Source organism: Cajanus cajan, chromosome 7 (genome assembly GCF_000230855.2).
Source record: "Cajanus cajan strain Asha chromosome 7, NIPB_CcT2T_4, whole genome shotgun sequence".
Classification (NCBI taxonomy): Eukaryota; Viridiplantae; Streptophyta; class Magnoliopsida; order Fabales; family Fabaceae; genus Cajanus; species Cajanus cajan.
Window position 1 is genome coordinate 42,998,281 of NC_138523.1, and position 66,848 is coordinate 43,065,128.

Consider the following 66,848-nt stretch of genomic DNA (forward strand, 5'->3'; position numbering starts at 1 on the left):
TTAGAAGAAGTCTTCCCCACATTCATGAGAGTGAGAATTTGGGATTAAGTTTAAGAACCTTAGCTTCTAGTACGCACACGTACAATAAGTTATAAAATAAATTAAAAATATTTGAAAATCAAATCAACTGACAAGGCAACCTACCTTAGCCATTTAACCCTACGAGTTGGAAGGCTATGTGAGATGGATTGACATGTGAGTTGCGACCCACTTTTTCACCCTTATTCATACTAATAAAAACTCGTAAAATACACTTACTTGTGATTCATAATAATAATATTATACAAGTGATGTCAATTTCAATCACATGCATGAACATCTTGATATTAAACTCCTCATAAATTTATTTTTATCATTACTCAAAAAAAATTCATACCAATAAAAATACTTTATACTCATAAATTCATATTTTTTTCTCATGATCTAATAAATAACGTAAACATGTTTTTTTACCTCAACACTTGCTATTTATATGTTGATATAAAGTGTTCACAATTTTTATTAGATATTAATGTTTTCACATAATAAAATTTGCTTATTAGAATGTCAATCTTAAAATTTATGAATATGACCCGACACATCAAAATTAATAATTTTTTTTTAAAATATAATTAATGAATCTAACTCAATAGTTATAAATCACATTTTATATTTTTTTCCATCATCATTTTCTGAAATTGAAAGATGAAATGCAATATTATAACAACTCATTCCATCATTTCCTGAGTCTATCTTTTTCCATTATATCATTTATGACAACTTAAAAATTCTTCTTCTTTTTTTTTCTTTTTTATTTATCTTAGCTGTACAATTTATTCTACAAATAACAAGATTAAGTTTAAATTCTTCCGTTAAATAATCTTTATTCGGAACTAGTTGACTCCCATCAAATAATTATCTTTTTTATCAATTAAATTAGAAAGAAAATAAATAATGTCATTAGGAAGAAGAAAGGAGGATTAATATAAAATAATGTCTACCTATCTCACTTAAATACAAATGTTGATTATAAGTAGAAAAATGATACACTTGTTACCTTTTTATGGTAGTGTTCTCACAGAAGTTTCCTAACATTAACATACCCTCATTTTTTCGATGAAAAACATTGGCTAAAAAACTTACACTTGTAGCGAAAAAATTTCACAAATGAGTTGAACTGAATTCATCTATAAAAATTGGTGAATCTGTTTTTTTTATAGTATTTGATAAAATAACCGGATCATACCCAAACCAAGACAAGCTGAGCAGTGAGGACAAGTAGAATCTGACACCATAATGATCTGATCAAACTAGATGAATGAACTCTTCCAATCCGAAAGAGGCACTGACCTTCATTAATTTGTAAATGCTCAAAGATGAACAGGTTGTTCATTCGTTGCTTTAGAACCGCTGGGAGTATTCCAAAGTATTTTCTGTACCTGTAGTTGAACAAAGAAAGCAACGAGTGTCAGGTGCCTGGATATTTAGCTATCAATGTTAGATAGCATATTAAGCCACTAACACTAATTATAGTAATTATTTTCACGTAAATATCTTCCCAAAGCAACTGGGGAGCTTGTAGTTGTAATCATCCTATGCACCAAAAGTAAATCGATTGTTTTCTTTATAAGATATGTAAATCAAATAAGGGAACCGTTATGTTTTATATTAGAATTTAACAATTGATTCGAAATTTTATAATTTACCTATTTGTCCATTGAAAAACTTGTTTAGCTTGCATATCAATTAGAAAGACACTCCTAATAAAATACATTTTTTGCTGTAAATTAAAAAAAAAAAAATTTAACAGCACACCACAAACTTTAGTTTACAAACTTCTTTCACCGTCTTTTATTGCTCACCTACTAACTATCAACTTAACCAAAAACATGTAACCAAAATAAAGACCATTATCATTAACAACTTAATAATAAGGTTTAATGGTATGTCCTCTTGGTGTAAAATTCTTTTATACCTATTATATAAAAGTTTTTACATTGTGATTAATCAAAAACTATTATTGTTATGACTTTTTAGGATTTATTTGATTTAAATAAGAAGAGGAGAGAAAAGAGATTTTAATAAAGGAGAAGAAAAAGGAAGGGAAGAGCTTAAAAATTCTATTTAATTGAGAAGAGAGGAGGGGAGGGATGGGATTTTATGGGAAGGAAGAGATAACTTTTTTCTTATTTGGATTATAAGAGATTTTAAAAATTATTTACTATTGTATTTTTATAATTTTAAATTTAAAAACACAAATAAGATATTTTAGACATTATTTAAAAAATAAAAATAATGTATTAAAACCCATCTCTTTTGCTTCCCTCCTAAAAATTGAATCAAATAAGAAAATTTTATAAAAATTATTTCCTTAGTTATTGTGAAAGTTAATAAACTACCACAAATAATAATTTGAGATTGAATGATAGTATAAACTATCGGTGTATAGTCTTTTTCCCGTAATAATATGTAATAATTGATATGTACTTTCACAACAATGGGGTTAATAAAGGACTCGTTCATTATAACATGGTATAAGCCTAAAAAATTTATGAAAACAGTCAAAAGTTACTTTAAAACATAAAACCAGCAGGTTTTTTAATTTTGAAGGTTTTTTTTAGCTAGAAATTTTTTTACCCAGAACAATTTAATTGCTTTAGGGCAAGTGGATAATGTTGTAAAACTAAATGCTAATTAGAGATTAAAAAAAAATAGACTAGGCCTATGGCCTAGCATACTTATGATTAGACCAATTTTTAAAAAAAGAATAGGTCTAAGACAAGACTTTTATTAAAAGTCTACTTAAAAAGCTTGTGTTTTAGGCAATTTAGAAAACCTATTCAGACTAGCAGACCACCTTATTTACCATATCTCTTCTATCAACCTTCACAAGTTCAAAGATCAAAATCAGTTTCTCAACAGCAGACTTTGGCGAAGTTTCATAAATCAATTTCATCAATTGTAGGTATAGCAGCATTCACAATGACTGTGGCATACTACACAAAACTTATGTGCCAAGATTAGTGAAGTCCTACAAAGTGTCAATATAATATATTTACCAGATGGTGATCACTTCTGTTACAAAAGGCTCGTCGAAGTTGCGGTTCAAGTCTTGGAAATTGATAGAGGTGATTTGCCATAACCTTCTGATACTGCCGCAGGATCAGAGGACCTGGTTGCAGTTTCATCTGCCCCTTCCAAATTTATTTCACTGAAGCTTCTTTTCTTTGATGGAGTATTTGAATTTGCATTTTCATTTTCCTTCTGCTTCCCTTTACCTTTTTCTTTTCTGTTGTCAGCTTCCTTATCAGGTTGTGGTTCTCCATTTGGTAGTGGAAATAATGGAGGCTCCTGGCCACTCAATCGACAAAACACTCGCTCAACTGTTTCACTTATCTCCTTTCCCAGGCCACTATTGTCTAAAATTAAATCCCAAACTGATTTTGAGGCCTTCTCAAGTACAGAAGCTCTGTATGCAATAAAAATGGATATAAGAAAAAAGGGAGACAACCAGTGAACCAAAGATGTATATCAACATGTTTGAATGGAAAGATATACAGTGATAATCATTAAGATATAATCCAATTGTGAATAATGAGTTCTAACAATTCTTCCAGGACCTAAATATAGTATCTGAAAAAACACACAAGGAAATAGGCCTTCAGGATACAATTCTAAATCATGCCAGAAGGAACAAGTAAAAAAAATTTATGTAGTGGGTACTGCCAAATAGAAGTGCATTGACCAGAGAGGCTAGTTATAGAGTGTTTTAACATATCCAATTCCAAACACGGCTTCTACTTTCCTAACATGCAAAAACATTGTGGGGCAGGGCAAAAAAGATTAATAGCAGAGTAACCCCCAGCTGCAATCCTCTTGAGACATAAAAACCATGACTTTGGTTTGGTCTTCTAAAGAATTTCAACATTAATTTTGACCGTCAACAATGTAAAGCTATATCAAGTATGACCTTCAACAAAATTGACAGCAAATTAGTTTCTTAACCCCGCAATCTATACACAGATGATAGAATGATGATTTTGATGTAGATGCATTGTTCCTCTTTTGGTGGGTTTCAGATCTCATTTGTACATACCATTTTACACCAATATTCTGAGTGCCACAGTATAATCTTATGCACTGCTATCCTACATCAAATTGAAGATCTCTGCACAGAACCAAATTTGAGCCAAATAACTCATGGCAGAAATATAGGTGCATCTTATGCAAGAGGTAAAAAGCTTGCATAGAGATAAGTTGGATCTCATGCAAAGATTCCAAAATGCGACTACAAATCTACAAGTCCTTTGGACTTTCTGGAAGGTGGCCTAGAGGATGAAAAGGTTATAGATTGGAATTTGGAAGTTTGGTGATTGGTACTTTACTCCAATCTGTGATGTTGAAACTGGATAGTAAAACCACTGAGAAGATGAAACTTAGGCTTTCAAGTTGCAGTGCTACCTCTAAAAACACATATTTTAATCCTTCAATGGTCATTCAACAAGTTACCAGATAAGTGGAATATGTTATGTTAGATTAAGTGTGGAAAGTTACTGATCTTTGAGAAGATTTATGCTGTGGATGATTCTGTGACTAAGCAATAAATTTGAAATCTTAATAATATTCCAAAATGATCACACCAGATTTATAGGGTTTCGACTCTTACATTCAAAACTATTCCACTGTTTAATTGTTACAGTAAACCACAAAATACAAGCAAATGGATCTTGTATGCAATAAAACTTGGGAGAGTAAGTTGAGAGTAGGGACAGAATTTCAACATCTTCAAATATTTGTTCTATTCTAGTCCAGCAAAACATAATTCATCCATCCCTTCTGTGAACCACAAATTGGCATGCAGGTACCAATTCATGGTACTGGTTCTCACTAATTCACAGATTGGTTGGGTGTGAGGCAGCTGCAGAGTACTAAAAATAGGGTCCAACCAATAAAGTAAAAATAAATAGTTTTAAAAATCAATTAGATAAGAGAGATGGAGAAAAAGAGTAAATAAATCAAAAGAAGGAAGGGGAGAAAGGGGAAGCTAGTTGTGGCTTTACAAATCCACAAAAATTGAAATTGAATCAAATTTGAATTTTGAAAAGTTTAAATCGATATAATATCGGCATTAATTAAGGAAAGCTTTTTCAGGTTTTAACAATTATTACTTACAGGGAATAAAATTTTAAATTTGTTTACCAACTACATAAATGAACTAATCACCTGTAGAGATAGGAGGAATAACACTCCATAATAAATGACGTGTGAAAAAATTGTTGAAAAGTATCTCAAAAATGAATAATATACATGTGTGTATATATAAAATTAAATATTTTAAGTTAGTTTTGAATTAATAATATTTTATATTTTACATTATGCAGTTTATAATTTATAATGCGCCAATTAATATATTGAAATGTATTGTGATTTGTGAAACCTAGCAGCCAACCTATGTGTACCCGCCTCCACGTAACAATACATGGAAAGGTGGCAGTGCCAAATTCTAGCACCCATACCCCACATCGGAGGAGAGTATTGCCAACCTGGTAACTGTGTTCTATTCTGTGGGACAGAAGCTATACCCAAGAACTTGGGAGTGGGTTATCTTTTCAAGTCAAAGGAGACTTCTGCAGGAGATATACATAATCATATGTAGCATAAGTCACGCCAGTGCGGCAATGTTACTGTGGCAGTTTTAAATTTATCTATTATCTATCTCTTTTAGTTTCATTTGGATCATGACAGGACTTATCCTCAGTACACATTTGACTTATGTTCTATATAAGCAGGGTTCAATGGCTTTAAGCATGTAACAGCATACAGATTACAGAACATTTTGGCGAATAGCTCACAGAAGAGATTTTAGTTAATACAAGAGCTTTCTTCTACTTTAAGCAGAAAAAAAAAAAAAAAAAAAAAAAAAAAAAAAAAAGTAACCGTATAACTTACTCAAGTTCTTGGCGAAGCGCATCGAAGAGCTCTCTTTTGGTCTGTTTCTCAGCACCAGGGGTGTTCAGAACCTTACTCTGCTCAGCCATCTTTATCGTAGTACTCTTCAATTCCTCCTGCAAAAAGCCACAAACCGGTGAGAGTAAAGTTCAAATAAAATTGAAGAAAACTAGACACATAAAACCGTTGAACAGGAATTATTTGAGAACTCGAAATTAAATAAAAAGGAAGGGCGGAAACTACATTGGCTTTGAGCTGGTTGATGATCTTCAATCTTAGGGCATCAATTGTGCCGTCGTTCATCAGCGACTCCAGCACATCTTCAGGAGTGATTATCGAGGAAGAAGCCATGCGCAATTGTCCACGTCAAAGCAAAAATGTGGAAGGATTTCGGTCTTCGGATGAATAGTTGAGGGCGGACAAATGTCGATTTTGAAAACGCGAGAATTGGCGGTCGTATTGTCTGAATTGGAGACCGGAAATCTGAAAACCCTAATACGATGAAAGAAAGAAGAAGACGGTAGCGGAGACCTGTCACTCAGCCCCCGTCTCCTGATCTATATAGTTATTTCTTTGTATTGTTTTGTTTTTGTTTTTTTTTAAGTTAATCTATATCTATACACTTTTTTTTTTTACATGAATTTATATCTATGTACTCTGCTGGTATAAAAGTTTAGGTGACTTGAAAAAAAAAAACATTATATCTATATACTTGCTTTATACATCTATATATATATATATATATATATATATATATATATATATATATATATATATATATATATATATACTGGTCGTATTAAAGTGTTCTTAATCTGCATGAAAAATTACTGTATATCCCAATATATTATACTCTATTTGTCTCTAATTTTTATAAATGAATTTTTATTTTATTTTTTATTTGTATTCATCAAATTAAAGGTTAATGCTTTTAGCTTATGTAAAATTAAATAAAAATTAATTTTATTTCTTATAAAATATTTTTATTTAAATGTTTATATATATATATATAACAAAAACTTTAGATTATTATAAATTTTGTATGATTTAAATGAAATAGTTTTTTAATTTAATGATTAATTTTAAAAAAGTATTTAATTACAAATTATTCAACCGTATAATATTAATATATATATATATATATGTATATATGTGAGAAGGATTATAATAACATCGGTGTTGTAACGACCCGGCTGGTCACTACACACGGTATAGCACACTAAAACACCAGACAGATAGAACAAGTATATAAATATAGGATCTAGAATATATAAATATACAAGATTCCAGTCTGACTAGAGTTAAAGTGTACCAAGGAAAATTACAACCAAATGCTACTATCCCAAGTAGCTACAAGCAAAATATCCACACAAGCAAATTAGCTCCAAAGTCCGCCGGAGACTCATCCCAAGAAGCCCACCTATTCCTGCTCTGCTCCCATACATAGTATGATCATTGCAGTTCCAACCACATGGAAAACATGCAAGGGTAAGCTAGTATTCTTTTAAAAAAAATCATACTAGCAAAGGATTAGCAATGTAAATAAATTCATCGTTATAATTATCAACACATCTGCACAGCTTATATTGCTCAACAACATCAGCACCATAATGCGGTTATATCAACACTGCTTAGTAGCAGCAACAGCACCACTCTAGTGGCTATAACGGCACCGACTTAGCGGCAACAACAACACCACTCTAGTGGCTATAACAACACCGACTTAGCGGCAACAACAGCACCACTCTAGTGGCTATAACAACACCGACTTAGCGGCAACAACAGCACCACTCTAGTGGCTATAACAACACCGACTTAGCGGTAACAACAGCACCACTCTAGTGGCTATAACAACACCGACTTAGCGGTAACAACAGCACCAACAACACCACCTCAAGTGGGTATAATCAGCATACAGCTCATCATTATATAGTACAACAAATCAGCATACAACACAGCTAAGTAGTATTCAACACAACTTACTACTCATAACTCAGTTCAACATCCTTATAGTACAATACTGTTAAAAATCAACATATAATTCAGCTCGACTCAACAACAAAATTTGACACAGTTCAAAAATATTCATTTATTATTAATCATCAAACAATTAATAATTTCAAAAACTAACTTCCCTTACTTGGATAATCCTGAACCGAAATTTGAGCAGAACCTCCTCCTCTTTCTCCTCTTTTCTTTATTCTGACAGAACCACCTCTACCGGATTCCTCTTCCTCTTTCTCCCCCTTTCCTTTCCTCCCTCTTTCTCTAAGGATTTTCTCTTCCCAAGGTATGAATTTTCGTAACTCCCCAAGCCCCTATTTATAGCAATTCTGGCTCCTCTACCCGGTACGGCCGTTCCAAAAAGCGGAACGCCCGTTCTGGGCTCGAAAAAGCTACGCAAATTTTTGAACTGGAACGGCCCGTTCCAAATACGGAACGGCCCGTTCCCAATTTCCAGCAGAACGGCCCGTACTCCTTTTGAAACGGCCTGTTCTCCCTTTAGAACGGCCCGTTTCACAATCAGAACGGCCCGTTCTCCTTGTCGGAACGGCCGTTCTGAGCCCGTTCTCACTCAAGATTTTTAGTTAAATTTTAAAGCTTGGAACGGCCCGTTTTGCTTTTGGAACGGCCCGTTCCAAGTTACCAAAACACCCTTCAAACTTTTTGAAAATTGCGAAAATGCCATCAATAATTACAATAATACCCCTATACCTTTATAAAATTCACGAAAATGCCATTTTAATAATAAATAATAATAATAAATAAAAAAATAAGGTATTACAGGTGTAACTTTTACTAAGTATTACACTGCTAAATAACTTTATATTAAATGTAAATTTTGTAAATTCAACCGTTAGATTGAAAGTTCTTTACTCTTAAATCATATATACAAATTTTAAATTAATTCAAAATGATTTGATACTTTATTTTTATAAAATAAAATTGATGCAATATATTCATTTTAAAATATACAAAAATATGAACACTTTGATTACCTTCAAGTTGTTGTTTAATTTTAACAAAATTTGATATAAATATATAAATTGATATGAACTTTCAATCTAACGGTTGGATTTACAAAATTTACATTTAATATAAAGTTATTGAGTGGTGTAATACTTAGTAAAAATTACACTAGTATTATTATAATTCTTCTATATATATATATATTATAATTATTTTTTGTTTTTTTTTGTATAGATAATATTTTTCCTTTTTTTATATAACCTCCTAAAAAATTCTTTTTTATATAAATAACTTCTCATTTTTTTAATTTTTTTAAAACTACAATAAATACTTATAAAAATAATGTTTTTCTTCTTTTAATATACATATAGAGGAACAAATTATGTCATTCAATAGTTTTAAATTGAATGATTTTTTTTCAAAATCAATCTATAGTTTATTTTATATCCAAAATTATTTGTTTCACATTTATACGGATAAAAAAAAACGTATATAGATTTTAAAATATGAATAATTTAATTTTTTTTTTGTTTAACAAAATTTGACATGCATATTTAAGGTAAAGTAAATTTATAATTAAAATTTGACATAATATATATTTTTTAAAACATATAAAAATATGAATAATTTAATTGTCTTATTATTGTTTAATTTTAACAAAATTTGATATATTCATTCAAGGTAATATAGAGTTGTAATTCAATGGTTGAATCGATAAACTCCACAAGCGGTAATACTTCCTCCCAACTACCCAAGTGATCTAACATACAAGCCCTCAGCAGATCCTCCAAGGACTGGATTGTCCTCTCTGACTGACCATCCGTCTGTGGATGATAAGCAGAACTCAGCTTCAGCTTTGTGCCTAAAGCTCGGTGTAGACTCTGCCAGAATCTGGAAGTGAACCTCGGATCTCGGTCGGAAATAATACTGGAAGGCATCCCGTGCAACCGAACTATCTCCCTTATATACAACTGCGTCAGCTTCTCTAAGGACCACTTGATGTTGACAGGCAAGAAATGCGCACACTTGGTCAACCGATCAACAATCACCCAGATAGCATCACTATTCCTAGATGACCTAGGCAACCCCACGATGAAATCCATAGTAATGCTATCCCATTTCCACTCGGGAGTCTCAATCTGTTGCATTAACCCACTAGGCTTTTGATGTTCAACCTTTGCCTTCTGACAGGTTAAACAGGCCGCCACATACTCAGCTATCTCTCTCTTCATACCAGACCACCAGAAAGTCTTCTTGAGGTCTTGGTACATCTTAGTCATACCTGGATGTATGCTAAGTTTGCTCTTGTGACCTTCCTCTAGCACAGCTCTCCTTAGCTCAGCATCCTGAGGTAGGCAAATCCTGCCTCTGAACCTTAAGATCCCATCCTCTCCCAGCTCAAAGCCTACAGCTTTATCGGTACCCACCATCCCAAGAAGCTTCACCAGTTCGGTGTCTTGCAACTGCTTAAGTCCAACTTGCCTCAAGAACTCATTAGTTATGGTAACTGCCCCACAACTAATGTGATCCTGAGCTAACTCCACACAGAGATTCAAATCTCTGAACTTCTCAACCAACTCCAGCTCTCTAATCATCATACTTGTCATGTGGATGGATTTCCTACTCAGCGCATCTGCCACCACATTGGCCTTGCCTGGATGATACATCAACTGAAAATCAAAATCCTTCAGAAACTCCATCCACCGCCTCTGTCTCATGTTCAGCTCCCTCTGATCAAACAGATACTTCAGACTTTTGTGATCACTGAAGACACTGAATCGAGCTCCATACAAGTAATGCCTCCAAGTCTTTAAGGCAAACACCACAGCTGCTAACTCCAGATCATGAGTGGGATAGTTCCTCTCATGAGTCTTCAGTTGCCTTGAAGCATACGCCACCACTCTCCCGTTTTGCATCAACACACACCCCAGACCCTGATGAGAAGCATCACAGTACACGTCAAAAGGCTCACCAGAATTCGGTAACACCAACACAGGAGAAGTAGTCAACCTTCTCTTCAACTCCTCAAAGCTCCGTTCACAGGCATCTGTCCAAATAAACGGCTGCTCCTTCCTCGTCAACTGGGTCAGAGGCGCTACTATCCTAGAGAACCCTTCAATGAACCTCCGATAGTAACCCGCTAAGCCCACAAAGCTCCGTATATCCGTGACAGTCCTCGGGCGCTCCCACTGCAATACCGACTCCACCTTAGCCGGATCAACAGCAATCCCCTTAGCTGAAATCACGTGGCCCAAGAACTTCACCTCATCCAACCAGAACTCACATTTTGAAAGCTTAGCATACAATTGCTTCGCTTTCAAAATCTCCAACACTGTCCTCAAGTGCTCTCCATGTTCCTCCGGGGTCCTTGAATAGACTAAGATATCATCAATAAACACTACCACGAATTTATCCAAGAACGGCTGGAAGATCCTGTTCATGTAGTCCATGAACACAGCGGGGGCGTTGGTCACACCGAACGGCATCACAACATATTCATAGTGACCATACCTAGTCCTGAAAGCAGTCTTCGGTATGTCACCCTCCTTCACCCTAATCTGGTGATATCCTGACCTCAAGTCAATCTTAGAAAACACCGTCGCGCCCCTCAATTGATCCATTAAGTCATCTATCCGGGGAAGTGGATATTTGTTCTTAATGGTCAATTTGTTCAGCTGCCTGTAATCAACACACAGTCGACTACCCCCATCCTTCTTCTTTACCAACAACACAGGAGCACCCCACGGCGAAACACTCGGTCGCACCAACTGCTTTTCCAATAAGTCCTCCAACTGATCTTTCAGCTCAGCCAGCTCAGCAGGAGCCATCCTATAGGGAGCTACTGACACTGGTCCCGCACTTGGAACCAGGTCAATGCTGAACTCCATCTCCCTAACAGGAGGTAACCCAGGCACCTCGTCAGGGAACACCTCGGCATACTCCTTCACCACATCGATACCAGCTAAGATCCTCTCGGTCTCCACACTCGTGGTAGCAAGCAGAAGACAGCACTCTGCCCCATCCCTCAGCAAGGACTCAGCTTGAACAGCTGAGATCAACAGCTCATCCTCCTCTTGAGGGAAGATTAACCGCCTATTGGCACAGTCTATAAGGATGCGATTGGCAGACAACCAATCCATCCCTAAGATTATGTCAATATCCACCAAAGGTAAACAAATCAAGTTCACCTTGTACTTCTTCTCATCCACCACAACTGGACAACCCACGCACAATTCAGAAGCAATCACAGAAGTAGAAGCGGGTGTCGACACAAGTAGTCTCAACCCCAACTCACACACAGGCACACCCAACAAAGCAGCACATGCATATGATATAAATGAATGCGTAGCACCAGAGTCAAATAGAATCATCACATCCTTACCAGCGGCTTTGCCCTTCCCCTTCACAAGATCAGAAGAAGTCGAAGCCTCAGCACCCGTCAAAGCAAATACCCTACCAGCAGTAGTAGGTCTGTCACCCCTCTGTGTATCAGCTCTCAGTGCACCACTCCTCTGAGTATCAGCCCTCTGTACATTACTCCTCTGAGTGCTCCTCTCTGGTCTATCCCCCGTAGGACAATTTGCCGATTCGTGGCCCATCTGATGACATCTGAAGCAACGGTTCTCCGTGTGCGGACAGTCCCTGATAAAGTGGGGCCCAGCACACCTGAAACATCTCAGAGTGGCACCTCCACTCTGTCTATCTCCACTAGCAGCACTGAAAGATTGCCTATAAACAGAACCCCCTCGCTGTGGTTGGGGCCTGTCATATGGTTTCCCCTGACTCTCACCCTTCTTGGACCCATATGGTCCCCTAATAGTCCTTACAGTACGGTTGCCACCTTCCAACTGCTCAACCACCTTCGCCTTCTCCACTAAGGCTGGGAACTCCGTGATGGCCATAGGCACCACCATCCTCTTCAGCTCATATCTCAATCCATCTGCAAATTTCCTGCATTTCCAAGCCTCAGGCATAACCTGCGAATAAAAACGGGCCAGGTGCTCGAATTTTATCGCATACTCAGAAACTGTCATCCCACCCTGATGCAGTCGCATAAATTCAACCTCCTTGGCGTGCCTTACACTGTCAGGAAAGTATTTCTCCATGAACATTGTCCTGAAACATTCCTAGTCAACGGTAACTCCTCTAGCAACAAGCATCTGATAGGTGCCTCTCCACCAATGCTCAGCCTCTCCCACAAGCATGTACACAGCATATGCTAACCTCCTCTCTGGAGGACATCCCAGTACGGTAAAGATCTTCTCTAATTCACGGATCCAGCGGTCAGCTACCTCTGAATCCCCATCTCCAGTAAACTGCGGAGGGTTACACTTTCGGAACTCAGCAAGATCCCGGCTCTCCTGTGACCCTGCAGGTCTTGCTGCACTAACTGCAGCTCTCTCAACCTCCATCCTAGCAAAATAGGTATTTTGTTGTTGCATAGCCATGGCCAACATCTCGAGGGCACGGGCTATCTGCTCATTTGTCCTAGTCATCTTCTACAAAGATAACAACTTCTTTAGTAAACAGTAACTAAGCCACACAAAATCAATAGCACAACAAATCACCACAACAATTTCAGCACAGCAGACATCACAGCAAAACAACACAGCACAGAGCTAACACAGCAAAAAGCCTAAAGGAACTACCCCCAAAGAGTGTCCACTAGACTCTAACTGCTCTGATACCATTAAAGTGTAACGACCCGGCTGGTCACTACACACGGTATAGCACACTAAAACACCAGACAGATAGAACAAGTATATAAATATAGGATCTAGAATATATAAATATACAAGATTCCAGTCTGACTAGAGTTAAAGTGTACCAAGGAAAATTACAACCAAATGCTACTATCCCAAGTAGCTACAAGCAAAATATCCACACAAGCAAATTAGCTCCAAAGTCCGCCGGAGACTCATCCCAAGAAGCCCACCTATTCCTGCTCTGCTCCCATACATAGTATGATCATTGCAGTTCCAACCACATGGAAAACATGCAAGGGTAAGCTAGTATTCTTTTAAAAAAAATCATACTAGCAAAGGATTAGCAATGTAAATAAATTCATCGTTATAATTATCAACACATCTGCACAGCTTATATTGCTCAACAACATCAGCACCATAATGCGGTTATATCAACACTGCTTAGTAGCAGCAACAGCACCACTCTAGTGGCTATAACGGCACCGACTTAGCGGCAACAACAACACCACTCTAGTGGCTATAACAACACCGACTTAGCGGCAACAACAGCACCACTCTAGTGGCTATAACAACACCGACTTAGCGGCAACAACAGCACCACTCTAGTGGCTATAACAACACCGACTTAGCGGTAACAACAGCACCACTCTAGTGGCTATAACAACATCGACTTAGCGGTAACAACAGCACCAACAACACCACCTCAAGTGGGTATAATCAGCATACAGCTCATCATTATATAGTACAACAAATCAGCATACAACACAGCTAAGTAGTATTCAACACAACTTACTACTCATAACTCAGTTCAACATACTTATAGTACAATACTGTTAAAAATCAACATATAATTCAGCTCGACTCAACAACAAAATTTGACACAGTTCAAAAATATTCATTTATTAATAATCATCAAACAATTAATAATTTCAAAAACTAACTTCCCTTACTTGGATAATCCTGAACCGAAATTTGAGCAGAACCTCCTCCTCTTTCTCCTCTTTTCTTTATTCTGACAGAACCACCTCTACCGGATTCCTCTTCCTCTTTCTCCCCCTTTCCTTTCCTCCCTCTTTCTCTAAGGATTTTCTCTTCCCAAGGTATGAATTTTCGTAACTCCCCAAGCCCCTATTTATAGCAATTCTGGCTTCTCTACCCGGTACGGCCGTTCCAAAAAGCGGAACGCCCGTTCTGGGCTCGAAAAAGCTACGCAAATTTTTGAACTGGAACGGCCCGTTCCAAATACGGAACGGCCCGTTCCCAATTTCCAGCAGAACGGCCCGTACTCCTTTTGAAACGGCCTGTTCTCCCTTTAGAACGGCCCGTTTCACAATCAGAACGGCCCGTTCTCCTTGTCGGAACGGCCGTTCTGAGCCCGTTCTCACTCAAGATTTTTAGTTAAATTTTAAAGCTTGGAACGGCCCGTTTTGCTTTTGGAACGGCCCGTTCCAAGTTACCAAAACACCCTTCAAACTTTTTGAAAATTGCGAAAATGCCATCAATAATTACAATAATACCCCTATACCTTTATAAAATTCACGAAAATGCCATTTTAATAATAAATAATAATAATAAATAAAAAAATAAGGTATTACAGGTGTAACTTTTACTAAGTATTACACTGCTAAATAACTTTATATTAAATGTAAATTTTGTAAATTCAACCGTTAGATTGAAAGTTCTTTACTCTTAAATCATATATACAAATTTTAAATTAATTCAAAATGATTTGATACTTTATTTTTATAAAATAAAATTGATGCAATATATTCATTTTAAAATATACAAAAATATGAACACTTTGATTACCTTCAAGTTGTTGTTTAATTTTAACAAAATTTGATATAAATATATAAATTGATATGAACTTTCAATCTAACGGTTGGATTTACAAAATTTACATTTAATATAAAGTTATTGAGTGGTGTAATACTTAGTAAAAATTACACTAGTATTATTATAATTCTTCTATATATATATATATTATAATTATTTTTTGTTTTTTTTTGTATAGATAATATTTTTCCTTTTTTTATATAACCTCCTAAAAAATTCTTTTTTATATAAATAACTTCTCATTTTTTTAATTTTTTTAAAACTACAATAAATACTTATAAAAATAATGTTTTTCTTCTTTTAATATACATATAGAGGAACAAATTATGTCATTCAATAGTTTTAAATTGAATGATTTTTTTTCAAAATCAATCTATAGTTTATTTTATATCCAAAATTATTTGTTTCACATTTATACGGATAAAAAAAAACGTATATAGATTTTAAAATATGAATAATTTAATTTTTTTTTTGTTTAACAAAATTTGACATGCATATTTAAGGTAAAGTAAATTTATAATTAAAATTTGACATAATATATATTTTTTAAAACATATAAAAATATGAATAATTTAATTGTCTTATTATTGTTTAATTTTAACAAAATTTGATATATTCATTCAAGGTAATATAGAGTTGTAATTCAATGGTTGAATCGATAAAATTAATTTCTTATTTAAAGTTATTAAACTGTGTAAAAGATATAAAGATTCATCTAATCATGCTACTATATATATGTGGGAGGGGAGAAATCAAATTATATCGATATAAATCTTATCAATTATTACATATTATTCAGTAACTTTATATTAGACGTGCATTATATTTTCATATCAAATTTTGTTATAATTAAACAATAATTTAAAGGTGATCAAATTGTTCATATTTTGTATATTTAGAGATTTTACATAAATTTTGATCTATATGAATGAAGTATCAAATCATTTTGAAGTAATATAAAATTTTACATATATAATATAAGAGTAAAAAACTTGCAATATAACAATAAGGTTTGAAAAATAATCATTTAATTAAAAGTTATTGAATAGTGCAATAGTTAGTAAAAGTTATATCGATATCATTTAATCTCTCTCGTATTATTTTATGCTTTAGAAAACGTAAAGACAAAATAAAAAAAAATAAAAAAAACTACATTGATATATACAAGACATCCATGGAGTCAACTAGCAAAAGAGAAGCAAGTTAACAGGCTACTCATCCAAATTTAGATGAATCAATCATGTGTGACGTTAACACACACACATATACTTTGTTAGATATAATATTATATCTAACAAAGTATATATAACACATGTATACTTTGTTAGATATAATATTGATTAAATTGGATAAGAACATTATGGATAAAGTCTCCCCTCATATTATAATAGGCTAAAATAGTATTTTAGTCCCTTATAATAATTGTTTGTTTTAATTTAGTCTCACTTTTATTTTTGGTCTCAATTTGATCCCTAATAAATTAATTGGTTGCAATGTCGGACTTCCGTCCAAATTATTTAAACGGAGTTAACTGTTGGTCACGTGGATGTCACGTAGATACATAGGTGGATGCCACGTGGAGGCCAATTTTTTTAAAACACCTGAAACCAGAACGGTCCATTCTGGATGCCCTATTGGTGTGTTAATTTTGCATTTGGAACGGCCCGTTCCAGGTGCAAAATTAACACACTAAAAGTGCAACCAGAACGGGTCGTTTTGGTTTCAGAACGGGTCGTTTTGGTTCCATACTGCTAAACACAAACGGTCAATTCACGGTTGTGAATCGTGGAAAGAAAAAGACTCAAGGTACAAAGCATTTCAAATACTGAATTTGGTAATATTGTCAATAGAAATTGATAACTTCAATTGCTAAACAGTTGGGCTATACAGTGTATCATTAAGGACAATGAATAATAGCAGATTTTATTTCATTGTTAGTCAAACTGGAGTGAACCACTTACTACCAAATTGACACTATACAGTAAAGAATGAAATGACATGGTATTTTTCCTTGAAGTCATTAACGATGTACCTCAACAACAACAACATGTTCTTAAAGAGGTAGAACCTGAAGTAAAGAAAGAGGATACACAGGACTAACATTTCACCACACAACCACATGCAGGGACGGATTTAAGTTAAACATAGTGGGGCACTTGCCCCCACTGAAATTTTTTTCATTCTTTTTTATATATAAAATATTAATAATTTTATAAAATATATATTATTAATTATATTTTAATTATCTTGTTATATCTAATATAATAAATACATTAATATTTTATTTTATTGTTTAATTATTTTTTATTTTATGATAAAATTATCTTCATTTTTAATGAAGAAAAAATTTACTTACTTCAAGAGTAAGTCTTGATAAATTTATTCTACTTAATAATTAATGTTCTATATCAAATTTTTAAAAATTTAATTGTTAAGTTGAAAAGCTTTTCATGTATAGATCAAATTTATAAAAAAATTTAAAAAATTAAAAATCATATGATACTTCGTTAAATTAATTCAAAATAACATATAAAATATTTTTGTTTTAAATGAGTGTAAAAATTTAGAAGACACTAAAAGAAAACAAATTAATAATTTTATTATGTTTATCCTATTAATTTTTATCATTTTATTCCTCTAATTTTAAATAAGTTGCAAAAAATTATTAAATGATACTTAAACATTTCTTCAGACAAAAAGAGAAAAAGGAAAAGTTATCACTAGGGATGACAAAAATACCCGCACCCGCGGGTATTTGCGGGTAAAATCCGTTACGGATAATAAATGGATAGGCTAATTGGGTACCCACGAATAATGGAGACGGATAATTTTTTAGCTGTTTATAAATGGGGCGGGGGCGGGTATGATGATATTCATACTCGCGGGTACCCGTTTAATAATATTTCTTAAATATCCTAATTATCCTTGTATCACATAACCCTAAAACTACACTTTCTCATCTTATTTTCTTACAAAAGTGAGGTTGATGAAGTTACCAACATGTGTTAAGCATGTTATAGAATTATGTTATATGTAATTTGATTAATTTTCTAGCTTTGATTGGACCAATAAGATTTATTTATTTAAAGTTGTTTAATTTTGTTTGGAATTATGAAATTAAATTATTGTAACTTTGTGATGAAACTTTAACTTACTTGTGAGATTGATGTATTTTAAGTTATTGATTATCTTGCATTTTTATTATTATTTCAACAAAATTAACATTAAATACAAGTTCAAAATTAATACTGAATTTTTATTTTTAATATTTCAATGATATTAAATATAAATTTAAAATTATTTATAATATAATTTTTTAATTTCTTAAAAAAATTATAAATATCTATGGATATCCATGGATATCCGTGAGTATTTAAGAAATTTATGGATATCCATTTAATGGATACCCGCACGGATATGGGGTGGATATGAGACCAATTTTCATCCAGCGGGGCGGGGCGGGTTTACTACTACCCGCCCCCATGGGGCCCCATTGCCATCCCTAGTTATCACTCTATTTATAAGACAATTGTATTTTATAAAAATAGTAATTTTAAAATTTTTACCATAAAAAAATATTTTTCAAAATTATTATAGTTCTGGAATGGGCCGTTCTGAACGGGTCGTTCTTTTGTACTCGTGGTGTATTAATTTTGCATCTGGAACGGTCCATTCTAGATGCAAAAATAACACACCAAAAGTGCACCCAAAACGGCCCGTTCTGGTTTCAGAACGGGCCGTTCTGGTTCCTGGTATTTTCGAGAAATTTGGGATCCACGTGACATCCACCTATGCATCTACGTGGCATCCACGTGGCCTACAGTTAACTCCGTTTAAATAATTTAGACAGAAGTCCGACATTGCAACCAATTAATTTATTAGGGACCAAATTGAGACAAAAAATAAAAGTGAGATTAAATTGAAACAAACAATTATTATAAGGGAGCAAAATAAGTTTTTAGCCTATTAAGTGTCAACTAAGATGGTTACACATGATTTTTTATTCAACATATAAGTAGTTAACAAGTGTTGAATAATAGTAGAGACCAAAAATATCGAGATGAAAAAAAAAAAAAAACTCAAATTTAAAATCAAAATTTATTTTATATAGACTAAAAACACTTATTTAAAAAAATGTTTCTTTTTTGAATTTAATGATGATACAATGATAATATAAAACAAGTTTACATAATCATTCTATCAAAATTTACCATAAATGATAAATTTATTGATTTCAATAATAATTATCTTAAAAAATATAGAAACCGTAATTTCTAATTGATCCGCAAGACTCTTAACATTAATAATGCATGACCATCTAACTCTACTTTTTTTTTTCTTTTCCTTTTATTATTATTTAAAATTTTAAATCTTCCATCTCTTACTTTCAATTAAGGCTGAAAGAAATGTAGTCGTATATGTTGATTCTGTAATTCATGCGTGGAAACCATTTCTCACTGCCTTACCAACTACAAGTTAGCAATAGATATTTAGGGATGTCAATACATTCCCTTCCCAATATAGATGATCAATTAGCCCCTGGTGAAGAATCAAATACACTCCAAAGGCATTATTATCGTTGTTGGTCTCTGGGAAATCTTGATGGCCAGGAACAACATGGTGATGAAAGGAAAGAGCATAACAGCTAGAGATATTCAAGTAAGAATAATGCACTCCTTTGATCAAACCAAAAAGGCTTTTGGTCCAAAGGGAGTAACCCGCCAAATGGTATAAGCCCATACTAGCCCAATCCGGAGTGGGTCGGCCCGTATAACTAACAACTCAGATTTCACGATGAAAAAACAAAAACGTCCCCTGGTGGCGTCCCTCCCTGATGGTCGTTCTCTCCTTCAACCCGAACCCTCTGGTCTTCTCCGGCGCAGGCATGTCAGCGTCACACTCACCCCAACCCCAACGTAACCCCCCAACAACCGCCGCAGGTAATTACCCAACACCTCTCTCCCCTCCGCTCCCCTCAATCTCCAAGGAAATCGAACTGAGCAGGGCCATGAGCGCCGCTTCAAACTCCTCCCTCTTCTCCCTCTCACCCATCCACATCCTCTACCACGACGACCACCTCATCGCCGTCAACAAGCCCCACGGAATCTACTGCGAGACCCTCCTTTCCTCCCTCGCCCCCCATTCCCCCCAACTCCACCTCGCCAACCGCCTCGACCGCGACACCACCGGCGTAATGCTCCTAACCAAATCCCACAAGGTCGCCGCCAACCTCGTCAAAGCCTTCACCCAACACAAAGTCAACAAAACCTACATCGCCCTCTGCACCGGCGCTCCTCCCACCTGGGAACGCCTCACCGTCCGATCCGGTCACGGGCGCTCCAAGTTCGGCGCCTGGCGAGTCTACGCCGCCTCCGACGTCGGACGCGCGTTACCTGGCGGCTCGGTTGTCCGTAACATGGAGACTTCCTTCGAGGTTTTATCGGTTAACGGAAAAGGCACCTTTAGGGAGGTTTCGGAGTTTTTCGACGACGACGTTTTGGTGGTTGAAGAAAAAGCGGTGAGAGAGGAGGGTAAGGGTAACGAGAGCGAGATTGTGGTGAGAGCGTATCCTCGGAGTGGAAGAACGCATCAGATTCGCTTGCATTGTCAGTACCTAGGGATTTCCATAATTGGAGATGTCAAATACGAGGGTGTGCACCAGTGGAAAGGCGTTACTCATCATGCGCATCACCTTCATGCAGAAACGCTGTCGTTTCAGCATCCTGTTACCGGTCTTAACGTTATCATAAATGCGCCTCTCCCACTATGGGCCACCCAGGCCTTTCACCGGGACAAATTGTGAGCTTCTCGCCATGTCATTTTATGTCAACAATTGAATTGCTGTATTTTGTTTTCGGTTTCACTCTTCAAGTGTACATTCTTTTTCTAGTTCGATTCAAGCAACTGTGCCACCAATCTTTAATTTTTGAATGCTTCTTTTATTGTACTATTTATGCATCCAACAACTGATGTTATATTATCATACATACAGAGTTAATGGTTTTATATTTTGGGGTAACACTTTGAATTTAGGCTATCATGTGTGGATGGCTTGATTGCGACTGTTTTTGCAACTGATCTTTTTTAAATAAAAAACGTGAGCCAAATTGAACCATCCTTTAAATCACAGCTTCTTATCTCAACTATGTTGATCACTGCTGGTATAGCCATCAGAATTTATTCTATAACTTTGGAGCCAACAAGGTTGTCAAGAACTGCGATGACTAATTTCAACTAACCTCCCCTTTTTGTTAGCATGTATAGATTGTTTGGTCTATATATATATATATGATTCAATTGTAGTCATTACATGATTTCAGGCACCTTTTTTTGTGTTGCAATTGGCTTATGGGTTGGACTTGTAATTGGCACATTTATAAGAACTACGCTAGCAATGCTTGCAGATGAGTTGCCTTGTTCTGTTTTCTTGGTCTATTGCACGGAATCCCTTTCCTTCTAGTTTCTGAGGACTGAGGAGCCTAATAATTCCCTAAAATCTAAAATTTGACATTATCCAAAACTTTCAGAAACTTGGATTCCGTAAATGGCTTAAATCAGCCTTTAGAGACCCACACCAAGGTTATCAAATTAAGATTCAAAATTTGTGAATAGTCAAGCTAAGTTTTGAATTGTGAACAGTAGTTTGTATTATGAATGATAAGATTTAAAGACGATGAAAAATAACACCAAAATTATGTTATATCTATGCTCGTGAAGCCTCTATTTTGGAAGAATGGAAATGAAGCAATGAAAAAACAAAATAAAGTCCATGCACTAATTGAGTGAGGGACAAATTGAGTAGTGGAAATGTGGATAGCCAAAAAAGATGAGTTCCATAATGTTCCTTTAATTCCTTTTCATTTAAGGATTTAAGCTTATATAACTTCCAATTTCTTTCATGATAAATGATGAGAAAAATAATAATAATAATAAATTGTTGAATCATGGGATTTGTATCAAATATACTATATCACATTGATTCATTCATGTATCATGCACGATATTCAAAGTCATTTGAGATTCTTCTTATGATACATATCGCTCATTAGCCAAATTGCATCGAATCGTAAACGTTAAGATTCTAATAACTATAGCCCGCATAGTTAGTGAAATAGATATTCAAATGTTAAGTTGCTAACTAGTTTTTCACAAGGTGTGGCAGATTCGTGCAGGACTGGAGCTGCAACAAATGTGAATTTTGGATTAAAAATGAGTTATTATTCCCATATTTACTAGCTATTGCTGTTGCTATTTATGTAAAGTGTTAGCCTTGGTGCCATGTATGGAATTTCTGTTGCTGCATTTGAAATGCTGAATATCATCGTGACTAGTCTTGCCATTGATGCATCCAATGAGTGATAATGGCTGGATGCAGCAGGAAACACCACTGCCGCTATATACAGTATAGTAATAAATATTCATGGACTAAGCGTGTCGTGTGATGTGTGGGAGTATATTCAAGCCAAGGTTAACGTTACTTGTGCACTTCAAAACGGAACTCTCTAGAATCATAAATAATTGTGGCCCCACATAAACAAGATAGTAGAAACTTTTATTGGCTATAGTTTTTGAGGCCTGGAGTGGCTTCCAATCTAAGCAAGCATCCTAGTTTCCCAAACAACAATAATAAAATGAATGCCGGCATCACTCATCTCGAATTGGTGCCCTTTTTTATATTTGACCTCTTTCGTTTTATTTTCTTTTCACCGGTGAACAAGGACTTTGTGATTGTCATTAATGGACTTGATTGCATACTTCCATATTTTTAATATATATATATATATATATATATATAATATTTTATTATATAAATTTAAATTAACGTATAAAATATTTTTATAATTATTTATTAATTTTATAAAAAAATATTATTTGACCCAAGAAAAAAAGAAAATATAAATAAAAATCAGGAAAAAATAAAATTTGAATAATAGAAAAATAGCAAAGGGTGAAAACATTGAAGAATTAAAATTCACGTAACAATGTCAAACCATTATACATTTATTGAAAATCGTTAATATAAGTAATTTGTCACTGGTGTCATAATTTAATTTGTGTAGAGTGACAATCAAAATTATCACTTTACTCTTAGAATAGATTGATTTTATAAGAAAAAAATATGGCTTATGATAAAAAAAAATATTACTATATTTTTGTTATATATATTTGAATATCAATTTAAAATTATATTCAACAGAAAAAAAAAGTGAAAAAACAAAAATGTATGAGTATAGCTTTGTTTTTTCTTCTGATTTTAGTTAAACTATAATCATCCTTTCTTTAGCACACCCTTGTTTTATATTGTTTTTAAAATCATGAAATAACCCTTCAAATATCAAGGAAACCCTCCAAAAAAAAATCAAAATTCTGATATCAAACTTAGAAAATCCCATCCCATTCGATATAAAATTACTGAAACTAGTAAATTAACTAAACAACCCATATAAAAACAGGAAAGAACTACAAAGATTAAAAGAACACTGAAATTAAGAATCACCAAAACCCATTAAAGAAATCAGAAGAATAAAGAACTCATTACCAGATAAAAAGAAGATATATATTTTATTTTTTTTTACCTGTAACTATAAGAGTAAAGGTGGAGCATTGATAGAAATTAAGAAGGAAAGAATGAAAGGATGTGAATGGACAAAGAATTATCGTGCAATGAAAGTGGATATAGAAAAAAAAAAAAAAGTGAAATCACAATGAAAGTGCAACATTAAAAATAACATTTTTTTTATAAATTGACTTTCCCAAAATATAAGAGTATAATTTAAAAGATAAAGTATATTGTTAATTAAAAAATTAACGATGAAGAAATGTGATAAAATCAATTTTTTACGAAATAAAATCTAAAATTAATTATGATTTTAATTGCTGATTTTTTATTTAATAATTATTATAACACTTTATTCAAAGTGTAGTTTTTTCACGTGAGAGGTCAATTTTTTTAATGAAATAATATATGCATTCAAAGACTCAATTAAATGATATAATCACTTATAAGCGAAAAAAAATATTATAAAATGACTTCAATGGCATTAATTTAGCTGAAAAGTTAAAATCACTAAATTTAATACAATTATTAAATACTGTAAAAAAAAAAAAAAAGAATCTAACTAATTAATATTTCGTTATATTAAAATTATCTCTTAATTACTCTCTCATCTAAAATGATTATTGTTTACTTGTTTAAGAAGGTTTCTATTTATAATAATAATAATAAATGTATGACTTTTTATAGTATAATTTTATTATTAAAACAATTTATTTACTTAATAAATTTTTTATTTTAAATTATGATGGTTCTCTACCAAAAACAATCATAACTCTACCAAAAAAAAATTATGATGGTTAAATAATTTATTAAAAATAAATTAAAAAATTAATATGACACTAAAATGCAAAACATATCTCATTTTCAAATATTTTTTAAATACTAAAATTACAGTCATTATAAAATTAAAAGAGTAACTAGTAAATTATTAGTTCAAATGAAATTGTAGCTCTTAATAAAAGTGTTATCTCATATATAAACCTTGTAAATGAAAAATCGTTTAAAAGAATAAGACTTTACAATATGGTAATTAGCTAACTTCTTAAATTGAGATTAATTTTAATTTTTAATGTCAATGTGATCATTTTACACAAAAAAAAATAATATTGATCATAATCACCACAATGATGTATATGTATAATTAATAAATAAATTAAATCATTCACATTCTGACAAAAGATAAGACGATTATATGTTTGTTTATTTTCTTTTCCTAACAAATGAATTTTAATAAAATTAACAGTTTTATTTTACGTGTTTATCTAAATTATTTTAAATAAATATTTAAAAAAAAACAAGTCTTATGTACTTTTTTTTACAAAAAAAATTAAATCATTTTTTTAAATAAGAAAAACTCATTATCTTGTAAAACTTATTTATTTGAATAATTTTTTTTACAATAAGCAATAATAGTATAATATAATATAAGTTTTAAATATATTTTTGGTCTTTCAAGATAAATTTATTTTTAGTTCTTTAAATTTAATTTTTTTTTAATTTTGTAATTTTTAGTAAGTAAACCTTATGCAGTAATATTTTAAAAGATTTCTTAACAAAATTTGAATATAAAAATTAAAATAATATTTTTGAAAATTATAGGAACTAAAAAGTTTTTTTTTAAATTTTTTATTTAATTCAATTTTTTAGTTATCATATTTATTTATAAATTGAATTATAAAATAAATTATTAATAATTAAAAATAATTTTATATCACTATATAAATTATTTATTTTAAATTTTAAAATATAATTTACAGTTAAAAATATATATTTATATATTTTAAATATTACTTATATATCTAAACAAGTATTTATTTGTATATATAAATTTTTTTACATATGTATGTATAAATTGTTATAAATTATAGTTATATATAATAACTGTTTAACGTGTAAAATGTACAAGTTAAAATATTAATATATATAATATTCTTAATCATTAATTTTTAATATATTTTTATATTTATTTTAAATTATTTTAATATTTTTAAAAATAAATTATCAATAAATATTTATATCTTTTACATTCAAAAATATAAGATACGACTACGAGCACGTAAATAAATTAATACCATATACAGCCGCTTAAAATAGTGTGAATATTCCCCTAAAAAAAAATAGTGTGAATAAGAAAAAAAAAATTTTGACCAAGGTGTGAATAAGAATTTGAAAGACATACAAGTGTGGTTTATGAAAAAATAATAAATGAATCAAAATATAAAATGTAAGTGGGATCACACGTGTGATAGGTGCCTCTCCAAAATGGCAACACTAGGTGGCAGTACCGTAAATACGTTAAAGATCCCACTTAACGTGTACATTGAAGTAGAGCTCGGGTATTTTACCAATGACATCGCGCCACGCCACATCAATGACAACAAAACCTTACGTGGCAGACGTTAATTGGTGGAAGTCTGCCACCTGGTGTCCACGTAAGAGCGAACCCTGGAATTTCCAAATTTACCCACTGCACTGAAAACCCAATGCATCAGGAGCGGCTATATAGAACCCACTATTCTCTCACTCAAATTCTCAGTAGCAGCTCTCACATTCTTTCTACATCCCTAGCCCTGTTCCGTTGATGACGATGGCGTTTAGGGTGCGAAACCCTGACCTCCTCTCCCTCATTCTTCTCTCCCTCCTCACCATCGCCTCCGCCAAGGTTTTCTTCGAGGAGCGTTTCGACGGTATAAAACACAATTCCTTCATTTTCATTTCCTCTCACTAGATCGCCGCGTCAATTTTCCTCTTTTCCCGTGCATTCTTCTGTGTCAAAATTCCCATTACTTGTCCAGGATCAAGGTTTTTTCGTCTTTGAGCCTCGATCTGAAAACTTAGATTGTTCAATTTGTAATTTGAGTTTGACATCTAGGTTCAACTTGAACTGTCATTGTTTCGAGTAGATCTGTTAGCGTGTTTTGCGTTTTGTTAGTTGTTTTTCATACGTTGATTATGTCGATGTGTTTTGAAAAGAGGTTATAATGGTTTAAGCATTAGCCTCGCCGCTCATTTCCAAAGTAATTTCGATAAATGAGGAGATCGTGGGAGACTCTAGGTTTTTGTTTGGATAAATGCGCCTTTTGATAATGGATTACTGAGTTGATGGCCGATACAGTTACTCAGCAGTGTTTAAATCAGTGATGGTAGAGTAAAGAGTCGGTTGAGCATTTGCCTTTATCTATTTAATGCTACATTGTCTAGAATGTTACTATTTTTACTTTTTGAATTTTAGTCCATGCACCTAAAGTGGTGGTCCTTTGTCATGGTTCTTCTGTATGTTTTTATGTTGAATCGATGTTTTCCGTTTTTCTAACTTGTGTGCACGTGCTTTTGGTGAATGCCAGACGGATGGGAAAATCGATGGGTTAAATCAGATTGGAAAAAAGATGAGAACGTGGCTGGGGAGTGGAACCACACCTCTGGTCAATGGAATGGAGACGCCAATGACAAAGGTAAACTAAATTACTGTGTTGAACAGTGATGTTTTGTTGCTGCTTATGTTTTTACTTTTGGCTAAAACTGATATTAACGTGGGTTCGGTTGAATGTTGATATCTACGCAGGTATTCAAACCAGTGAGGATTACAGATTCTACGCTATTTCTGCTGAGTACCCTGAATTCAGCAATAAGGATAAGACACTAGTCTTCCAATTTTCTGTCAAGCATGAACAGAAGCTTGACTGTGGTGGTGGCTACATGAAGTTGCTTAGTGGGGATGTTGATCAGAAGCAATTCGGTGGGGATACTCCTTACAGGTGATTTATATATCCCCTTTTGTTTTGTTGCTCTTTCATGGTGGATGATGCCTTTGATATGGTAAAACACCTGACTTTCTGATATTTGCTGTTCTGTTGCAGTATCATGTTTGGCCCAGATATCTGTGGTTACGCTACCAAGAAAGTACACGCCATTCTGACCTACAATGGCACAAACAACTTGATAAAGAAGGATGTTCCTTGTGAGACTGACCAACTAACTCATGTTTACACATTTATCCTCCGTCCAGATGCAACCTACAGCATTCTGATTGATAATGTGGAGAAGCAAACTGGTAGTCTCTACTCTGATTGGGATCTTCTCCCCCCAAAGAAAATCAAGGATCCTGAGGCCAAAAAAGTATATTTTTTTTTCCCGTGTTAAGTTTATTTGTCAGATTGATTTTGGTTTCAGTATTGATAATATCTAATCTTAATATACTCACAGCCAGAAGATTGGGATGACAAAGAGTATATTCCTGATCCTGAGGATAAGAAACCAGAGGTATTGCCTTTTCTATAACGCCTCATGTTATATGATCTTCGCAAGGGTACTATGTGCTATATAGTGACTCGTATGTTCTGTATATTTTAGGGTTATGATGACATCCCGAAAGAGATTGTAGATCCTGAGGCCAAAAAGGTATTCCTCACTTTTTAGTTTCATTTGCTGTATATATCTTGCATTATGGTGCAGCTACTGATTAGACTAATTGACAATGTAGCCCGAAGATTGGGATGATGAGGAAGATGGTGAGTGGACAGCCCCTACCATTCCCAACCCTGAGTACAAGGGCCCATGGAAGGCAAAGGTTTGTGGAAATTATATTGTAAATTTGTAACATGTGAAATATGACATATTGCTGGAATATGTTTGTTCGATGGATTTGCTTTCTGACTTTTCATGCTACATCTCTTCAGAAAATCAAGAACCCCAACTATAAAGGAAAGTGGAAGGCACCATTGATTGACAACCCAGGTTCATTTCGTTATTCATCCTTTTACATTGTAGTAATAATATATATATCCTTTTTGTTATAAGATAAATATATTCAACATTTGAAAAACATTTGTCAGATTTCAAGGACGATCCCGACCTATATGTTTTCCCCAACTTGAAGTACGTGGGCATTGAATTGTGGCAGGTAAACTTTTCAGTTTTATATCGCTCTATATTTAGTTGATCCTTTAGGATCGAAACTCTGACAATCAGGCTATTTTATGTTACAGGTGAAATCTGGTACTTTGTTTGACAACGTCTTAATTACCGATGATCCTGAATATGCTAAGCAACTGGCTGAAGAAACATGGGGCAAGCAGAAGGATGTAAGTTCTTTCTATTCTCTAATCTCTTAGTTTGCTGTTGAGTGATATGATCTCCTTAATGAAATTATGTTCTTGCAGGCTGAGAAGGCAGCATTTGAAGAGGCCGAGAAGAAGAAAGAAGAGGAGGTAACTTTCGATGCTGAAAAGAATGTTTGAAAAAAAATTTTGTTGAACAAATTTTGTTTCGAAGAAAGTAAACTTTTCTTACACCTTCCATATTTTGAACAATTTTCCAGGAATCAAAGGATGACCCAGCTGATTCTGATGTAAGTAGAACTATTGATTCCTGAAATTCTTGTCTATCATCAGTTACACTGATTCTGACGAAGTTCATGTTCTCTATAGGCTGAGGATGAAGAGGAAGATAACGATGAAGCTGGCAGTGATGACTCTGATGAATCAAAGACAGAGGCTGGGGAAGACACCAAGGAAGAGGGTTTACATGTAGGTTTTTTAATTCCTTCAGTACCTCACTCTAATCAAGCTTGCCAACAATATATTTAAAAAATGTATTTAATAATTCTCTTCACGCCTTTTATTTGCAGGATGAGCTCTAGGGAGTTTGGAAAATGGATAAGGAGTGTGCGGAAATTATATTCTGGAAAGTTATATCTTTTTCAGTCGTAGCGTTTTGTTTTATTTTTCTTAGATAAGCAAACCATTGGAAAAATGCTAGTAAGAGCTGGAGCTTTTGCTTCAATCACATTTGACTATTTCACTGATTAGAACAGGCAAAAATGTCTATTTTGGGATATGTTTATTTTTCGATCAATTGAGTTTCCAGTTACGACCCATCTTCAAAATCTAATTTTCTGTATATCGGTGAAAATTTTACTTGTTTACTAAAATTAATCTAATTTAAGAGATTAATTTATATTAATATCATTTCAATTACTCTTTAGAAAGTGATAATATATTAAGTACCCCCAACAGTAACACTAACTAATATCATAGTTGTCTTAGAGACTTCATCTGTCGTCGCTATTTAATTGAAAATTTGAAGTGTGGAACAGTAACACTAACTAAAGAAATGCAGTATTTACACATTCTTCCATTAGTATTTTATTGGTATTCCCTTATTGGTTTGACAAATAGTAAATACATTTATCGTCAACTTAATTTTATATCAATTTGAACGGCTAAAAGTTAATTACGACTATCAAAACTGGGTTAAATGAATAAATCAGTTTAACGTATATAATCCTTTAATTATATATATATATATAATATGGCTATTATGGTAAATACGGATATAATAATCTATACCAGTAATTCTATACTAATAATAAAAAGAATTACTCCATTTGTTTCTACATTATTCGAATAATTTTGTCCTTATATCTCTTAAATTACTCTTTTTCTTCACTTTTTTTTAATTTAGTTTTATTTTTTATTTTTTCTACTTTTTTTTTTGGTAATACAAAGATGATTGTAATGGGAATTGAACTTAGGTCCTCATGCTTCTAACTACTTCCAACCTTTCTTCACCCAACTACTAGGCTAACCCTAGTGATCTACTTTTATTTTTATTTTTAGATTGCTTATAATTTACTTTTATTTTATATTTTAAAAATTTATGGAGGCATGAAGTGTTTTTTGACACTATTCATTCAATAATCAGTTTATTTTTGAAGGAGGTAAGGATAATTATTTTACTATCTTGTAACAAGTCAAAATACTTAAATTATAAATCCTAAACTTAAATAAATTCGATTTTAACAGGTTTCAACATTCATTTGTATAGAAATTCGTCTCAAATAAGTTTGCAAGAGTATGTTTGATTTCACTTTTATTATATTTAGAATCAATTTTGTCCAAATTCACACCTACTTGAAGACAATTAATAGTAGTGTCTCCATAAAATAAAATTAATATTAAATTTTTATCTACTCATATTTATAATTATACACTCCAAATCAACTTCTGTAAATTTATGTTGATTTTAAATTAATTATATTAACAATTATTAAAATACACTTGGTATAAAAATATACATATATATGTTCAAAAATACACTTGCATCACAACCACCTCAAGAAAATCTCTGGGACCAAACCGAGTACCATCAAGACTCGAAATAAAAGTTTAAAAAAGAGACATGCAATGTAGTTTATCCATTTTACTAATATCCTTAAGATTTTCTATTTTCTTGAATTTAAAATATCATTGGGTTACCCTATAAAATAACCTATATAGTATTAAAAAAAAATAATGAACATTCAATGGTAGAGCTGTGTTCACTAAAATTTTCAAAATGAACCACTTGTTCAAACAGATCAAAGTTTGAGAAGCGGCTGTGCGGTGGGTGATTTTCATATAGGATATTTGTCATGGTTGGCGAAATTAACATTTTTTTCCCTTGTACATTTTCTATAAACAAAAAATAAAAAATACCGAATATTTTCATATTCTAAATTGACTTGTTTGTCCCATCAACACTATATTCTTTCTAGGTCTCAAAATAAAAACTCCTGTCTAATATAGTCTCACTCACCAAGTCATTAGTTCGGGCTAATTTTGATAATTTTAGTTTTTAGAAGATGTTATAACTTTCTTATTTTTTTATATATAATTATTTTAAAAATATTATTCCCTTTATTTCAAATTTCAAAATAAAGTAACATTTTAACACAGTTTTCATATTAAATAATTTTTTAAGTTTTTCTTAACTACTTTCTCAATCTTTTCTAATTTCGGTAACTAGTTTCTTTGAGCATAAGATAACTATTTGTTACCATTAATTCCAGGGGACTAAACACACAAACAAAAAAGTTAAATAAATTAACAATTCGATCACAAATCTTTATTGTTCGGAGACATCTAAAAACATTTAAAAAAGAGACCAATAAATATATTAAACTGTATTTTATTACTACCTCAAGTTTTTTGTTAACTTGAAAGTTGAAACCAGAGTCCATGCAAGTTCTATCATCCAACCTTGTCACTAATTTGAACAATCCCTACTGATGCTGAACTGGGCCCTATTACCTTGGATTGGCTTGGACCTAAATGAACATAGATGCAACAATGTTATTTTAGGCCCTAATAACAATAGTTTTTAATTTAAAGTTTACAAAATTAAATATTAAATTCAATTTTCATTTTTTTATATGTTTTATTTTCAAATTTTAATGTTCTTAAATCTAAACCACAAAATTTCATTGGGTTTAACTCAACCTATAGATGATTATCATGTTGGGTTGAATTAACCTGTCAACTTATTAAAAGTTATAAATCATTTTATTTTATTTATCTTAATTTTTTTCAAAATTTATAATTAAATACAATTATAAAAATATCAATGAATCAAATGTTAAACAAGACATTACATTAATAATAATAAAATAAATACACAATACAATTACTTAATAAAAAATAAATCATAAATAAAATATCATAAGTCAATATTAATTAATAAATTTTTTTAAAAAAAAGTAAACTTAAAAGACCAATTCAGTCCAACCCACTAATAGTGGTGATAATAATATAAATTTTCATTCTTCTCTCAATTTTAGCTCCCTTTAATATCAGAGGATTTAAAATCTTAAAAAGTAAACTTAAAATATTTAAAATATTTAAATTGTAGAAACACTTCCTAAAACGAAAATTGTATTAATTTTTTTTATGTTCTTATATTTGAAACATTGTAAGAATAAAATAATAAAGGTTAAATTGTACTTTTAATTTATCTACTTTTTATTGATATGTAATTTTTTTAAATTTTAAAATAAAGATATTTAGTTCTCTATTTTTAAAAATTTTAAACATTCAATCTTATCATTAATTTGATATTTGTTGATAGTAAAATTTTAATATTATTTAGTAATTTATTATTACTTAAATGATATAATATTTAGTGATATAACATATATAAATAAAAAATTACAAAAATATTCAAAATATCTTCATTTGTATATATTTTTATAAGTGATTAATATTTTTATTCATAAAAATCTTATATACATGTTTTTTTTTAAATATCACATCAATTAAATATAAATAAATATTAAAATTTAATAATTAATAGATATTGATTTAACGAAAGAAAAAAAAATCATATTCTTAAAATTAAAGAACTAAATATCACTATATTAAAATTAGATAGATAAAGATAGAGGAACTAAAAAAAATGTAATTTAATCCGTAATAAATTATTTTTTTCCCTTCCCCGCCTCTCCTTCCAAACCAAATAAGGAAAAGTTTCTTGCCTGTTGAGTTTTTTTTTTATTTTTTTTAATCTTTGTTTCCTTTCTTCCTTTGTATACCGTAAATAAGGAAAACTTTGCTTTTCTTTTCTCCTTTAAACCAAAGTCTATCGCGAGTACCAAGTGAAAACAGATTGCGCTTTCAGTGGATCAACCACTACAAAACTTTTGAATAGAAAATAATAAAGTGAGAATCACAAAAACAGGGATACTCATCTATTACTTTAGCCTTTAACGTTTAATATTTGCCGAAATATATATTCCTTTCGAGGAGGAACAAATAAAACACACAACCCAAATGAAACATAGCCAAAGTACACTATTTACAGAAAAAACAAAGCCACTAAAGATTAGATGATTATTATTATCACTATTATATGTCTCCGGCGCTTGGTTTTGGCTTCTTCACAATCAAAACCGGGCACTTCACGTTCTGTGCACAGTGATTGCTAACGCTTCCAAGGAAAGCCCTACCATTATTCACCATCCAAAAATCAGTTAATTAAATCCACACTTCACATGCAGAGAGGACTTAAACACTTGATTCACTTAGAAGGGTACTTTAGAGTGTGGACTCACCTCTTAATGAGACCATAACCATGGCTTCCCATCACTAAAACATCAACACCCAACTTTTGAACCATTTGACAGATCACGTCTCTTGGATCACCACTCTCTACCCTCGTCTCCAACTTAACCACACCACCCATTGAAAATATTCAGAAACTCTAACATAGGAAAAAATAAAAAGAGGACATGCATATATGTAATGTAATGTAACTAATTGACAAAGTAGGTATAGGTATAGGTAGGTACATTTTCAACATGGTTACACAGTTTCTTGGCTTTCTCCAAGACAGCATCAGCAACTTGTTGGCCATACCTCTCCATGGTTGCCGCTATGTCAGAGGAAAACAAGTACCCTGAAAAAGGATCGAATTAATTAATCATAATAAACACTAAGCTAAGGTTGTGTTCTTTTTATTATACCTGTGCCATCGAAGGCAGAAAAAACGACACGAGGGGCCTTGACGTAGAGGAGAATAAGGGTGTCTTTGGAATTTTGGAAAACGAGGTTCTTGAGGCACCATGAGAGAGCGTACATGCTCTCCTCGCCTTCATCAACCGCCACCAGAATCCGGCGTTGGTCTTCTGCCATGACAACTTTGAGATCACAACAAAACAAGACTCTGCAAAAGATAAGCTCGACTCAAATTAGTGGCTCGTGTGTTGATATGTGTCTATTTATATTATATTATATTGTATTTTTGCCACCTGTCTTATAGTAAGGTGACTTGACATGGAACATCTAAACATAGGAATTAGGATTGTTTGCTGAATCTGTTGGCGGTTTCTGGGTTTGGGCTTCTGGTTTTCGGTATTTTAACAGAATGGGCCTTGTTTTTGTTCAAATGTACGTGATGGACAATTCAATGGTAGAGATGGTTCCGTGTAATTAAACTTGCCACTTTCAGCCACCACTGGTTTCTTTTCTTCTGCATTTGAAAACAAGCCCTTAGCCCACAGAATTCTAAGCCTCAATAATGAATACAATAGTTATATTTATCGGGTTTTGGAGTTTGGACATTCAAGGCCTATAATTAATACTGTAATTGAATTTCACCATTCCAGAGTCAATGTTCATGCTGCTCTTTACATTTTAATTGTCTTTTAATGATTATGATGTTTAGAATTAAATTTAGATTTTAATTCATCGAATATCTTTTGCACTTGCCAGGAGGAAATAAATATAGTGAAAAGAAAAAAAGTGAAAGAAATATAGTAAATTTTTTATTCTTTTTTATGTAAGAGAAATAAATAAATATAATGTTGTAAAATTGTTTGATTAAGATGGAAATAGATGATGGAATGCACTGAATAAATATTCAACTTTTGCCTTTAATACCTAATATATTGATATTTAAATATGATTTTAATTCTTAAAATAAATTTGTTTTTAATTTTTAAATTTAAATTTTTTGTTTTTTAATATCTGTAATTTTATAAATTTTATTTTAGTTTTTATACTAAAATTTTATTAAGAAATTTGTTAAATACTATCACATAAGATTGTTAGTGAATATATTACATTAAGTTGAACTCAAAGTTTAAAATGAGATTTTTAAAAATTATAAGAACTAAAAATAATAATTTTAAATTTAAAAAATTAAAAAATAAGTTTATCTTATATTTAAAAAAATTAAAAATAAATTTAAGAAGAAAAAAACACTAACTAATCTTAAAGATGGTAAAAAAAAAAAAGACAAGATGAATTCACTTGATTAATGAAAATTATAAAAACAATTCAATCATGGACTCAATTATTGAATAACTCAATCATTCATTTATAAATTTCAATCGATTAGCATGTTAATTTTTTTATTTTTTTATTTAAAAGATTATATAAAAGAGAATCAAACTTAAGACCTCTCATTTTTACTTTAATTTCTTTTTCCTAATCACTAAATATTTATTATATATAATTAAAATAATAAACAAAATTTTAATATGAATATTCATATGGTTTTTATTATAAAAAATAAAAAAAGTTATTATACATGATAAATTATCATCGAATAATAATAAAAAAAAATGCATGTCCTATTTTCTCATTAAATAAAAAATATTAAAAATATAGTAAAATATTAGAAAGTTTAAACACTCACTTAGTTTCTAAAATTTCATAAATTTAATATTTTTGTAATGAAAATATTTTATTTAATTCATATATATTATAATTAAAATATTTCATTTTATAATGTTATAAATTTAATATTTTTATAACTAAAATATTTGATTTTAATTAAGTTGTACCGAGACTTTTATTCCAGATGAAATGATATAAGTTTCTTTCGGTAAAAATTAAAATAAATAAAATAAGTATACGAGTATGTAAACTTTTGAACTTATTTTTCAAATAAAAAATAACAATAATTTAGAGGAATTGGAATATAGGTGAACCGGATTACCCGGTCAGCAGTCGGGTCCCGAAAGAGGCAGAGTCGGAGTTGCATGAAAATCGTTGCAGAACAGAACACTCACTCTTTCTATATTCCTTTCTTCTTCACTCTGCTTTTCGATCTCTATACTCTCATTCTAGATTGGGAGTGGAGTAACATCCAGATCCAGCCTACAACAAAACAAAGGCCATGTTTTTCTTTGATTGGTTTTACGGAATTTTGGCATCGCTTGGCTTGTGGCAGAAGGAGGCCAAGATCTTATTCTTAGGCCTCGATAATGCCGGAAAAACCACCTTGCTTCACATGCTCAAAGACGAGGTCCCCCTCAATCGCTTTTTTTTTTATTTTTTATTTTTTTATTTACAAATCATGATAAATCATATGCTGATTGCTTCGGATTTGTCTTTCCTGAACTTTAATCCCTTTGTGCTATTTGAATCTTACGAGATTGAGTGTTTCAAAGAGGCTAATTGACTCTCTGTATTCTTCTGCATGTTGTGATTAGCAATATTGCGGACAATTTTGGCTGTGGAGTGTGGAGTGTGGAGTGTGGAGTGTGGAGTGTGGACCATAATTTAAGGTCAATCCTATGTATTTTCTGATGCAGTTTGGGAAGCCTCAAAAACTGCAATATGGGGCTCAAGGTTTTAAAAAGTAGTCTGTGACAACAATTGCAGCCTTATCATCAAGGATTTTGGGGTCTTTGTGACCGCATGATTGTATTTGTAATTGTCTCCAAATTTTCGTAATATCGAGGATCACAACAAAACTGCAATGTGACTGCAACCGCAACATAAAACCTTGATTGCACTGCATGTGCAGTTGTAGACAATTTAAAACCAATTGCGTGTATTGCATGTTATGTTTTAATGTCCTTTTTGTGACATCTAACATCTGTTTTTCAAAAATATATTTGTGTTTTTCTCAATAATAATTTTCTGGTTTTAGCAAGCTTGGCAAATTGACTTCAAATATGTACTTTGTACTTTGTAGTATCTAGCTTCCTGACATTACCATAGTTTATTTGAGCTAGAACATGGGCTTGGTTATTGATATGATTTTTTTAATGGGTATATTGGTTTGGCAGAGACTAGTTCAGCATCAGCCTACACAGTATCCAACATCAGAGGAGTTGAGTATTGGAAGGATCAAGTTTAAGGCTTTTGATCTTGGGGGTCACCAGATTGCGCGAAGAGTCTGGAAAGATTACTATGCTAAGGTATTTTTCTCTTTCTCTCCCTCTCCTAATACAAACACATTTGAAAACATATCATTAGATGGAACTTGGCCACGATTCCCACGAATAGATGTTTGGAATATAGGATTAAATCTTAATGTCCAATCTGATATAGTTTTGGTCTACGTGCTAATATTAATGTGTGGTGATCAGTGATCATGCAGCAATTGCAGATATAAAGCTGCACTAGAAGTTTGACCGGAATATGTTAATTTGTTGTTCTAGCTGTTAACAAGGATAAAGTTTTGTTTTCCTACACTCATTACTGGAATTGCATTGTTATTAATTTGTTAAAAATACTATCGTGGTGTGGAAGATTTTAATATATTAGACTAATATCTATGTTATTTTGACTAGAACTTAGTTAAAGGATTGATTGATGCCTTCATAATCCCAGCTAAATGGTCATTGTTTATCTGATTCATGGGAGGCAGAAATAATACATGGTAATTCGCTGATAGCACCCTTTCTCATCAGAGGGTTGCTAATAGTATTTTATCAGACATATATGCTGTTGTTACAAATTTTTTTCTATTGAGTGTCTCGTTGAACATAATATATACTTAAATTAAGGGATATCCGGATACTCATGCTTCCATATTTCTGTCTGCTACTAGTATACCTCTAGAAAAACTGATTCTCTGAAAAGATCAAGCATTCTCAGAAATTGGTTTCTTTTTTGTTGGTTTTTAATTGTTGCTTGCATTATTAATGAACTATTCTCAAGCATTAAGCATTTCTTGACTTTGGCACGTGCAAGTGGATACATGACTTTCTAAATTGTTATAAATATTTAAACTGATGACTTATTCTCTGGCTTTAGATATACTATTATTTATTCGCCCATGCTGGAGAATCTAGAGTAAGCTTCATCTTTCTTTAATGCAGGTAGATGCAGTGGTCTACTTGGTTGATGCATATGACAAAGAAAGATTTGCCGAGTCTAAAAAAGAGTTGGATGCTCTTCTCTCTGATGAGTCTTTGACTACTGTCCCTTTTCTTATCCTCGGAAACAAGATAGATATTCCATATGCCGCCTCAGAAGAAGAGTTGCGTTATCATCTGGGCCTGACCAATTTCACCACAGGCAAGGGCAGTGTAAATTTGTCAGACTCTAATGTCCGTGCTATGGAGGTTTTCATGTGCAGTATTGTGAAGAAAATGGGTTATGGAGATGGTTTCAAATGGCTCTCTCAATACATCAAATAGTCCATGTAATAAGTAAGAGATGGCTTGGAATCCTGTTTCTAGAAGCCTTTTCCTATAGTTGTGCTATAGAGATGTTCTTAGTACAAATTGCTGTTAAACATATTTTGTTCTTAGTACAAAGAAATTGTTGTTAAAGCCTAAAGGAAAATGACACTTCTTTCACTGATTCATTATATGCCGTGCAAATTTAGTTATTTCTGGTCGTTGTTTATCTTTTTTTCCGGAAGGGAAACGGACGGCTATAATATATATACTTAAAGACTCTTGTCCTTGCATCCATGCTAGGAAAACAAAGTTTCTTGCAGGCTGTTGGCTGAGTTTGCTAGACATCATCAAATCAATCACATGAAACAATATTTCACCTCTATTTTGTGAACATTAGCATCTCCTCCCTCACGTAAATCTGAAATCGTCACCATTATTCACCATTGTGTTGTAGTCAGCAAAACCTTGCGATGTAGCTAGTTGCTAGGCAGAACTGCGGGCTCTACAATGTTTAGGTATCCCATTAGCTATAAGATTCTCAACCTATCAAATAGTAATCAACGGAACTAGGATGTCAATTAAACTAGGATATTAGTAATCAACGAAAAACAACTAATGACATGGCTGAAAATTACCTATCAAATACTCCTTTCATTTTCTTCACGTAGAAATTTTTGATTCAAAGTCTTTTTCTCGATCCTCAAGTATATTCAATAATCTTTATATTATCTTATAACGGTCAGATGTTTCTTTTTATCATGATTGCAACGAAATGTTGATTAGATCAAATACTTATCCGTCTTGTAGATTGTTATTCAATATTCTTATTGAACTAATAATTGTCAATATTTTGATTTAGTCTAGTATTATTCTATAAATATGATTGACAACATCTTAGTTATGAAACTTTGTTGGTACACTTCAAGTATTGTTTATTAATTCTTTAAATTTTACTTTTTTAAATTAACATACCTTTTCACTCATCAATTGTAGTTATTATTAGTACTTTGAAATATTCAAAACACATGTGAGATTATAAAATGCTTCAATAGGTGAAAGAGTGATTAGCACTATCCTTTTGACTTTAGTTTTTCAATAATTTGTTATCTGATTTTATTACATGTTTATAAAATAAATAAAAATTAGGTGAAGATAAAAATATGGCTTAAATATGTTTTTAGTCCCTCAAATTTAAGATAAATTTATTTTTGGTCTCTCAAATTTAAAACTGTTGTTTTTCGTTCCTGTAATTTTAAAAAATCTTGTTTTAGTCCCTTAAGTCACTAATAACATAATTGAAAGTGACTAATTAAGATAGTTATGCAATATCAACTGGATTTAATATGATATTTTCACTAATAGGGACACGAATAGGTAAATTTTATGCAATAATGTTTGATAAATTTCTTAACAAAATTTGAATATAAGGACTAAAATAATATTTTTTGAAACTACAGGGACTAAAAATAACTTTAAATTTGAGGGACCCAAAACAGATTTACCCTAAATTTGAGGGACTAAAAACATATTTAAGCCTAAAAATATTATTAATGACATAACAATGAATATTATCTTAAAATTTTAAATAAGCAAATGATAGCAGCACAAAATTTACTTTAAAACATTAAATAAAAAGAAGTAGAAGTGATTTTGATAAATAAAAAAAGTGCACAATATACTCAAAATTATTGATTGTCTCATGCATGAAAAAAAATCGTCTATATCCATTTTTAAAAAATGGGGATTATGGCTCTCCTAGTCCTACTCGTAATAGCTCTCCCGCTACTCACTCTGTATATTTTATTTTAAAATAAAGAAAGCTATAAAGATGGTGATCGGTCAACATATATTGATGTATAGATAACGTCCCAAGATGTTTTAGGCTACTAAAATGGTACGTCGATGAATTGTTTACTTTTAAGTTATCAAATATTCAATTCCATGTCTATTTATTTGTCTAGCCATGTCATTATTTTCACGAAAGATCTTGGCTCAGATTATTGGACTTGTATACATTTATTTTTCGTCATTTTCACAAAACTACTCGTCATTTCATCATGTGGGAAATTGGTCGCCATTCATTAGGTTTATTAATTTTGTCATTAAAAGTTTTAGCACTGTCTCTCCGACGGGGATGTAGCTCAGATGGTAGAGCGCTCGCTTAGCATGCGAGAGGTACGGGGATCGATACCCCGCATCTCCAAAGGGTAAATGTTTTTATATTTTTTTTTCGCTTATATGTGTTATTCTCTTTTGACTTTCTTGAATCCAATGACACCATCTTCTTTAAGAAATACCTAACTGACGTGGCAAATCCATTCTCCAATACGATCACCTAACTGAAGTTCCAAAAATGACATGCTCCACAAGTTAGATAGATTGGTAACAAAATATTAATATAATCTATCTAGTAAACGTTGCTTTCACTTTTTGTATCACTCAATTTTTCTGCACCCATTATCGATATAAACTGGTGTTATTTGTTAACCAAACCACTGATTCACTTTCTTCTTTTCCATTATTATATCTTTGTGAGGTGGCCTACTATATTCAGCTCTAGTTGCCACTTTTGCTCAATACCAACGTCATCATCACATTTATATTAAGTTTCCGTCGTTTGCTTTCTCCCCATGCACTCAACTGTTTCACACGACACGAGTATAGTCATGGCTTTTGGACTCATGCTAAAGGGAAATTTCAGCATCGTTATTATACTTTCAATTTCAATGTTTTGCTTCTACTCAGGTCATGAATTATGACTACACCTTATCTATTATGGCTTCAACTAAGTTTTCTTTCTATCATTTATTCTATGCAACACTTACGGATCCTGATATATACAATTTGAAATTTTTAATTGCATGTGTATTCGTGAAAAAAAATGAACAGAGGCAGCCGAGGGTGATCTGCAAGGACAAAGCATCGTAAAGGCCTTATCGTGCTTTGACAATAAGCTGGTGAGTAACAAATATTTGATGCCATTTGTTGTAAGCATGTTATTTCACGTTAAGCTCTCATACAACACGAATTCAATGTCATCTATTTTCTCCAGTTATATGTTGGATGTGATGAGGCATATAGATTAAACCCATCTGGGAATGTTAACGTACCACCAGAGGCTACTGAACTTTTCTGCAGTGGGCCATGCCTAACTGAAACACAGCTAGTGCTTAATTGCATTGATAATATACTGTCCAATTTCATATTCTACAACAAAGCTACTGTACAACAAATGAGATATGCACTAAATGCTGGCTGTAGCTACTCAAGACAAAGAGGTCAGGATGCTGGTCACTTTCCGCATACACTTGTATATATCAGCTTGAAACTTCCTTTTCTTTTTTCATTTTCTTAAAAAAAATGGCTGCTTTAACAACATGTTAGCTACGTGTAGGAAACTTCAATTGGGCAGACTACATAGAAGGAGAGACAAATAATGCTCCCAAATTTCCAATCGTGAATAGATCTCATCTCTTCATCCTGGTAGCAGCTGCGGTTTATTTAATGTGACACGTGGTAATAGCAGTAAGAAACAGATACACAATGGATTTCATTACAATGTTTAGCCGGATAGTGATACGTTCCTTCCTTCTTGTAACGTGCATGACTGATGTCTTAATGTAATCCGTATGGTACCGTACAATCCCAAGCAAGGATCGATTTCAAATGAAATATTTGCAGTTAGTCAGTAGACTCTACAGTTCTTCATGACTCAACGAAATATATCAGCATATCCCATTAGACGCGCACAAAGACAAGACGGAGAAAGACATAAAAAGCGTAGTTAAAAATGTATAAAAAGTATTTTACATGTTACTCCTTCGGAATAATACAAAAAAACTTCAGTCATCGGATTCATTTGAAACTACACGGATTCTCCATATATCTAAAAATTACCAAAATCTGTGAATCAATGTAGAAAATATTGATTCCTTAATCTCAATGGCATGATAAAGTATCCAGTGCGAACTTGAACCAATCCCTACAACCAACTTTGAGTTTGACATATCCAGATCATTGTTTCCTTTCCAATTCAAATCCATGATGAAATGTCAAAATGGTCTGGAATTGGGACTTGAACGGTATTTGTCTTCATGCAACACTAACAAATTAGATTGGTGGCATTCTCCAATCTTCATGCATGCATTAAATTGAAAAGAGAACTCCTTTAGTTTGTGTCAACCAAAAGAATGGTTATTATTTCACGCAACTACCCAGTTGCACTGTGCCCCGGAACTTTCTTGACCCCGCCTCCTCGCATCAACACTCTAACTTTCTCAACTTCATCCCACCTCCCTTCTTCTGCATAAACATTGGACAGCAACACATAATTTCCGGAGTTCCATGGTTCAAGACGAACGAGCTCTTTAGCCGCAGTTTCCGCAGTTTCCCTGTCACCATAAGTCCGACAAGCACTAAGCAATGCACCCCACAAGGCAGCAGTTGGCTCCACGGGCATGCTTCCGATCAAGTCACGTGCTTCCCTCACGTGCCCACAACGCCCAAGCAAGTCAACAACACATCCATAATGCTCCAGTTTAGGCAAAACCCCAAACTTGACACTCATAGCAGCAAAAATCTCACGCCCTCTATCAACCAAACCAGCATGAGCACAACACGCCAAAACCCCCACAAAAGTGGAATCATTAGGAGCAACTCCTCCTCGCACCATCTCCTCAAACAACTCAACCCCAACTTCCCCTTCCCCGTTATAAGCCAAACCCGATACCATAGCGTTCCAAGAAACAACATTTTTACTAGCCATGTTATTGAAAATGCCCCATGCAGCTTGCAAGTTACCACCTTTACAATAAAAATCCACGAGCGAGTTCCCCACGTTAACAGCGTCTCGTAGAAACCCCTGTTTGTTTGCATAGGAATGGATCCACTCACCAACATCCACAGCTCCCAAGCGAGCACAACAAGGTAACACAGTAACCAAGGAAGCCTCATCAGGCTCAAAACCCTCCTCCAACATTTCTCGAAAAAGCTCAAGAACCTTCTCCTCTTTCTCACCCCGCGCTAAACAAGACATCATGAGGTTCCACGAGACCACGCTCCGTTCCTTCATTTCCCGGAAAAGCTTAAAACCCGTTTCCAACTCACCCGTCTTGCAGAACCCTTGAATCATCAAGTTCCAAACGACGACGTCCCTGTGACGGATTTCGTCGAACACCTTGGCGGCGTCGTTCATTCTCCCGCAACTCGCGTAGAGCCCGACGGCGGCGACGCGGACGGAGGCGTGGCGTGCGAAGCCGAGGCGGTGGACATGGGCGTGGACGGTCTGGCCGAGGGCGTAGCGGCGGAGGTTGGCGGCGGCGTTGAGGAGCGGCGCGAAGGTGTATTCGTCGGGGGAGATGGCGCGGACCTTCATGAGGGAGAAGAGGGAGAAGGAAGGGGAAAAGGGTGAGCTTAGAGAATGGGCCTTGATGATGGCGTTGAAGAGGAGAATGTTGGGGTTGTGGGCTTGGGCGAAGATGGTCGCGGCGTAAGGGGTTCGGTGGAGGGAGGCGCAGACGGAGACGAAGTGGGCCAGGATTTGGTTGGAGTGGTGAAGCCCATGGCGGAGGAAGTGGGCGTGGATTTGGGTCAGTTGGGTGCGGGTTTTGGCGCCGTGAAGGAGACGTAGAATTTTGCGTTCAATCTCTCTGCCTCTGCTCATTGCACTCATACTTCATAGCATTACCATTTACACCTCCTTTCTTATGTCTCTTCACTTCGTCACACTCACAATACCACTTCTACTTTTACCTTGCACCTCCACTCTACATCATATGTATATTTTAAGAAAATCCATGTTATAAGTTGTAAGTGTACTACAACTAAATAACAGTTAATAATACATTTTCAAATTTCAATAACATTCACTCACTTGTATTTTTAGTTTAAGCACATTAATATTACTTTTGTCTTCATTTATGAGACTTTTATAATTAAATTACACATTTTTTTTTAAAAAATAATTAATTTAAATAAGAAGATTAAATTTGTCAATAATTTAAATTATTTTTTTTAATTTATACTTAACACCTCTTAAATTAATATTCTCTCTTTCTACTTAATTATTTCTCACTTAATTAATTAATATTTGAGAAAATAATAATGTTAAATTAGATGAATTAGATATCTTTGTGTTATTTATATTCTTCAATTTTAATAAGAGAGATAATTTTTATTCAATTAACTTTAAGTATAATTATTATTTTAAAAAAATTGCTAATTAAATAAAGATATTTTCAAATAAATATATATATATATATATATATATATATATAATTAATGCAACTAAAAACTTAAAAAGGGTCTTATTCATATATAAAAGGGACATATATAAAAAAGTGGGAAAAAATCTTTACATAAAGACAAAGATAAGAAACTATACTATAAGTATATTTTAAGATAATCTTAATTATAACTTGTCAATGTATTCTAATTTTAAAAAATTGAGTAATTAAAAAATCTTTTGAAAAATATACTTAAAAAATATATTAAAATATTTTTAATACATCTTATGATTTCTAAACTTTTTGGTATTTTTTTATTATACTCTTAAATTAACAAAATTTATAATTAAACTCTTAATATTCTCTCTTTCTATTTAATTATTTCTTACTTAATTAATTAATATTTAGAAAGATAATAATGTTAAATTAGATGAGTTAGATATCTATGTGTTATTTATATTCTTCTATTTTAATAAGAAAGATAATTTTTATTCAATTAACTTTAATTATAATTATTATTTTAAAAAATTGTTAATTAAATAAAAAATATATTTTAAAAATATATAATTAATAAAACTAAAAACTTAAAAAGGGTTCCTATATAAAAGGGACACCAAAAAGTGAAAAAAAATATTTACATAAAGACAAAGATAATAAATTATATTGTAAGTATATTTTAAGATAATCTTAATTATAACTTATCAATATATTCTATTTAAAAAAAAATTGAGTACATTATAAAATCTCTTGAAAAATATACTTAAAAAATATGTTAAAATATTTTAATACATCTTATGATTTCTAAACTTTTTGGTAATTTTTTATTAAACTCTTAAATTAACAAAATTTATAATTAAGTCCTTAAGATTAAAATTTTGTTTATTATTTATTTAATCGTACTTAAATAATCACTTCAAATTATAATTTTATATTGTAATTTATATGTATTAAATTTTAATCTTTAATTATAAAAATTTCTTTACCACTTCGTTAATCGTAAATATTTTGGAATAATAGAAAATTTTAATTTTTAAGAATTAAAATCTTATACACGTAAATAGTGATATGAAATAATGATATATTATGATGTTTCAAGTATTGGTATATAGAAAATATTTTGTAAAATTTCACATATTATAAATAAATTTTTAATCAAAAGATTAAATTATAAAAAGATGAAGGAACAAATTATAATTATTTAAAATTTAAAAATTTCATTGAAATTTTTTTAAAAAATTAAAAACCAAACTATGTATTAAACCTATAAAAGCAAATGCATTTTGGAGTTCCAAGTATGCATGGTTTATAAATATTTTGACTGGAGTGAAATTGTCTGCGACGGAAAATACACATGATATATAAGAAAGAAAAAAAAAACAAAACCTTTATAGCATCACGTCTGTCAGTAAAACAAATAATAATGTATGTCGACGACAGGTAAGAAGAACGTAGTGCAGTGCGTCCATCCTCTGTCCTAAAATAACCTATTCTACTCTCACCAGTCACCACCAACCTCATCTCATTCTATTTGTTACGTTCACTCTATTTTTATATCTTTCACACTTTCTACCATTTTCATCATCTTCAATACGTTCATGAAATTATTTTATGATATTTACTTAAAGGAGATATTTTTATAAATGTTATTTTTATAAGATTATTTCACAGGCAACTTTACAATAATGAGATATTGTCTGTTTTAAGCTTAAGTCCTCAAGATTTTGTTTTTAGTCATCACCCAAAAGAGGCTTTTTGACCAAAGTGGGGTCGTTGACCAAGTTATTTACCTAAATGGGGCTGTTTTGAATTTATTTACGCCTTTGGGGCTGTTTACAACGGTGTCGTTATGGGCCATAGCGACACCAATGCCACGTGGCTTTTTTTACACTTCAGGAAAGCCATGAAAGCCATATTAATAGTGTCGCTACAGCCCATAGCGGTATTAAATAGCTTCAATAAAGTCGTTGTAGCCTAAAGCGACACATATATAAAAAATATTTATTTTTAATTATTAAAAAGTGATAAAAAAACAATTTATTTAATAATTTTTTTTATAAAAAAAAAGAAAAATAGTGGCGCTGTAGGCTACAGCGCCACTTTTTTAAAAATAAAAAACGTAAATACAAAAATAAAAATGTATAAAATAAAGAAAAATGAGAAATAGATAAATATTTATAAGTACATATTTTTATGATATTAGTAAATAATAAAAAATGTGATAAAAAACAAATTTTTTAATAATTTAAAAAAAAAACAGAAAAATAGTGGCGTTGTAGGCTACAGCGCCACTTTTTTAAAAATAAAAAACAAAAAATACAAAAATAAAATGTATAAAATAAAGAAAAATGAGAAATAGATAAATATTTATAAGTACATATTTTTATGATATTGGTAAATAATATAAAATGTGATAAAAAACAATTTATTTAATAATATTTATAAAAAAAACAGAAAAATAGTGGCGTTGTAGGCTACAGCGCCACTTTTTTAAAAATAAAAAACGTAAATACAAAAATAAAAATGTATAAAATAAAGAAAAATGAGAAATAGATAAATATTTATAAGTACATATTTTTATGATATTGGTAAATAATATAAAATGTGATAAAAAACAATTTCTTTAATAATTTTAATAAAAAAAAGAAAAATAGTGGCGCTGTAGGCTACAGCGCCACTTTTTTAATAAAAAAACAACGTAAATAGAAAATTAAAAATGTAAAAAATATAAAAAATCAGAAATAGGTAAATATATAAATATATATTTTTATGATATGCGTAAATAAAATAAAACTTGATAAAATCAATTTTTTGAATAATTTTAAAAAAATAATAATAAATAAATAATGTGGCGTTGTGGCCTATAGCGACACTGTGGCGCTATAGGCCATAGCGACATAAGTGGTGGTTGAGAAATTAATTACAGTGGTCACGTGTCAAATTACCGCTGATTTAACCAGTAGTAATTGGACACGTGGCTTCGAACAGTAAAAAAAAATAAAATAAAAATGCTTATATATAGTGATTTTACCTCAGATGGTCCCCCCCCTCATTTTCGTTTCCAGACTTGTTGCATTCGAGAGCATTAGGTAAGTTTTAATTTTTTTATTTATCTGTTTAATTTATTTAAAAATTATTTACTTACTTTTAAATTTTGTTAAACGTTTAAATATTTTTTATTTTTATTTCAGGGTAATTTTTATTTTGTGAATTTCTCCAGAGTTGCAGATTTATTCAAGCTTTCAGGTATTTAAATGTTTATCATTTTCTTTAATTTATAATTTATTTAAATTGATTAATTATTATAGTTACTGTAATTTAGTTAGAATTATTTATATTTTTTTGTGTAATAATTTGAAAGTCGTTGTAGGCTAGTCATTTGACATAGTTGTGTAATTATTCATTTTTAATTATTTCTGTGTAATTTATATTCAATTTAAAAATAATGATATTTATATTTTGAGTTGATTTATTTTAATTCTGTTTAAAATATATTTATATAGAAAAGAAATTAATTAAAAGAAATTCAAAAAATTTAATAACGTGTTATTTAAATTTATTTAAAAACAATTATTTTAAAATTAATGATATTTAAATTTTAAATTGATTTATTTGAATTCTGTTTAATTTATATTTTTGCAGAAAAAATTTAATTTAAAAATAAAAATTATATTAATTTAATAACGTGTTATTTAAATATATTTTAAAAAAATTTATTAGAATTTTAAATAGAATTAAATAATTTCTGTGTTAGTTATAATTATTTTAAAATTAATGATATTTAAATTTTGAATTGATTTATTTGAATTCTATTTAATTTATATTTTTGCAGAAAAAATTTAATTTAAAAATAAAAATTATATTAATTTAATAACGTGTTATTTAAATATATTTTAAAAAAATTTATTAGAATTTTAAATAGAATTAAATAATTTCTGTGTTAGTTATAATTATTTTAAAATTAATGATATTTAAATTTTGAATTGATTTATTTGAATTCTGTTTAATTTATATTTTTGCGGAACATAATTTAATTGAAAATAAGAATTAATTTAATTTAATAACGTGTTATTTAAATTTATTTTAAAAAAATTATTTAAATTTTAAAATGAATTAAATTATTTCTTTGTAAGTTATATTTATTTTAAAAATAAAGATATTTAAATTTTGAATTGATTTATTTTAATTCTGTTTAAATTATATTTATGTAGAAAAGAAATAAATTTAAAAAAAAATTAATTTAAGTTGTTATATTTGTTTATTTATATTTTATATAATGGATGAAATAATGTGCTGTTAAATTTTGTTATAGATGGCATCATCTTCTACATCTATGCGTGTGAGTTGTGGACCCGTTGAGGATGATTTACTGTCATTGCAATCCATACATGTTTCACAACATGTTTGGAATAGAGAAGAAGATAGGAGATTATTAGCACGACGTGCTGCTCCAACACGTAATGGAATTGACGGAATTCCACATCAAATAGTTCCGTTAATAGACCAGGCTGGATTTGGATGGATTGCTCGGTTGAGTTATATCAAAATGAGTCCTGGTTTATTAACTGCTCTGGTAGAACGATGAAGACCAGAAACACACACATTTCATATGCCATTTGGAGAATGCACAATTACTCTCCAAGATGTTAGTATGATTGTTGGTCTTCCAGTTGACGGTGAAGCACTGTTAAGTCGAGGCAGTGCTAATATATTCGAATTAGGTACTAAAATAATTATACTTTAACTTGTATTTTTTTGTTATAGTAATTGTGTTTTATAATATTAAAGATTGGTAAATAATTTGTTTTATTTTTTGCAGCTCATGATTTTTTAGGTGTTGTTCCACCTGAGTCAGAAATTAAAGGACATCGGGTGAAATTATCTTGGTTGGCAACATATTTTAATGACATTGCAGATGATCTACAGGAGGTACATCAGTTGCTTCCTTATGCTCGAGCCTGGATACTACGCTTTATAGGAGGGCTTCTGTTTCCTGATAGATCTTCCAGCTATGTCTCATTGAGGTGGTTGGCGTTCTTAGGTGACTTTCAGACCATTAAGACGTATGTGTGGACCCCTAAAATTGTCCGGGTCGGAAATAAAGCTTGAAGACTCTCGAAGACTGAAGGAAGATCAGCCAGAAGGACTCCTGGAAGGCCCTAGGAGGGTTCTCTGTAGGTCTAGAGGTCTTAGAATAGCTCAAAATAAGGAAGTGGAGGGAATGAAGCCCAATACGGCCGTACTGAACTTAATACGGCCGTATTGAAGCTTCAATACGGCCGCAGTGAACTCAATACGGCGTATTGAAGTTTCAGAAACTTCAATACGGCCGTACTGAAATCAATACGGCCGTATTGAAGCTTCAATACAGCCGTATTGAACTCAATACGGCCGTATTGAAGTTCAAAAATTTCAATACGGCCGTATTGCTTCTGTAGGCCGTATTGCGCCTATTCCCTATAAATATGACGTCAATTGGACGTCATTCCACACTTTTTCAGATAGTTTTAACCCTCTCCTTGAGTATTCTGGGGTTTTTGAGCAGTGTTCTGCCCTAGAAATCACTCGGAGAGTTGATCCGACAAAGTTCTTGAGCCCCGAGCCATTTTGCTTGAGGATCGAACCTAGTCGAAGGGAAATCCTCCGGATTTCCATAGTTAAAAGTTTTAGGAAGGAGCGAGCGAGCTTGTAGAGCGAGGGAACGCCAAAAAGCTTCCCAGTTTTACTCAATATATAAAAGCACGCTTCAAGAGGTTTCTTCTTAAATCCTTCCTTTTACTGCTTTCTGTGTGCATATTTAAACTGTCATCATGTAGATAGTTAATTTATAATCGCTTATAATAAATAGGGGTAATTTAGTAATTTTACGTTGTTATTTTAGAAAATAATCTGTCATAGGGAACCCGAAAGGGGCGCTGTGGGGTGCTAACACCTTCCCCACGCGTAACCGACTCCCTTACCCAACTCTGGTTGTAATGGCCAAAGTTGATTTATAAAATCAATTGCCTTATCCCTTTTTCCAATGTTTTGAGTAAAACATTGGTGGCGACTCCACGAACCCTCCTTTTACGAAAACCACTAATCCATGGAGGGTCCCGCTTGGGATTAATATGAATTGGTGAGCCTTTTAATAAAATTGCTCGTTTGACGAGGTCTCAGTTTGAGAATAAGTCATTCTAGCAATCCACATTTTTAAACAAATAGACGAGTCCAACCATCCTTCGCGAATGCCGAAAGCCCGTTTCGGGCCGGTGGCGACAGATGGCGACTCCACTGGGGAAGCTTCGAGAGTCAGTCCCATTTAGTGACAGATTATTTTTAACAAATAATAGTTAAAATTACTTCATTACCCCTTGCTTGTATGATAACATGCTTTATATATTTGGCTTTAAATAACTGTTGTTTGTTTAAATTTCCGCAATTGTTTGAAATAAAAATTGCACACAAACCTTTGCACACAACAGTTCCCTCTATACCCGGGGGCATGAGTGGTAATCCATAGGGAGTGGATGTTAGTACGGCCGGTTGAATGGGTCTATAGGAGCCTACGAGACCGTTGTCGGAAAAACATCACTCAAGGTGATAACCATGAACTTGAGTCCGACAGTGCGTTGGAACTTTCCATCGACTTACGACGAGAGGAATTGGGTCCCTATAATGGGGGCACCTTGGGGGCCTTTGACCAAGTGAGAACAGTTAGATCCTCCTTGAATATGCACTTTTCTGCAGGAGACCCCTACCTCGTGATTCGCTCGTGACTGTTCGTGGATGAGTGAATTGTTTGTGCATTGTTTATGTGAAATTGTTTGAGCATACATTGCATTTCTTTAAACATACAACATTCCTATTCTTTTAAAAATAAGAATAAATAGGAATAAGAATCTTCCATTATACGGTGTTAACATCTACCTTCATTACATTCATATAGGTAGTTTCCCTTTTCACCCAAAAATACAAAAAATATAATAAATAAAAATACCCAAAAAAAGAAAAAAGGGTTATTTATCCAAACCAAGCAATATCATGCATCATCTTAGGGACATCCCGAAAACATGATAATGCTTAGTTCAATAAACACAATGCATGCATATTCATCGCCATCATCTCATATCATGCATATAGATCATGGAGGGATCTAGGAGTCATTCATACATCTCTCCTAGTAATCCATTAATAAACATTAATAAAAAGAAAGGATTAGTCGATGCGTATGTTCAAAGAATGGATCGCACGCCGTTCGTTATCAAGTGTAAGCCAACAACCGTGCCAATCGAGCGCACATCAACTCCGTTGTTGGTAATCAAGACGAATAAAGGGGAAGGTCCGACACCATTAAGGATCACAGTCCCAAGGCCTTTCCCTTACGAATCAAATAAGGCTGTGCCGTGGATATACGACATCCACTCTTCTGCCGACAGCGATATCTCTAACATCGCTGGACTTGGGGGCATGACTAGGAGTGGCAGGATCTACACTCCCAAAGATCTTCATGATAAAGTTCCCAAGAATAAAGGGAAAGAAAAAGAGGAGAAAACCGAGGAAAATAAAGAATCCGAGGAGGAGACAGACAAGCTGTTAAAATATATCCGACAGAGCGAGTACTCCATCGTGGATCAACTTCATAAGACGCCAGCAAAGATTACGCTGTTGTCGTTGATCCTATGCTCCGAATCGCATCGGCAAGCTCTGTTGAAAGTCTTGAACGAGGCATACGTGTCGCACACTATCTCCCAAGACGAGTTTGAGGGGATTGTTAGTCACATCAAGGCTAATGATCACCTCACCTTCATCGATGAAGAAATCCCCGCCGAGGGATCAAAACACAACAAGCCCTTGCACATCTCTATAAAGTGCAAGGAGTATCACATCGCAAAAGTCTTGGTGGATAATGGATCTTCCTTGAATGTGATGCCAAAAAGAACGCTCAAGCAATTGGCAATCAAGGGAGTCCAAATGCGCCCGAGCAACATGATCGTTCGAGCCTTCGATGGTTCTAAAAGAGAAGTGGTGGGAGAGATCAATCTTCCAATCCAAATTGGACCCACTATCTTTAATGTCGAATTCCAAGTGATGGACATTACTCCAACATACAGCTGTCTCCTCGGCCGACCTTGGATTCATGATGCGAAAGCTGTACCCTCTACGCTCCACCAGAAAATCAAGTTCATCGTGGGTGACAAACTGGTGACCGTGCAAGCTGAAGATGACATACTCATCAGTAAGCCATCCAACATACCTTATGTGGATGCAGCAGAGGAAGCTTTGGAAACCGCCTTCCAAGCATTGGAAATCGCCAATGTTGAAACGTTTCCCCGAGAAATGAAGAAGGTAGCCCATATGCTCACAAAGAACGGATACTTGCCAGGACAAGGATTAGGCAAGAACTCCCAAGGAATCCCGGAGCTACCCATTATCAAGGACAATCCGGGGAAACAAGGGTTAGGATACAACCCTGTTAAAGATCAAAGAACGAAGAGGAATCAAGATCCTTCTCGACGTTCTTTAAGCCAAATCTTTAGGAAGGCTGGTTCACAAACGTCAAGGCCAGCTGTCGTCATCAAGTGTCCTTTTCCTTCTAATAGGGATGTGTAAATTCAGTGACTATTAGAGATCACTCCTCGGGGACAGCCCGACCCCCGAGCCTCGATAGGGCACATGTTTCCATCATGATTATAATAAAATCATTCTTCATTAATTTCTTATTGCTTCTTTTCTTGCTTGCAATAAAATTCTAAACCACATTATTTAACCCTGTTTGAATGAACATAAGTGAGGTTAAAATCGTCTTAATAATCAATAAACCCGCATCATTTTTATGTGGAAATGTGCATGACAGCTTGGAGCACCTTTTCTTGGCATCAATAAGTGCCATCATGGATAAAAGAAATCCTAAAGATAATAAGCTCGGCAGGAAACCCAAAAAGGGGACTGCGCAAAAATAAGAGCAAAAGACCCGCTAGGAATCCCACAAAAGGGTGACTTAGGCAAAAGTTAGGGTTACAAAATGAAGACAAAAACCCGCTAGGAATCCCACGAAAAGGGTGACCTAGGCAAAAATTAGGGTTACAAAATAATGAACAAAAACAAAAGCCCGCTAAGACATCACAAATGGGTGTTTTAGGCAAAAGTTAAGGCCATCAAAAAAAGAAAAACAAAATAAATCCATGATGGTACCATCAATTGAATTCAACAAAGGGGCTCAAGAAAAGCTATCCAAGTTGTCAAAGCACAATCATTAATAACAAAGATGTGCTTAACCTCATAAGTGTTTAAACAAACAAACCTAAACACAATAAGCCTACCTTGGCCATCCATGCTTACAAAAACAATTTTTCAAAAATAAAATAATCCCCTATAAAACACAAACTTTTGAAAATATATCTTTTCCTTCTTTTCTCTCTTGTCCCAACGATTTTTGAATAATCTAGTGGAAACATGAAGATATAGTGGTCAATAGGAGGGTTGACACATCTCTTAAAGAAAGGGAAGGATCATTTGGTTGATGACACCAAATCTCAAATATAATACGCATCATTCCTCGGTTACAGAAGTCGGCAGCGAACAGTCCGTCTAGAGGAATGGCAAAATTCAAACACAAAAACGCATCGGTTAATTCTTTTGAAAAAAGAATCAAATAGAATTAGGTGCATCATACTGCATACATGCATACAGATGATAGGTGTACTGGAAGATCACTTATTCTCTGTTTATTGAAAAAACAAAAAAAATAAATAATATAAATTTCAGAAAAAACAATACGCCCGTATCATGTTCAATACGCCCGTACCAAAATGAATAACGGCCGTATTGGCAATAACAGAAATCCTCCCTCGCGTCAATGACAGAAAGTCCTCCAAGAAGAAAAGGATAGGGAGAGCCACTCACTTTTCTAAATAAATGAACAAAAATAAAAAATTGTATTGCATTTGTGCATCACACACACATTAGTGGTACATTCAAAGACCTTATCATGAGGCAATTACATAAAATAGAAAAATAGAAAATTGCTTGTGTATGACAGCAGCAAGCAAAATACAAAGATTCAGAAAATCAACAGCATCATACAGAATAACTGAGCCTGGAGAGGCTTGCCGAAAGAATACTCACAGAATAACTGAGCCTGGAGAGGCTTGCCGAAAGAATACTCTCAGAATAACTGAGCCTGGAGAGGCTTGCCGAAAGAATACTCTCAGAATAACTGAGCCTGGAGAGGCTTGCCGAAATAATACTCCTACAAAATAACTGAGCCTGGAGAGGCTTGCCGAAATAATACTCTCTCATAATAACTGAATTTAATTTCTTTGGCACTTTTAATTTCTGTACAGCAAAAGCCAAAAACACAAAAAAAAAAGGCAAAATACCAGAAAAAGCCAAATCAGAAGAAAAGGCAAAACACAGAAAAAGCCGAAAATGAAAAAGGCAAGGATATAGAAAATCCAACAAAAAGATCCCGCAGAATAACCGAGCCTGGAGAGGCTTGCCGAAACAATACTCATCAGTTTGTACAGAATAACTGAGCCTGGAGAGGCTTACCAAAATACTCCTCATCCTCCACATCAAAGAATAAATGAGCCTGGAGAGGCTCGCAGAAATAATACTCCCCAGAGGGAACCTCAACTCATGCTCTTGGATTCAAAATCCCTAGCAAGAGCTATCAAGCAAGATCGTCAAAAATCCCCAATGGAAGTACGATCTCCCAAGCAGAATATTCAAGTCAAAGGACTTAAACTTCCTCAGTGAAGATAGCTCTCCAGCTCAAGCGTTGAGTGAGGCTAAGCCTGCAGAGGCTTCCTAAATAATACTCTGGGATACATAAGATCCCTAAATCCCCAATCGCCTACATAAGAGGCACTCCTTCAAACGGAAAAATCATAAAAAGATCAATAATCATTCCCCAAGTGGAATCTGTCTCTCAGCCAATCATTGAACATCAAGGTGATATGCCTAACAGAAGAGGCTAATCAAAATCAACATCCAGAATCCCCAGCGGATAACAGCCTACACAGAGGCAGCAAAAAATCAGAAAATCAAAAAGAGTTACCCGAACAAGGATAACCGGGATACTCCACCAACGTCGAAAGGACGTCAGCCAATCATAAGGCACCGCTCACATCAGAAAGAGCGTCTTTGTGTCTGCATCCCTAAGGAATCAGAAATTCCCCAGTGGGCACCAACTACGCAATGGAAAGTTGGGACACAAAAAACCTATGAGTAACTGCACATCCCCTAGACGGATCCCTGCGTTATCCAGCCCTCAGTGGCACAAAAATCAAAAAACAACCGTCGAAGCAGCATCGTGGACTGCGGAGACAAAATCATCACAAATCCCTGAAAAGGAAATATTCACGCTACCCCGTCGTCACAAACACGGAGGTATGCAGCTTCCGGCTCGAGCAATGAGCGAAGCTATCTCTGGAAAGGAGGTACACACTGCTACCGTTGTCACAAGGGTACTTAGCTTCCGGCTCAAACAAAGAGTGAAGCTAAGCCTGGAGAGGCGGTACTCACAGCTTCCAGCTTGGGCAGCAAGCAAAGCAAAGCCTGGAGAGGCGAAACTCACACTGCTCACCATCGTCACAAAGGTGCTTAGTTTCCGGCTCGAACAAAGAGCGAGACTAAGCCTGGAGAGGCGAAACTCACACTGCTCACCGTCGTCACAAAGGTGCTTAGTTTCCGGCTCGAACAAAGAGCGAGACTAAGCCTGGAGAGGCGAAACTCACACTGCTACCGTTGTCACAAGGGTACTTAGCTTCCGGCTCGAACAAAGAGTGAAGCTAAGCCTGGAGAGGCGGTACTCACAGCTTCCAGCTTGGGCAGCAAGCAAAGCAAAACCTGGAGAGGCTACTCGACAATTTTCCACCGGAAGACGCTACAAGTCAGAAGGTCGGCGCATCACCCGGACAATTGGGTCAACTCCTTTACTTGTCAGCCGATACACCAAAAGGCCGTCCGACTAAGTAAAGGGGGGGCAGCTGTGGACCCCTAAAATTGTCCGGGTCGGAAATAAAGCTTGAAGACTCTCGAAGACTGAAGGAAGATCAGCCAGAAGGACTCCTGGAAGGCCCTAGGAGGGTTCTCTGTAGGTCTAGAGGTCTTAGAATAGCTCAAAATAAGGAAGTGGAGGGAATGAAGCCCAATACGGCTGTACTGAACTTAATACGGCCGTATTGAAGCTTCAATACGGCCGCAGTGAACTCAATACGGCGTATTGAAGTTTCAGAAACTTCAATACGGCCGTACTGAAATCAATACGGCCGTATTGAAGCTTCAATACAGCCGTATTGAACTCAATACGGCCGTATTGAAGTTCAAAAATTTCAATACGGCCGTATTGCTTCTGTAGGCCGTATTGCGCCTATTCCCTATAAATATGACGTCAATTGGACGTCATTCCACACTTTTTCAGATAGTTTTAACCCTCTCCTTGAGTATTCTGGGGTTTTTGAGCAGTGTTCTGCCCTAGAAATCACTCGGAGAGTTGATCCGACAAAGTTCTTGAGCCCCGAGCCATTTTGCTTGAGGATCGAACCTAGTCGAAGGGAAATCCTCCGGATTTCCATAGTTAAAAGTTTTAGGAAGGAGCGAGCGAGCTTGTAGAGCGAGGGAACGCCAAAAAGCTTCCCAGTTTTACTCAATATATAAAAGCACGCTTCAAGAGGTTTCTTCTTAAATCCTTCCTTTTACTGCTTTCTGTGTGCATATTTAAACTGTCATCATGTAGATAGTTAATTTATAATCGCTTATAATAAATAGGGGTAATTTAGTAATTTTACGTTGTTATTTTAGAAAATAATCTGTCATAGGGAACCCGAAAGGGGCGCTGTGGGGTGCTAACACCTTCCCCACGCGTAACCGACTCCCTTACCCAACTCTGGTTGTAATGGCCAAAGTTGATTTATAAAATCAATTGCCTTATCCCTTTTTCCAATGTTTTGAGTAAAACATTGGTGGCAACTCCACGAACCCTCCTTTTACGAAAACCACTAATCCATGGAGGGTCCCGCTTGGGATTAATATGGATTGGTGAGCCTTTTAATAAAATTGCTCGTTTGACGAGGTCTCAGTTTGAGAATAAGTCATTCTAGCAATCCACATTTTTAAACAAATAGACGAGTCCAACCATCCTTCGCGAATGCCGAAAGCCCGTTTCGGGCCGGTGGCGACAGTATGCATGGAGTGCTGCTGTGCTTGGATATTTGTATCGCAATTTATGCACCTCTACTGATTACAAAACGCCAAGTTGTGGTGGATTTACACTTTTGTTGTAGTTATGGGCATGGGAACGATTCTCAACCATTCTGTCTTCTCCATTCCCACCTATTCCTCCAGCCAGTCCTATTGGTTTGAGGTATGATGAAATTCAAATATTAACATTGTTAAAATTATTGAATAAATGTTACAAAAATTAATTGTTTACATTTTGATTTCAGGTGGTCCAACACAGCCTCTAAAATAAGCATGAGCGATGATATTAAATATTATCGCAAATTCTTTGATCGATTGACTAGAAAATCAGTAAGTAACTTAAATTTAAGGGTTTATGGTTTTCATTATGTAAGTTAATAGTATTTTAATATAAACTAATTAAATTATTTTATTTACAGATTATTTGGCAACCATATCCGCCTTTGGAACAGATGCCCGACGACTGCACACAGGGGATCCGTATTTGGGGTTCTGTAATCCCGTTACTTTGTCTGTGTATTTGTGAGTGGCATCAGCCTGATAGGGTGATGAGGCAATTTGGTTGCTAACAACCAATTCCAAATACTCCAATCACTCCTGCTCATGTGCATGCATTGACCCTGTGGGAAAAGACTGATGATGATTGGAGTACAATATTAAGTCCAGCACTTGAGCACTGGGCCAATCGATATGCATACCACTTTGCACCTACTCCTCCACAGGTTGGACTATTAGGTCCAAATTCTGAATACATGAGGTGGTATCGCAGAAAGGGGAAGTTGTACATTGATCCTGATGAAATTAAAGACTCGATTGTGGTATGTGCATATTATAACTCATATTTTAATATATTATTTTGTTAAATTATAAAGTCGTAAACTAATTTTATTATGTTTTCTATATGTAGGGAGACGTAATTGAATGCTTGGCATACTTGACATCTCCTCATAGCAGGCCTGAGTTTTCTGTGGATGCAGTCACAGAGCAGACCAATCGATTATTATCGATATCTGATGACTATAGGGCTAGATTCGTTGAGCCAGCTGAGGAAGCACCCTTTCCCCCTGGTTCATATGACGTGGGGACTTTCAATGTTCCTCCACAGTCAAGGGAGGCTGGAGGGTTACCTAGACGAAGAACGGCAGTTGAGGCGATGGATCAGGTGTACCCTACAGTGCCAGACAGAGCACCAGAGTTATATTATATTCCTTCTCAAGAGGCCACTTATCCTTTGCAATCCCAATATACATATTGGTACACTCCACCTCGCCCACCCGGTTTTGAGACATCAGTTTCGATGACTACTACACATATCTGTGAGTCACTTGGTTTAGACTCATCACCGGAACCAACTATGTCATCAGAAATGATGGATCATATTTTTGGACAATCCCCTTTAATGACTCCACATCCAAGTATGCCACAGGATGCCACTCAATCGAGTCAGGAAGCACTTTTTCATATTCCGTATGATCATGATTATATCAGTTGTACTTATACATCAGGTCTACTCATATTTTATTATTTTTTTATTCTTTTCTTCTTATATTTATATCAATATTAATAATTTGTGTCAAATATGACGTTGCAGGTGTTGATTTGCGTCCACAATTTTCTGCGGAGGCTAGTCATCAACCATCACCGCTAGAACAAAGACGTGTTCGAAGAAATCCTCAAAGGGCTGTAAGGGAAAGACGACGACGATGTATTCTAACTCCTGCTACTGATAGAGGGCATCATCATCAGGAAGATGAGGAAGACGATGATGAGTAGATTTTGTATAATTATCAATAGACAATAGTAATTACATTATGTTATACAATGAACATCATGAATACACATTAGTAATTACATTATGTTTAAAAAATTCTAAACATCTTCAAAACTTATCGACTGATTATTAGACTTAGATGGACAATTGCGCCTGTTGTGACCCTCTTGTTTGCATATGCTACATTTTGGTCGTCGTTGTGAGGTCTCAACCCAATCCATTTCGTTTCTAATTCTTGTGGATTTCGGTCTCCCTTTCCCGCGCACTGATGTTGGATCTGGGACAAGTATCCAATCCTCATTACTCGGAGGGATTAAGTCTTCATTTCCGATTGGTTCCCACAGACCATAGTAGGCTTTTAAAACATAATCACTGGTATAAACAGGATCTATAAACTGGTAGTAATCAATGCTAACAACACCACATGCAGCTATAACATGAGAACAAGGATAATGAAATGCTGTAAACTTTCCGCATTGACAGTATCGTTCCTTTAAATTGACTACCCATTTCTTCCCTCCTGTTTGTGTTATTGGATCAAATGCCTCTTGAACCTCAAATTTTGAAGATTCAATGTCGTATCTACAAACTTGGTGGGAACAAGCCTCTTCTTGATTTTTTTGCAAAGCTTCAACCAACTTTGAAACGAAGACCTTCCCAGATGAAACATCGGCTAAAGCACGACTACCACGATTACTAAAATACTCAGCGCACCTGGTATACGTCGACCGAACTAATGCAGTGATAGAGAGATTTCTACAATCCTTTAACACCTTGTTAACACATTCAGACAAATTTGTTGTCATGTGACCATATCTTCGACCATCTGCATCATATGTCATACTCCATTTGTCTTTTGATATAGCTCCTATCCACCTTTGAACATCAGGGTTAGATTCACAAAACTTTTGCAAATTGCGATCAAAAATGTGCTTACACGGTGTATACCCTGCATACAAATTATAAATAATGCACAAATTATAAATAATGCACAATAAAATATTTACAAATGATTAAAAATTTTAAAATAACAATACGTACCTAACTTCACAAGCTTTTGTTTAAGTTTCACATCCTTGAATCGAGTATTAAAATTACTTGCAATGTGCCTAATGCAGTACTTGTGATATGCATTTGGCGGTCTCCAACCAATTGCCTCATTGTCAATGGCTGATTTAATGCTACGATGTCGATAAGATATTAAACATATCCCTTCTTTGTTTGTAACATGTAACCGCAAATGAGACAAGAACCACGACCACGCAAGTAATGTTTCTCCTTCAACAACAGCAAATGCAAGAGGAAGAACGTTGTTATTACCATCTTGAGTTGTAGCAATGAGCAATGTACCTCGATACTTGCCATATAGATGAGTGCCATCAACTTGTATCAACGGTTTACAAAAATTAAAGGCATCACAGCACGACTTGAATGTCCAGAATAATATGTGAAATTGACGGTAACCACGATGACAACGATTACCAACAAAAAACTCATCATGACACAGATCATAAAATGACCCTGGAGCAATTTCTTTCATGTATTGCAGCCATCGAGGTAAATAAGCATACGATTCTTCCCAATCTCCAAAAACGTTAACAATTGCTTTTTGTTTCGCCATCCAAGCCTTTCTATAAGATATTTTAAACCCAGTTTGAGATGTTATTCTCTCTTGGATAAGGCTAATCTTGATTGATGGATCTTGGTTAACCATTCCTACATATTAAATATTAGTAAACACTAACATAAATTATTATTAATATAAACTATAAACTTTGTAGAACTTACCTTGTATGAATGTTGCAATTAACTCAGAATCTAACTTAGCATGATCTTGGGACAAAGTCATGTTCAAACACGTATGACGTCCACCCCACTGAGTCACTGTCCACTTATCAGATCTCTTTGACTCAATGGCTCTCATGTACCATCCACATCCATCATGTGCATTTGGACATCTAACAACCCACTTAGTCTTTTTCGACTCAACCACATAAAAACTTTGATGCATTCTCATTGCATTTTGCTTGACTGCATTTTTAACTGCATCTTTATTCTCAAACTCCAACCCCACATATAAATCTTGCCCAATTGACCAAGTACTACTGACATCCATCCCTGGGATATCTTCTTCATCGGGATGATTCCAATTGATGTTAGTGTAGTGGGGTAAATTACCCCAAAATTGACTTCCACCTATTTTAATAATAATGAATTTATTAATTTCCATAAAATCAATTTCAACAATTTATTTTAAACAAATAACAAATTATTGATAAATTTAATTTTTCGATGTTACCTTCAGTAGGTGGATACATTGAAATTGGTTCAACCATTGGACTATTAACAAGAACATCCAGCTGCACCTCATCATCAGATGGTTCACAATTATCAATTTCATCTTCATTCGATTCATCAATGCTTTCATATGATGATGAAACATGATAGTCTTCATCTTCACCGTCATCTTCATCTTCATCTCTTGTGATCAAAGGTGATCGTTGAATTGACAAATTTTCTAATGAAAAAGTAGAAGATTCTTGCATACCTATTTCAGCATATAATTCCATTATTGGCATCACATTCTGGCTCTGAAATGCTTCTATCATGCATTGAACATCATCATCGTCACTCAATTCCAATGAAGAATATATGTTGTTATCACCTTGTGAAACTAAAAATCTGTAACTTACAGATAATATCACTTGATTTGAGTTAAGATTAAATTTGTTGTGAATCCTACTCTTTAATATATCCAAAGTGATATCTCGTTTAATATACATTCCTTTTTTTGGTCCATCAAATGTTACACCTTCGGCACCTTCATACATCTTTCTAGTGTAAATATAAGCAATCATTTGATCCATAATATCTGCAACAACAAAAAAATTAATTAGTGCAAATACCTACAATTTATATCTTAAAAAAACAAAATTATACTCACCGAATCAGAAACAAACGTAACTAGCTCAGAGATTTAAATCAACCAAAACGTAACTAATAAGTATATGATTTCAACTGTGAAAAAAACGTAGCTAGGGGGGGTATATATAGTGATATTGTCGCTGTAGGCCATAGCGACACTAATGGTCGCTGTAGGCCACAACGCCTATTTAAAATTATTTAAAGGACAAAAATATATAAACAAAAAGGCTAAAACACTAATTTGGTCCCTTATATTAATTGTTTGTTTCAATTTAGTCCCATTTTAATTTTTGGTTTCAATTTGGTCCCAAACTAATTAATTGGTTTCAATTTGGTCCCTTAAAAATTAATTGGTTTCAATTTAGGACTTCCGTCCAAATTATTTAAACGGAGTTAACTTTTGTCCACGTGGATGCCACGTAGATACATACGTGGATACCACGTGGATGCCATGTGGATGCCACGTGGATAAATTTTTTTTTTTTAAATACCTGGACCCAGAACGGCCCGTTCTGAAACCGGAACGGGCCGTTCTGGTTTCTTTTTTGGTGTATTAATTTTGCATTCGAAACGGCCCGTTCCGAATGCAAAATTGACACACAAAAAGTGAAACCAGAACGGCACGTTCCGGTTTCAGAACGGGCCGTTCCGGTTTTAACTTTTTTTTTTTTAAATATAAATATTAATAATTTTACAAAATATATATTATTAATTATATTTTAATTATGTTGTTATATCTAATAAAATAAATATTTTAATAAAAATAAGTAATTTTAAAATTTTTACCATAAAAAAATATTTTTCAAAATTATTATATTTTTTAATAAAATTAATAAAGAATATCATAACAATACGATTTTAGTTTCTCCCATTAAAAATTAATAATTTTAATATATATATATATATTGCGGAAAAATACAATGTATATTTCTCTGATTTGGGAAAAATACAAAAGTGGTATACATAGAATACAAGGGAATAAATCTGCACACTAATCTCTCCCTAAAAATCTGGGAAATAATTCTCCCTATAAATGCTGTATCTAAATAATTAAAGGAGGGGAAATAAAATTGATCTTATTAACATTAAATCTTTACAAATCAGAATTGAATATTCTGATTGATATATGCTGATTTCCAACAGATTCTGATTGATATGTGCTGATATCCAACATATATATATAATGTTTTAAAATTAAACAATTATTTATCTATTCAAATTAACATATGTTATAATTTTTGATATTATATCAATAATATTATTAATATATTTATAGATAAACTAATATACTTTTACAAAAATATAAGTATATTAATTAGAAAAATATATCTGATCTTATATATTTATATTTTTGTAAAAATATATTAATATATATTTATCAAATTATTAGTTTATTTATAAATATAGGAAAAATATTATTGATATTAATTTATTAGTAATATTAAAATATTAATAATATATAAATTTTATTTATTTAGTAATAATAAATATATATCATTTGATACATTACAAAAAATTATAATATATGTTAATTTGAATAGATAAATAATTATTTAATTTTAAAACATTATATATATATTAAAATTATTAATTTTTAATGGGAGAAACAAAAATCATACTATTATGATATTCGAGGGACTAAAATTGTTCAATTAAAAATTGAAAGACCAAAATCGCGCAATTGTAATTCTTTAAGCACTAAAATTATGCAATTAAAATCTTGGAGATCACAAAACTGCACAATTGTTTGAGAGATATAAAATGCAATTAAACCAATATTCTTGATTAATTTTATTAAAAAATATAATAATTTTGAAAAATATTTTTTTATGGTAAAAATTTTAAAATTACTTATTTTTATAAAATATAATTATCTTATAAATAGAGTAATAATTTTTTCTTTCTCTTTCTGTTTGAAGAAATATTTAAATATCACTTTATAATTTTTTGCAACTTATTTAAGATTAAAAGAATAAAATGATAAAAATTAATAAAATAAACATAATAAAATAAAATATAAAAAAATATTAATATATTTATTTTATTAGATATAATAACATAATTAAAATATAATTAATAATATATATTTTATAAAATTATTAATATTTTATATATAAAAAAATAACATAAAACCGGAACGGCCCGTTCTGAAACTGGAACGGGCCTTTCTGGTTGCATTTTCGTTGTGTTAATTTTGCATCTGGAACGGGCCGTTCCGGATGCAAAATTAACACACCAAAAGTGCACCCAGAACGGCCCGTTCCGATTTCAGAACAGGCCGTTCTGGGTCCAGGTGTTTTAAAAAAAATTTTGATCCACGTGGCATCCACGTATGCATCTACGTGGCGTCCACGTGGCCAAAAGTTAACACCGTTAAAGCAATTTGGACGGAAAGTCCCACATTGAATCCAATTAATTAATATGGGACTAAATTGAAATCAATTAATTAGTTTGGGACCAAATTGAGACCAAAAATTAATGAGGGACTAAATTGAAACAAAAAAAGATTATAAGGGACCAAATTAGGTTTTTAGCCAAACAAAAACAATATAAATTACAGAAAAATAAACTTTATAATTACAAATTAATATTTAAGTGCTAAATATAAATTAAACAAATTTCCAAACAAAATAAGTTAATAACTAAAAAAAAAATTAATTAGTGGCGCTGTGGGCCACAGCGACTCTGTGTCGCTATAGGCCACAGCGCCACTTAAATAAATAATTAAATCTTTTTTAAAATTACGTTTTTAAATAAATATTTTTTTTTATAAATATATAATAAGTATACTCAGTTGATTATTTTAAGGTTACATTTAAATTATTTCAGTTTTTTTCGTTTTTTTTCTTAAATGGTGTCGCTATGGGCTACACCATCTTTGTTGGCTCACAAACTGTGTTGGTCCAGCCCATAGCGACACTGTTGTGGCTCATTCCAGCCATCCGTCCGCCAAAAAAAAAAAAGCCACGTGGCATTGGTGTCGCTATGGCCCATAGCGATACCGTTGTAAACAGCCCCAAAGGCGTAAATAAATTCAAAACAGCCCCATTTACGTAAATAACTTGGTCAACGACCCCACTTTGGTCAAAAAGCCCCCAAAAGACTTCTCTTTATTATTGGAGTATGTTTGTATTTTATAAGTTGTTATTATTTTCTTATTTTATTGATGTAGGACTTGTTTGTATCCTAACAATTCTCTCCTCAAATAAAGGACCTAACCTGTTTTTATATATTACATTATATGTTATGAGTTATAAGAGTTGTCACTGAATCCAATCTATTCTCGTACCAATGATAGGATTATTTTATAATATTTATTTGAGGGATATTTTATAAAAGCTATTTTTATAAAGTTATTTCAAAAGCATACTTCACGATGATAAGATCTAATTTTATTCATAAAATCTCTATTTATAAAAAAAAAAATTGTTATATAAAATCAAATATTGATATTATCTTATTTTAAAAATAAGGAAATAAATTCTAAAATAATTAAAATAAATTAAATCTAAATATTTAAAATATAAATAAAATATCTTCATAAAAAATAAATTTATTTTCTTAAAAATATTTAGACATATTTTCAACATAACTGGAGTAGTTAAGTGTTGAAAATTGTAAGCAGTTTGGCTTTAGCTTGTTTCAATGTAGAAATTTGCTCCTTTCTTAGTTTCGCTTTAACTACATTAGACATCGAAATTTATCTTACTATATCAGTAGAGCTGTCAAAACGGGCCAACCCGGCCCATGTGGGCCGGCCCACCTTGACCCACTTTAAAAACGAGCCAACCCAACCCGGCCCACTTGTAATTTTTTCAAAAAAAATTTGGCCCGGCCCGGCCCACCACGGATTGGTGGGTTATACGGGCCAGCCCACCAGCCCACCAAAAATTAAAAAAAAATTATTAACAAAATTCAAAATTTTAAATTAATTATAAATTAACATAATAGTCATAAAATTAACATCATTAATAGTTATAAGTCATAATTCATCATACAAAATTAAATACAAATCATGATAAAAGTTTAAAATAAAAATTTTCAATATATCATCATACAAAATAAACTACAA

The 66,848-nt window shown here is 33.1% G+C and overlaps 8 protein-coding genes and 2 non-coding genes across 11 annotated transcripts in view; 6 read left to right on the forward strand and 4 right to left on the reverse strand.

Moving 5' to 3' along the window:
• Positions 1 to 939: 939 nt before the first annotated feature.
• LOC109819215 (antigenic heat-stable protein) lies at positions 940 to 6,515 on the reverse strand. The gene is made up of 4 exons (XM_020384861.3): positions 6,172 to 6,515; positions 5,929 to 6,044; positions 3,039 to 3,448; positions 940 to 1,418 (listed from the first exon to the last, which is right to left on the reverse strand). The coding sequence occupies exons 1-3, from the start codon at positions 6,277 to 6,279 to the stop codon at positions 3,085 to 3,087; spliced, it is 588 nt and encodes a 195-aa protein (XP_020240450.1). The 5' UTR covers positions 6,280 to 6,515; the 3' UTR covers positions 940 to 1,418; positions 3,039 to 3,084.
• A 13,494-nt stretch (positions 6,516 to 20,009) lies between these two features.
• On the forward strand, positions 20,010 to 21,446 carry LOC109819218 (Pseudouridine synthase family protein). The gene has a single exon (XM_020384864.3). It carries the CDS (start codon positions 20,275 to 20,277, stop codon positions 21,241 to 21,243), a length of 969 nt encoding a protein of 322 aa, XP_020240453.1. The 5' UTR covers positions 20,010 to 20,274; the 3' UTR covers positions 21,244 to 21,446.
• Positions 21,447 to 26,515: 5,069 nt separating this feature from the next.
• On the forward strand, positions 26,516 to 29,872 carry CRT1A (calreticulin 1a). Its single transcript, XM_020384872.3, has 14 exons — positions 26,516 to 26,684; positions 27,342 to 27,449; positions 27,560 to 27,752; positions 27,855 to 28,113; positions 28,201 to 28,257; positions 28,348 to 28,395; positions 28,478 to 28,564; positions 28,674 to 28,731; positions 28,830 to 28,897; positions 28,983 to 29,078; positions 29,157 to 29,204; positions 29,315 to 29,344; positions 29,424 to 29,522; positions 29,624 to 29,872. The coding sequence occupies exons 1-14, from the start codon at positions 26,579 to 26,581 to the stop codon at positions 29,633 to 29,635; spliced, it is 1,269 nt and encodes a 422-aa protein (XP_020240461.1). The 5' UTR covers positions 26,516 to 26,578; the 3' UTR covers positions 29,636 to 29,872.
• A 3,605-nt stretch (positions 29,873 to 33,477) lies between these two features.
• Positions 33,478 to 34,511, reverse strand: LOC109819217 (universal stress protein A-like protein). The gene is made up of 4 exons (XM_020384863.2): positions 34,274 to 34,511; positions 34,100 to 34,206; positions 33,863 to 33,975; positions 33,478 to 33,753 (listed from the first exon to the last, which is right to left on the reverse strand). Exons 1-4 carry the CDS (start codon positions 34,440 to 34,442, stop codon positions 33,657 to 33,659), a joined length of 486 nt encoding a protein of 161 aa, XP_020240452.1. The 5' UTR covers positions 34,443 to 34,511; the 3' UTR covers positions 33,478 to 33,656.
• A 1,741-nt stretch (positions 34,512 to 36,252) lies between these two features.
• LOC109819228 (small COPII coat GTPase SAR1A) lies at positions 36,253 to 38,862 on the forward strand. Its single transcript, XM_020384873.3, has 3 exons — positions 36,253 to 36,561; positions 37,331 to 37,462; positions 38,369 to 38,862. The coding sequence occupies exons 1-3, from the start codon at positions 36,433 to 36,435 to the stop codon at positions 38,687 to 38,689; spliced, it is 582 nt and encodes a 193-aa protein (XP_020240462.1). The 5' UTR covers positions 36,253 to 36,432; the 3' UTR covers positions 38,690 to 38,862.
• LOC114915040 (small nucleolar RNA snoR83) lies at positions 37,871 to 37,988 on the forward strand. The gene has a single exon (XR_003802881.1). It is a non-coding gene; the product is annotated as a small nucleolar RNA snoR83 (small nucleolar RNA).
• Positions 38,863 to 40,647: 1,785 nt separating the features above from the next.
• On the forward strand, positions 40,648 to 42,523 carry LOC114915037 (uncharacterized). 2 transcript variants are annotated; one of them, XM_083059696.1, is made up of 4 exons: positions 40,648 to 41,419; positions 41,564 to 41,631; positions 41,727 to 41,984; positions 42,069 to 42,523. In XM_083059696.1, the coding sequence occupies exons 1-4, from the start codon at positions 41,305 to 41,307 to the stop codon at positions 42,093 to 42,095; spliced, it is 468 nt and encodes a 155-aa protein (XP_082915822.1). In that variant the 5' UTR covers positions 40,648 to 41,304; the 3' UTR covers positions 42,096 to 42,523. The 2 variants fall into 2 exon arrangements, with proteins under 2 accessions (XP_082915822.1, XP_029124855.2); XM_029269022.2 differs by having other exon boundaries at positions 40,672 to 41,419; positions 41,727 to 41,952.
• Positions 40,805 to 40,877, forward strand: TRNAA-AGC (transfer RNA alanine (anticodon AGC)). The gene has a single exon. It is a non-coding gene; the product is annotated as a tRNA-Ala (tRNA).
• Positions 42,437 to 44,441, reverse strand: LOC109819221 (Tetratricopeptide repeat (TPR)-like superfamily protein). The gene has a single exon (XM_020384867.3). The coding sequence runs from the start codon at positions 44,343 to 44,345 to the stop codon at positions 42,885 to 42,887; it is 1,461 nt and encodes a 486-aa protein (XP_020240456.1). The 5' UTR covers positions 44,346 to 44,441; the 3' UTR covers positions 42,437 to 42,884.
• A 15,508-nt stretch (positions 44,442 to 59,949) lies between these two features.
• The window catches only part of LOC145950035 (uncharacterized), an 11,541-nt gene continuing 4,642 nt past the window's right edge, over positions 59,950 to 66,848 (reverse strand). Inside the window, exons 2-7 of the mRNA XM_083060952.1 lie at positions 62,633 to 62,723; positions 62,293 to 62,533; positions 62,151 to 62,211; positions 61,640 to 61,981; positions 60,893 to 61,567; positions 59,950 to 60,800 (exon numbers count right to left, since the gene is read on the reverse strand). Coding sequence (XP_082917078.1) covers positions 59,950 to 60,800; positions 60,893 to 61,567; positions 61,640 to 61,981; positions 62,151 to 62,211; positions 62,293 to 62,533; positions 62,633 to 62,723 — 2,261 coding nt within the window. The remainder of the gene's footprint in view (positions 60,801 to 60,892; positions 61,568 to 61,639; positions 61,982 to 62,150; positions 62,212 to 62,292; positions 62,534 to 62,632; positions 62,724 to 66,848) is intronic.

Bases quoted from the DNA above. Each gene is read 5' to 3' on its own strand.
- LOC109819218 (XM_020384864.3), top strand. From the start codon at position 20,275: ATGGTCGTTCTCTCCTTCAACCCGAACCCTCTGGTCTTCTCCGGCGCA.
- LOC109819215 (XM_020384861.3), bottom strand. From the start codon at position 6,279: ATGGCTTCTTCCTCGATAATCACTCCTGAAGATGTGCTGGAGTCGCTG. The intron at 6,045-6,171 runs GTAGTTTCCGCC...GGCTTTTTGCAG, and splicing joins TCAACCAGCTCAAAGCCAAT to GAGGAATTGAAGAGTACTAC. The intron at 3,449-5,928 runs GTAAGTTATACG...TATTGCATACAG, and splicing joins GCGCTTCGCCAAGAACTTGA to AGCTTCTGTACTTGAGAAGG.
- LOC109819221 (XM_020384867.3), bottom strand. From the start codon at position 44,345: ATGAGTGCAATGAGCAGAGGCAGAGAGATTGAACGCAAAATTCTACGT.
- CRT1A (XM_020384872.3), top strand. From the start codon at position 26,579: ATGACGATGGCGTTTAGGGTGCGAAACCCTGACCTCCTCTCCCTCATT. The intron at 26,685-27,341 runs GTATAAAACACA...GGTGAATGCCAG, and splicing joins CTTCGAGGAGCGTTTCGACG to ACGGATGGGAAAATCGATGG. The intron at 29,079-29,156 runs GTAAGTTCTTTC...ATGTTCTTGCAG, and splicing joins CATGGGGCAAGCAGAAGGAT to GCTGAGAAGGCAGCATTTGA.
- LOC109819217 (XM_020384863.2), bottom strand. From the start codon at position 34,442: ATGGCAGAAGACCAACGCCGGATTCTGGTGGCGGTTGATGAAGGCGAG. The intron at 33,976-34,099 runs GTACCTACCTAT...GGTGTGGTTAAG, and splicing joins TGTGTAACCATGTTGAAAAT to TTGGAGACGAGGGTAGAGAG. The intron at 33,754-33,862 runs GTGAGTCCACAC...GAATAATGGTAG, and splicing joins GGTTATGGTCTCATTAAGAG to GGCTTTCCTTGGAAGCGTTA.
- LOC109819228 (XM_020384873.3), top strand. From the start codon at position 36,433: ATGTTTTTCTTTGATTGGTTTTACGGAATTTTGGCATCGCTTGGCTTG. The intron at 36,562-37,330 runs GTCCCCCTCAAT...TTGGTTTGGCAG, and splicing joins TTCACATGCTCAAAGACGAG to AGACTAGTTCAGCATCAGCC. The intron at 37,463-38,368 runs GTATTTTTCTCT...TCTTTAATGCAG, and splicing joins GGAAAGATTACTATGCTAAG to GTAGATGCAGTGGTCTACTT.
- LOC114915037 (XM_029269022.2), top strand. From the start codon at position 41,305: ATGCACTCAACTGTTTCACACGACACGAGTATAGTCATGGCTTTTGGA. The intron at 41,420-41,563 runs GTCATGAATTAT...AAAAATGAACAG, and splicing joins AATGTTTTGCTTCTACTCAG to AGGCAGCCGAGGGTGATCTG. The intron at 41,632-41,726 runs GTGAGTAACAAA...TATTTTCTCCAG, and splicing joins CGTGCTTTGACAATAAGCTG to TTATATGTTGGATGTGATGA.